At 42.9% G+C, this 62867-nt stretch overlaps 1 long non-coding RNA gene across 2 annotated transcripts; it reads right to left on the minus strand.

The window, feature by feature from the left end:
- Positions 1-5645: 5645 nt before the first annotated feature.
- Positions 5646-58111, minus strand: LOC143836854 (uncharacterized). Of its 2 annotated transcripts, none has more exons than XR_013230786.1 (4): positions 58014-58111; positions 33983-34051; positions 8259-8640; positions 5646-5964 (listed from the first exon to the last, which is right to left on the minus strand). It is a non-coding gene; the product is annotated as an uncharacterized LOC143836854 (long non-coding RNA). The 2 variants fall into 2 exon arrangements; XR_013230785.1 differs by lacking the exon at positions 58014-58111 and adding an exon at positions 34436-34509.
- Between the last annotated feature and the right edge of the window lie 4756 nt (positions 58112-62867).

A 62867-nucleotide genomic window follows, 5' to 3' on the forward strand; every position in this document is an offset into this window, starting at 1 on the left:
TTCCAGGGTTCTCCAGTTCTTCTTGTCACTGTGGTATCTCATCTCCTTTCTATAATAGATTCCTACTGATCACTAACCAGTCTCCTACAATTTCATCATACTAGAAAGTTTTTAAAAGCTTATATAAAGTTTGCAGACATCTTTTGTCTCATCAGGACTGGGAAGGACAGTGGAAGAAAGAGGAGAAAATGGAATTTTCTAGGACTAACTGGAGCAACCATTCAGAATTTACCCCGCTTCACATAGCAAGTGTCTACTCAGAGCCTTCCTGCTAGAGTTGTAAGGTATGGCCATGTTGACCAGGGAGAAAGTCTCTTTCATAAAAGGGCAAGTGACTTGTTATGATTTGGGGAAACTGATTCATTGCAAAATGTCCCAATAGATTTTAGATATTCTAAGCAGCAAGACATTTAACAACCTATCACAGAATCATAGAATCATAGAGTTGGAAGGGGCCATACAGGCCATCTAGTCCAACCCCCTGCTCAACGCAGGATCAGCCCAAAGCATCCTAAAGCATCCAGGAAAAGTGTGCATCCAACCTTTGCTTGAAGACTGCCAGTGAGCGGGAGCTCACCACCTCCTTAGGCAGCGTATTCCACTGCTGAACTACTCTGACTGTGGAAAACTTTTTTCCTGATATCTAGCCTATATTGTTGTACTTGTAGTTTAAAACCATTACTGTGTGTCCTTTCCTCTGCAGCCAATGGGAACAGCATCCTGCCCTCCTCCAAATGACAACCTTTCAAATACTTAAAGATGGCTATCATGTCCCCTCTCAACCTCCTTTTCTCCAGGCTGAACATTCCCAAGTCCCTCAACCTTGGTCCCTTGGCCCCAGATCGTCACTCTCCTCTGTATCCTTTCAAGTTTATCTACGTCCTTCTTGAAGTGAGGCCTCCAGAACTGCACCCAGTACTCCAGGTGTGGTCTGACCAGTGCCATATACAATGAGAATATGACATCTTGTGATTTTGATGTAATGCCCCTGTTGATACAGCCCAAAATGGCATTTTCCTTTTTTACCGTTGCATCACACTGCCCGCTCATGTTTAGTTTACATGATACTGCTTGTAGCACTTAGGAGGCTGTCCATACATAAAAATGGTATACCTATTATTATATTTATCACACAGTTGTATTTTTATTATGTCAGCAATTAATTCACAACATTCTGTTTCTTTTCTTTTTTTACAGTCAACTGTATGATTGGGAAATTGTGAATTGTGGGGGTGCACTTTACTAGTTACAGTTGTCTCAGTGCATAACTTATAAATACACCAATTTACACTCTGAATTAGCTCTGAGAATATATAACAGGCAATTGATTGCCTGAAAGAAAGCATCAGTCCTTTGGTCTCACATTTAAGCCTATAAAAATCCTGCAATATATTACTCAGCATATAGCCATCATGGGAATTGGAGCCAAACATAAGCCAATTAAATTTTAACACTATCCCGTTTCCTTATAGTTTTCCCTATCATTAACAATGACACCTCTTCTTTTCAACCCTTGACTAGCCTAAAGAATGTTACTACACAGACTGAGGCTAGTTTATAGAACCAATTACCAAGGTCAGTTCACACTGCACAATGTCAGGGGGGCCTAGATACTCTGGAAGGAGGATTTGTATTTCGCTTCTTTGTTACTGTGCTGATAAACATTTTTGCTCAGCTTTTTAAAAAGGAAGGGGCAGACATATGATCTCAAACACCATGGCACTAGCAGCTGAACTTGATGTTACAAGAGAAACATGGGGCTGTGTTGTAAAGTAATAATATGGGGTATGGGATACAAAACCATATCAGTGATGGCTTTCACAGGTGGTTATCTTGTAAAGGTTGGGGTGACAACTGTGTAATGCCAATAACCCAATAGGAAACAAACATACCCAGGGCAGAAGAGGTGTGACGCTGTCAAGGCAGGGCAGAACCTCCCACTCATCAAAGTTATAAATAGACAGGGGTGGAGGTGGGGGGGGGGACAATGCAGTTGCAGCATGAGGCACAATGGCAGCACAGCATAGAGCCATTGTGTATAACAGCTTCCATAACAAGAAACCCACTGCTAGCCAGTAGCTTAACCTTTGAAAACTCTTTAAACCTCACTGAAAGATCCAAGTTCTAATGAAGAAAGAGGAGGTGGTGGAGGTGGTGGAGGAGGAGGAGTTGGTTCTTATATGCCATTTTTCTCTACCCAAAGGAGTCTCAAAATGGCTTACAGTCACCTTCCCTTTCCTCTCCCCACAACAGACACCCTGTGAGGTGGGTGAGGCTGAGAGTGCCCCTATATGACTCCTCAGTTAGAACAGCTCTATCAGTGCTGTGGCAAGGACAAGGTCACCCAGCTGGCTGCATGTGGGAGAGTGCAGAATCAAACCCGGCTTGCCAGATTAGAAGTCCACACTCCTAATCACTGCACCAAGCTGGAGGATGAAGTGCCAAGGAGCATAGCACCCAGTAAGTGAGCTTCTAACAAGCACCTCTGTTGTGTGGATTATGTACCTGGCTCAAAGACTGATCCATGATTAAATATGGTCTTAAACTTCACATTGAAACAGACTAAACTTTCCTTAAATATTAGGTGCTATTGTGGGGCTTTTGGTTACTGAGCAGTAGCATGTGACTGGTGTCCCTGCCAAGGTCAGTTCAACCATCATGCCTCCCCCAAAGATATCTTTACAGATGTGTAAGAAATGCTCAACTCTACCATCATAGAGCTGGGTAAGTGGAGGAGGGGGATAGTTTAGAGCTAAAGTAGCAGATGGAGGAGAAAACTTCTCCTGCCCACCAATCCTCCTCTGTAAGATCCCCCTTCATTTGCTCAGGAATGCAATAGAAGCACCACACACTTGCTAAGATGACATCTAATTCCACCCTTGCAAACTGAAATGTATGCATGTATCTGAAGCATTCAGCACACATTTTAATTCCTATTATAGCGAGGAACAAAAGGTAATCAAGACTATCTTTCTGCTGCAAAGAGGAGCCATTCACATATCATACCAAGCATATTATGCCATAACATCCATAGCTCAAGGATTCATGTGCCTGTTAAGCAAAATTATTCAAACAAATCAATCCAGCTAGAGTAAAGAGAAGTTAACCTTGAATTTTAGTTGGAAAATTCAGCTGGGGAAGGTAGTAAAGATGCCACTATATTTTTACTTAAAACAATATTTGAAACAAATTTGTAAATTCCTCCTTTGGAAAACAATAAGAGGGGAATCAGGGTTTCTGATAACAAGATAGTTCTAAGCATCTCCTTGATGACATTGATTTTTGCCTATTCCTTCAACTGCAGCTGCTATCATAGCCCAGACTAAACTGATCTTGTCAAAGATAAGACAGTAAATGGGGTTGGTACTTGGATGGGAGACCACCATGGAAGCCTGGGGCTACTGTGTAGAGCAGGCTTTCTCAACCAAGGTTTTGTGAAACCCTGGGGTTTCTTGACAGCCTGGAAGTGTTTCCCTAATTGGTGGGAGTTACATTTTATGGTCATGTCAACCCATCCCTCTCTCCTAAAATGGCCAATGATAGCCTTGGAGGGGGCAGGAAGGGGAGGTGCCTGGGTGGCATGTGCACAGCTATGCTACCCAACCATATTCTGTACGCTTATACCACTTCTGGGGTTTTCCAAAGACTGAAGAATATTTCAGGGGTTTCTCAATGGTAAAAAGCTGAGAAAGGCTAGTGTAGAGAAAATAACAGCAAACCACCTCTGCTTATCTCTTTCCTTGAAAATTCCATGAGGGAGAATTTACTGGGGTTGCCATGAGTCAGTAGCAACTTGACAGCACACCTCACCTTTACTCACTTCATCAAATGTAAGGGAGCCAAAAGAGTTTCATTATGACAAGCAACGTTTCTCAGAAATGTTCCATGTAACTTTTGAATGTAATAATCTTCCCTTGGAACAAATGGATAGGAATGATTTTTTTTTCTGTCTCTTGTGACGCTATCATTTGGGAGACTGGGGCCAAATTACATGAGCATTTAAAAATGCTGGAAGGGCTCAGTCCTGATTCGAATTGTGCTTTTGTTTCCCCCACAACTATTCATGCTGAAACAGTTGAGTGGATATAGCCATTTTGGCACCTCATAAGGCACAGAGGTGGGGGACAAGAGCACCTTAGCCCACCCACTGCAGATCCAATCAGAATCTTGCTCTTGTGGCATTTTACGATGACTTTAAACTGGCAACAGTACTTCCTGGTTGCCACAAACAAGCCATTATAGCTAGTTTGGCCCTGCTGGACAATATGTTCAGAACAATCAAAAGAAAATACATTTTAACAATGGCTAGTAGCAATGACAGCTTACTGTGACATTCAAAGGAAGTATGCCTCTTCATATTGGTTGATGGAGGTCTTTGTAGTCTTCAGTATCGGCACCTTCATAGGTACCTGGTAGGTTACTATATGGAAGCACAGTCGACTGGATGGATCTTTAGCCTGCTTTGGCTAAACTATTTTATTCTTAAGTATGTTCTCATTTTTAGTGCTGAGCACAACAGTCATCATGGATTTCACTGGAACTTAGAAGGCAAACTATAGGGTGCTGTGTTTTACTTTTGCATATGAATATCTAATTATCCTTCCTTAAATGCTGTAACTGTTGTGAGTAACATTCTCTCTCTCTCTCTCTCTCTCTCTCTCTCTCTCTCTCTCTCTCTCTCTCTCTCTCTCTCTCTCTCTCTCTCTGCACCCCAACTTTGAAATCCCTTTTGAAAGTTTCAAAACACTGATATATATCCATGTGATTCTGATGGAAGGCAATATGTCTGATTGTATGACATGAGAGAAAGAGAACTCTCTAAAGCTCCCAAATCATTCTATGAAATATCCTAAAGTAAAACAAGCAATTGAAACATTTCACCTTTGCCCATGCCGCCCCATAAAATAATTGCTATTTAATAAGATTATAATGTTTCCTCTCCAGCAGACTAAACAATGCTTTTGTTTCATTATGTGCCACTTCTATTGAGCTGCTTCATAAAGGGGGCTATAAATGCTTGTCAAGAATTTCTGCTGTAAAATTATTCCAAATGGTGTGTAAATGCCATTCCAGCCAACAGGCCCATCAGATTCCATAAAGCACTATCCATCTGGAATATTAAGCAGCACAGCTGTCTGAGTCATTTTTCACAACGGAAGCTAAAGTTCAGGATGGTTTTTTGGATGTTTTTGGCAGTTTGCAAGCCTAAAATCCACAGCCTGAAATGTACATTTAATGAAAAATCTGCCTTCTTCCACTGTCTTTGTCACTTTACCAGTGTTTGTAAGTGACACATTATAGCTTCAATAGCATTTTTACAGGCACATATGAAGATGACCTAGAGGAGCCCACTAAAAGTTGCTTCCGCTGCCATAATCTTCTCCACATTCTGAGTGCCAGGCACAATGAAGGGCCAAAATAGACTCGCACAAAAGCCAACTGTGGCTTTCTCTTCTTTTAAGCAAAATTAAGGAATAATTCTGCCTCTCTGGTCCTTTCTTTTGTGGGGGGGGGGAGGGAACACTAACTTTGCAATTGCAAAGTTGCAAGCCTCTTCTTGCAATTGTTAAGTTTGAATGTGAAGTTGGAAGATGAAGGTAAAAAAATAAGACACATCTGCTCACCTGGTTTGAAATTACCTTTATTTATTTATTTAGTATTATTTGATGATTTTTACCCCATCATTTTCCCAAAGGGCTCAGGGTGGCTTACAATAAAATTAGATATTGCTGGGCTATTCCCAGCTGGGCTATTCCCAGCTTGCTACACAGATTTGGATGCTGTGCCTCTATCTGCTTTGGATCATTTGTGGTTGAGCTGGAAGAGAACAAATATCATGCCCTCTTGCCCTTCTACTTTTCCTTCATACCATCCAGAGTGAAAACAACAGTACAGGGCTTGGGAAGATGTAATATATTTTTGATGACAGACAAGTTAAGTGGTGAGAACAGAAAGATGAAACCCCTGTAGGTGGAAAGAAATAAAGTGGAAATAACCAATGAGGTATATGGCTTTTTTCTCCATTGTAGCTTATTTCACAACAATGACATCACTTGTTTTGCCAGAAAAAACTAAACTCAGTGAATACAATCTTTTGCATTTTTCTTGTTCACCATATATGTTTGTTCCTTTTATACATGTCTACTTCCACTTGAGATGTAAGCTACACATCATACAAATACATTTTTTTTAAAGAGCGGCCGTGATTTCACGTGGCCGCAGTTGCAGCGGCGGGGGCGGGGGCAGGGCCAGGAAGATGCAGAGGCATCGGGCCCGCTGGTGCGCTGCGTTAGTTCGGCCGGGGGTGGGCTCAGAGGCGCTGTATATAAGAGCCTCACTGCGTGAGCTTGCCCCCTTTTCGCTGCCAGCAGAGCTGGGGACAGTCACCCTCCCTCCCGCCCCGTGTAGGGAGCTGAGTTTTGTGTTTTGTTTTCGTCACAGCTGCGGAATAGGGGCACGAGGTGGAGTACTTTGGTCAGGAACCAGTCTGCGTACTGGGACCCTGGGATTGGGGGTCTCAATAAGAGACTGGTAAACACCAAGCGTGGCCTTCCCAGCTGGGAAGGTCGGGGGCTCGGAGCCAGGAGGTAGGGATGGTTGTATGAGGTGGACGCCTGGAAACCATTAAACCGGTCTCCTCCCAGCAGAGGGCACTCGAGGGGCAAGGAATCCTTCCTCCCAGTTGGGAGGAAGGGGGACTGAGGGCACCCCTTGAGCCTAAGTTAGCTGCACAGGGTATTACTCTACACCTCGTGCCAGATCAACCCTGATTTTGGGGGTAGTTGTGCCCTTGTTGATGCCAAAGAAGTTGTGTTGTGTCTTCACTGGCCACATGCCACACTGCCAGGCAACATGGGGATGCTTCATGGGAGAAGAGGAGGATGTAGTCCCTTCCCCGTGCAAAATTTCTCCTGTGAAAATCACCTCCCTTCTGCATTCTAAAGTTGAACAGTCCTCAATGTTGCCATTTCTGAATGCCTGAATCAAGTTTTTGAGTTATTCATAGTGCAATCCGAAGTAGAGTTATTCCATTCTTAAACCCACTGTTTTTCACTGCCTGGAAGTCTTCTTTCTGAGGTAAACATCTCGCCTTCCTTTATAGGAAACTAGCCCTGCTGGCAAACGAGACCAGCAGCTGTGCTGATTTAGATTTAGCTTTCAACAGTGTTTCCTCAGGATATTTGAAACCAGGACATCTTTGAAGGTGCTGATGTACAATAGAAGTTACATGTCTTTAGACTTCCTACCTTTGAAAATATCATTGCCAACATAATGGTTAATTTGGAACTGTGATTTCTGTGGCTGAACTCTCTGGCTGTTCATTGACATTTGAATTCATTTCATTCTGTTCAGTGTGTCTCTAGTTCCTAATTCATTTACAAAATATTACTCTTTGTGTCTGGACATTTTAAAATCTGATTGACCTTTATGTGCTGATCACAAATATCCTTTTTCATATTGGGCTGGTATCTGAAGGGTGAGATATTTGTGAATGTTATTTCCCTTCACCTCCCTGATCATTGTGGATGATAATAAAGTCAGGGGTTGGTTTTAGCCACAGAAAATGGCAGTGGGCATACCCCCCCCCCTGGGACTGGTTAATAGAATAAAGGCAATGGCCTCCTTTGGCCTCTGTTGTCGTTGGAATTACTAAGGTTCAGGGCAGAGCAAAATATCGAACATGAATTTAGGGATAACAAAACTGTCAAAAGAATTTCCCAGGGTCCTCCAGCTCCTAATTTATATGTGTAATGAATGGTATAATATGACCAAGGAATCTTGAAGATTTCGAAGGCTCTAATGAATGGTAAGGATATTAATCTAGCACATGACTGTAAGTGACTGAGCTGCAAGATAATGCAGAATAACATTCTTGGTGGCTGCCTTTCAATACCCTTTCCCTAAAGACTCACAAAAGACTGATTGCAAGCATCTTCTGGAAATAATTTATTTTATTCATTTGGCCTTTTGCTGTCTAGGAATGGGATGGAACAATGGCAATGGCAGTCAAAATATTGTAAATTGGATTTTATCATTAACACATGTTGATCTATTCTGAACCCTTAAACTGTAAATCAAATACATAAACTAGACCCAGTTAACAAGATTTCCTACATTCATCAGCAGAAAGCCCTGTTGAACTATTACTGAACTAAACTTTCTTAATAGTATCCATATCATAGCCCCACTCTTATACCATTCAGTTTTGCCGATTTTTATTTTGATTTATGATAGAGCTGAAAGCAAGGGACACCAACCTTTCTTGCTGCTCCATAGAGCCTATCCATGCCCATGAAGACTGATAGGCCTGTTTTTCATTGCAGTCCACCTTTGCTCCTGTAGAGCAGGGAGGGCAAGCTCTGCCAGCAGCCATGACGAGAGTGCAGTGCTGCCATGGCAGGGCCTGGCAGCCAGAAGTCCAGAGAGCAAGGGGCAGACATGGCAGAGTGTGTCCAGAAGGATTTACCACCCTCCCAGTGCCCAGGTGGCTTGTGAGCATGGCATAGCCATAGTGCAGCACGGAACAGTGTGGCTGGACAGCCATTCAGGAAGTATTGCCATGCCAGTGGTGGGCAGTAGCCAGAAGACAAGCTTTGCTGCGGCCCGTTCTTCTGCATATGTGACAGCCTTTTCGATCAGCTAAAAATAAAGGAAAAAATACACAACTAAAAACACTTGTAGAATCCCATCCCCTCACTCATATCTCACTATGCAAAGTATTTAATTTAATTAGGCTGAACAAGATGGGATTAGAATAAATTATAGAGGATGTCCACTGCTGCCTGTTATATTGTTTTTTACTGTTAATTGGGTAAATTATGGAGGTTTTATTGTATTTTTAATATTTTATTATGTAAACTGGCATGAGACCTCCTGGGGAGCGGCAGAATATAAATCTAAAAATAAATAAATAAATATAGCAATTTAGGTTTAGCAGGGGCTGGAGAAAAACATTCTAAAATGAATTAACACGGTGCAGAGTTAATGTCCGTGTGCATGTGTTTAGCCCCACTTCTGCTTAAAAACATACCCCTGATCAGGCACACCAGCATCATGTTAGTGGGACAGGAAGAAGGGGGGACACATAACTACTGTGAGTGTTGTGCATAAGAGAATTTAAGCGGCCTGTCACATGGGGACTCTTCTGTCTGCCCTGAAATTTGGCAAGGATGGCTCCTTGAATGAAAAGTACAATCTCCAATATCTGGCTAGGTTCCATAGATTTGGCATGCAGCTTTTGCACCAATGAGTATATATCCAACACCATCAGAAGAGGGGTCCCTGACTGGATGGAAGTGCAGCCCCTCCCCATACACACGAATCCTCATGACACATAAAATTTCCATATTGGCTGAAGCAGTCCACTGTTGTTATCTTACTTACATAGGCTGGTATCCAAGCAGGCTGCCTCCACACATTCTGTGTTATATATCCTGCACCAGACACTCTATCTGTCTAATAAGGACCTATAGGAATTACAGAAGACATCAAATGTGCCTTATGGTTTGCACAGTTAAGTTGGCATGTCTTCACAGAAGGGTGGGCACTCATAGTTGCTCTTCTCATTACCCATACATTGCAGAACAGCCAATAACTGCTTTAATGCTCCCTACAGTACCACAACTTCAGACAAGCCTGTGCGGGGCAGGGTGTAACTACCTTGCATGTGCCCATGCTGGCCAAACCTGTCTATAAAAACAAGAGCCACAATTTATAGCAGGCTGTAGCTTGGAGCTACACATAGATAACTGAAGTCCAGAAATGACTTCATTGCCTTAGAAAAGCAATCTCATCATCACTCCTCTGTGTGCTGGACACACACACACACAATGCTATCTCTATTCATCTTCATAGACCAGAAGTTTAATAGCAAGCTCTGATGCAGAAAAGCTCCTGTTTCCAAGATGGAAACAGACGATAAAAATGATAAATCATTTCCAAAGAGTTATGATAATGGATTATTGATTAATAGGAGAGGGCAAAGGAAACACGGGACATGATGGAGGTCATAAATCCTGTAAATTAGTTAACCCTTCTTGCCCTGAAGCACTATGGGAATTTTGTGTCAGAGCAATTCAAGGGAGAAGCAAAATTCCCAGGTATTAAAATGAAGGGTGAGGTGATAATAGAGAGTGATCATTTATATATGTCCTTCTTTCCCCTTGATTGCATCTTCTCTATGGAATAATATATTTCCTAACCAATGTTATAAGCACAGTATCATGGCTGAACATATGTCTGGAGAAGCTTATTTCATTCATTCTACTGTAGGCATAGGATTGTTTTGTTTAGTTTTTAAATCCCAGTAAATATAGAGTCTGTACTACTGTTTACATATCCTCTACATATCCTGATACATTGGAATTTAGCTGCAAGGAGAGGAGCAATCTCAAAACAGAATGCTAAAATAGCCGAGGCAGGGCTCCAAAAGTCACCTGTCAGCTGTCCATGGCTTTTGACTGACACTAAAAGAAATTAGCACATCAAATTAATGAAGCATTTAGTTGCAAGGACACAAATATCATTTTTTTCAAAATGAGCAAAGGAGACAGATGTTCCAGTGATCAAGGGAAAAGGGATGTGGAAATGGCCAATACATATATTTTTTCTGAAACGATGCACATTTTTGAAAAATTGAGCATAAACAGTAACATCCCAGAAACTGACCAGATAGCTCAAGCTAGCCTGATCTCATCAGATCTTGTAAGTGAAGCAGGTTTGGTTTACAAGGGAGATCCCAGCAATTAGCATGGCCTGTACCCCCTCCTTATACTTGCATTAGTGCAGAAATTAAAATGCTGCTCTGCATACCTCCGAAGGAAAACAACTGCAACCCAAATTAATTCTTGTCTTGTTTCTGCCCTTCCTTTCTTAGAATCATAGAATCATAGAGTTGGAAGGGGCCATACAGGCCATCTAGTCCAACCCCCTGCTCAACGCAGGATCAGCCCAAAACATTATAAAGCATCTTCAGTTCCTCTAGCCCATGCTTTTTCAACCAGGGTTTTGTGAAACCCTGGAGTTTCCTGGCTGCCCTGGAAGGGTTTTCTGAATGGGAGGAAATTAATTACTTTTTAAATATATTTTTAAAATTTGTTAAACATTTATTAGGTGTCATGACCATATATAGATTCAAGTGGGTAAATGTGTGGGTCTGAAGCAGCAGAAAAAAATTAAGAGTCCAGTGGCACCTTTAAGACCAACAAAGCTTCATTCAAGGTATGAGCTTTCGTGTGCACGCACACTTCCTTGGATATATGGTCATATTGACCCACCTTCTCTCCCAAATAGGCTAATGATGGACCTGGAGGGGGTGGGCTTGTATACAGCTATGCTTCCCAGCCATATTCTGCATGACCATGACACATCTGGGGTTTCTCAAAGCCTGACAAATGTTTCAGGGGTTTCTCAACGGTGAAAAAGTTGAGAAAGGTTGCTCTAACTTCTCCTACTGCTTCATCCATCCTCTGCTCCATTCCTTTCTCCCATTTTGTGATCAACTTTTGCTGAGCATTTGCATAACACTATATGTCCCCAGGCTGAGATTCAAAGCAAGCTCCTGTTCTAATTAACTAGCATGTCTGCATAGGCTGAATCATGGAATCTTGGCAGCAAACTCCATGTGGTGGCAGGCTAGCTGAGGTAGGCATAAATTCTTGCTTATAAAAATCCCTCTTAGTTGCTACAAACCACCCTATATAATTTAGGCAACAATTCAACTTACAGTTTCTAGATTATTTGTTGTTTAAGGTACCTTGATTTTACAAGCTTGTTCATGGTACATTTGCTTTTAGAATTCCTGCTTCCCTTGTTCCAGCTATAGTCATAATCTGACCTTTACCCTGCAGACATTTTCAGGCTGAACAGTTGAGACAGATTCAGATAACCAATTACTCTTCCATTCACATAGTGCTACATTTATAACAGAGAAAGAGAGCCTTCAAAACTGTGGGCCATTCCACACCCAGAAAATGTAGTGAAAAGGATACCACTTGGAGACACTTTTTTTATTATTATTATTCACTGGCAGTCTTCAAGCAAAGGTTGGATACACACTTTTCTTGGATGCTGGAGGATGCTTTGGGCTGATACTGTGTTGAGCAGGGGGTTGGACTAGATGGCCTGTATGGCCCCTTCCAACTCTATGATTCTATGATTCCATGATTTTATGTTTCACATGGCATTGTCAGCATCCAGTGTTCCAGCAGCAAAATGGCAGCTACATCCTCCATTTTAAAGCGCTAGCTTGGGAATCCACAAAACTGGATTCCCCCCAGCCTTATAGCATGAGTGAGAGGAGAGCTACCAGCAACCACTAGCAAAATGGCTGTGCGTAACCAAAGTGGCCAGAAGTAGCATGATTTCCGTCTCCAGTGCCCACACTCGTGCCTGTTTCCCTTTCCCTTCTCCCTTGAATGGGGCTTTTTTTTTTTTGTAGCAAGCTGCCTGGAGCAACAAATATATGTTGCTTAAGCCAGACAGAGTAAAAAAAAAATTCCACCCACCAGTTGCCACACAAAACGTGCCTCTCAAATCCCCCCCCCCAAAAAAAATCAGGAAAAATTACTTTTGTGGATCTTCAATCCTCATAATTCCAAAATGGGGTGGTATTAAACTATGCACTATGCAGCTATGATTAGATGTATAGGCATAGCAATGGAGAAGTTTTACTTTTAAAAAATTGCTTTCCCTTTAAAGCTAGGAGATAGCTGATTGGCTGGCTGCCATGATTGACAGACAGGGGGAGACTTGCTGGTATTGCGAGTCCCTCTCCACAGCCGTTTTAATCAGCTGTGTGGAGAGCCAGGAAGCAGGAGAAAGCGGGAGAAGAAACCAAGAGAGCAAGAAGGTGAGAAATGGTGGGGGATGGGGTGCAATTTTTAATAGCATTAAACAATTGTGCTGGCTTAATGCAATTTTTATAGAAGTGCAGAATGTCCCTGTCTCTACATGAAACAGACATCAGTGGAAGGAACTTTGATTCTATGGACACTAGCCAATAGGTGACTAGGATACTCTCCTAGTCACAAACCAATTGCCCATCCTCACTGTAAGAGCACTAGCATTCAAGGTGAAATATTGAAAGAGTCTGTACTAAATGCATTTGAGCTAAAGGAACCAGACCTAGCTTCAGTAAGAACCATGAGACAAGCCAGACGCAACATGCTCTAGAGCTAATTCATAGTGATATATGTGGCCCAATAAATCCCCTCGTTTGAAAAGATATATTCTAACTTTTATTGATGATTTCTCAAAATATAGTTACTTACTTAATCAAGGAGAAAAAACAAGCCCTGGAGAAGCTTAATACATATATTGCAATGGTAAGCAACAGGTTCCAAAGAAAACATTGGCCAGTCACACAGACAATAGAGGCAAATATGTGAGATGTGACATTAAAGACTACTTAACTAAAGAAGGAATAGAACATCAGCTCATAGTTCCACACACTCCAGAAAAGAATGGTGTAGCAGAAAGAAAAATTCACTCCCTAATTGAAATGTGTAGATGTATGCTCCTAGAAGCACAGCTACCTGGAAAATATTGCTATCTACTTACAGAACAGATTGACTACAAAACGTGCCCAAAGAATTCAATATGAATTATAGTATAGACACAAATGCATTATGAAGCATTTAAGGGTTTTGGGGTCAAAATTCTATGTGTACATAAAATGAAGTAAAATGTGCATGGGAATTGAGCAAGGAATTAGCATATAAAGGATACAGTATCCTTAATTCAAGATCTGAAACTATAAATATCTGTAACACAGTCTACCTTGATGAAAAGGAAAAACAGAAAGGATAAAACCTCAACAAATCTGCACTGATGGAAGAAAACAGTTCAGCTGCCAGAAGCAGTGCAACAACTCAGCATGATGATTTTTGCAGGTGGAGCATCAGCAAAACCCTAGGAACCAGAAGGGGATGCAAAAGCTGAGGTCAAAAGATCAACTAGAACAAATACGGGAGGACCACTGAGAAGAGTAAATCAGAGGCTGTCGCAAACTTTCCACATGGGGAGACACAGAGAAGATGCTCAATAGCCAAACAGAAAAATGGAAGAAGACTGCAGAAGAGAAAACTGAAGCTCTGATTGAGGATTAAATATAGACATTCAGACACCTGCCTCCAGGGAAGAATGGAGCAGGTTGCAGATGGGTTTTTGAAGGAGAATCCCAGAAGACTTTATAGAAGAAAATGAACCTAAAGGGCTATGCATGTTAGATCTTGAGAAGGGGTGTTGGCATAGCAAGGTTTGTAGTGTGCATGGTTTTAAAACATATGAAGAATATTCTACAAAAAGCATCAGAAGAGATCTGTATTTAACATAGAATAGGAACTTCCTGATATCTTTCAAATAGTCTCCTCCTATGTCCTGATTGGCTCCTTTAGGGACTCTCTGCTCCTTTGAGTATGCTTCCTCCCTACTTGCCTCCAAAAATGAATGCAGAAGATGGACAGGACTATCTACTCTTTCTAAACAAAGCTCTTTCTCTTCTAAATATAGCTATTTATTCTTTTAAGCAACTTGGTGCTTTACCCTTCTTTGCATATTTAAATTCTTCCAACACAATTGAGTAGCAACTGTATGCTTTGTCTGTAAAAAAGAAAGTCCTGTAGACATGAATGTGTTTCAAATATAAATACTCTTTTTCCTTTTGAAGTGAACTCAACTAAACCCAAGCCACAGTTGTGAAAACAAGTGATTTCTGAAATAACCATTTATCATGACTCTTCGTGATGACTGTGGATGAAAGGTTTTGTGGGTTTGTTTTGCTAGCTCATTGTACCTCTAATTTTTACTACTGAGGATAATGGGAGGGTGGTGGCAGAAATCACTAGTGGTAGAATTAAACTTGAATGAGAACCATCCTCCTCCTCCATTGATGTCCCCCCCCGCAGTGTATGTATTTTTTCCTTAGATAATTTCCTCACCTGCTGACACAAGACAATGAAATCAATGGACCAATCAGTCTGTAGATGTTTGGAACTGTCTTAATCATACCTTAAAGTAGTATTACAATTGCTAATTTTGGTTCACTAGCATCTTCCCTATGGGCAGTGTGTTTTGGCACTATACTGCCCTCTTGTGACTTGCAGTATGAAGAATTGTCAGAAATGAATTAATGTTAAAACAAGGAAAGGTATTGATAGTTCCTTGACCCTGGGACATGCTAAATGGGCTGTTCTTTCAAAGTAACTTCCAGAACGTGAGCTCCATTCAGGAAAATGCAAGCAAGTTGTATCAGAACAAAAATAATTTAGAAGAAGAAGAAGAGTTGGTTCTTATATGCCGCTTTTCCCTACCCGAAGGAGGCTCAAAGTGGCTTACAGTCGCCTTCCCATTCCTCTCCCGACAACAGACACCCTGTGGGGTGGGTGAGGCTGAGAGAGCGCTGATATCACTGCCAGGTCGGAACAGTTTTATCAGCACCGTGGCGAGCCCAAGGTCACCCAGCTGGCTGCACGTGGGGGAGCGCAGAATCGAACCTGGCATGCCAGTTTAGAAGTCCGCACTCCTAACCACTACACCAAACTGGTTCTTTCTCTTCTAAATATAACTATTTATTCTTTTAAGCAACTTGGTGCTTTACCCTTCTTTACATATTTAAATTCTTCGAACACAATTGAGTAGCAACAATTTAAGGGAGGAGAGAAGGGGAAAGGACATATTAAAGCAAACAGCAATCAGAAAATGGGGATAGAGAGGCTCCAGTTCAAATACTATGGAGGAGATGATATTTGACTTTTAGCAGTGCTCTCTCTAGAAACATGGTGAGACCTGGAAGAAACCCCCTCGGCTGAGTTTGACAAACTTAGGGACACAATCAAAATTGCAGGACTATTTTAAAATTTTGACCACCTTCCCTACACTAGCTCCATTTCACCTTGTCTAGCACATCAAAATCTGACAACAGCTACTGAATTAGGGTCAAATAAATAAATAAATAATTGCTCTTGGATGCTCCACTGTCTGCTGAATATTTACAAGGACAAGAAGAAGCAACAAAATGGGAAGAATATAGTGAAGGTCATAAACTATTAGCAAAGACTTATGTCAGAACACTGTCGCATGCACCATACTTTGGCTCAGTTTACATCTTTTATCTGAAAGGAATATAACCCTGAATGTAAGAGAACTTTAATAGATATAGAAGGGAACAACTGTGTTCAGGATTGCATTGCCTAGTGCAGGGGTAGTCAAACTGCGGCCCTCCAGATGTCCATGGACTACAATTCCCATGAGCCCCCGCCAGAGAATGCTGACAGGGGCTCATGGGAATTGTAGTCCATGGGCATCTGGAGGGCCGCAGTTTGACTACCCCTGGCCTAGTGCATGCTAAGTTAAAATAAAATATAGTTTCAGATTATAGTTTCATAAACAAACCTTTGGGTTAACTTCCCTTTTGTGACTTTGATCCCATTTTTTAACCTAAGAAAAATTTCAAAAGCATTAAAAAAGACATCTAGATAGCATAAAATGAGATAGCTTGGAATAAGATAGTTACGGGCAATTACCTTGTAAGAATGTTTCACACTGGAAACAGTTGGGGCAAGCAGCATATGGTTGTGTGGAAGCCTTTGATCACTGTCACAGACAGTTTTATTTTTCCCATGTTTGTGTGAATAACAACTGAATTTCAAGGGGATTGCTTGGCTGTTTTGGCAAAGAATTATCATTGGCTGTATTTGGATGTGTGACACAATTTACTAATGTAACAGAATTAATTTTTGCTATATATTCCCACGGTCATGTAAGGAGTTCTTAGTCTGAGGAAGAGTGCTTGCACTCAAAAGCTCACGCCCTGAATAAATCTTAAAGGTGCCACTGAACTCTGGTTTGATTGTGCTCCTTCAGACCAACAGGGCTACCCATTTGAATCCAGCTTTCAAATGTATTCACCAGATATTCACAAGGGAATTCATATGAAACTGCCTTGAATAAGACCACTGATCTATCAAGGTCAGCTTTGTCTACTCCAGCCCTTTTCAACCTTTTGACTGTGGAGGAGCCCCTGAAGTATTTTGCAGGCTTCAAGGGGCCCTGGAACCCAGCTAGGAGTGATGTCAGCTAGCCACACCTCCCTGGTGGTTTGAGGCCGAAATCCAGGCACAATGGTGAAAATAAAAAGCGGCGAAGACTTAGCTGAAGCCGCCATTGATGCAGCGGAGGAGCGGGCGGTGGAAAGGCACGCTGCAGGGAGATTCTGTAGCAGGAAGGGCAGGCGCTGTGCGAGAGCGTTGCGCACGCACCATTTGGCCCCTGGGCGTGAGCTCGGTGCGCCTTAAAAGCCCTGCCTCTCTTGCCAGGCTTGCAGCCTGAGCAGCTTCCCTCCCACCCACCCTGTTTTGTTGCCTGTTTATGTTTAGATGGCTACTGGATTAAATGTTTATATTGCATTTTGTCACAGCTGGCTGTTTTAGCATGGGATGGAGCCTGTTTGGGGGGAGTTTGCTCTGCGCATCGGACTCCCCAGGTTGGGGACCTCCTAAGAGGTGGCAGATCTGCGAGCAGGGCCGACCCGGTTGGGAAGGCTTAGGGCTCGCAAGGCCAGGTAGCCTGGGGTGGGACCAAGAATGAGGTGGGCACCTCTCCTTGGCACCCCAGGGTTTACAGTGCCGGGTGGCCTGGGGTGGGTCCATGGGAAGTCTGCGCTTCCTCTTGGCACCCCAGGTGGACACTTCCCTATGGTGGGAATCCAGCGGCAAGGGGACCCGCATTCCCAGCGGGGGAACCGGGTGGGCCCAAGGGCGCTGCTGGCTCTTCCTGTGGGTGGGATCCCAGCAGCAAGGAGACGTGTTCCCAATGAGGATCTGGATGGGCTCCAGGGCGCTGCTGGGGTCCAGGTTCTTGTGGTCTTTGGACAGCAAGTCAGGCTCCTTCTCCCATGCTGTGCAAACACTCCTTTGGAGTAATAATATAGCTGTGACCTTTTTCAACCCAATGAAAATGTGTGCGTGTCTTCCTTGAGCCCAAATGCCCTCCTGCAAATCAATTGCTATTGCAAAAAATGGAGGGCATGGTTGTCCATAAAGAACAATGCTGAAATACTGAGGAACCTCTAGAGACCTCTCAGCAAGCCTCTCAGGACCTCTCCAGGGAGCCCTGGATAACCTGGTCTATTCTGACTGGCACCTGCTCTCCAAGGACTCACGCAGGACTCTTTTACATCACTTTGCTATCTGATCTTTTTAACTGGAGATGACAGGGATTGAACCTGGGACCCTCTACAAGCAAAGTAGAAATTCTATCATTGAGTCACCATTGAGCCACAAAAAGATATGCTGCCACTGATTCACTATTGGTGGACGATTAATTTTAAGGTAATACTTTTATTAGGACCAACTGAAACACTACAATGTAGTGAGCAAACTTTCAAGTTATCCAGTCCTCTTTGTCCAGCTGAAATTAGGTAAAGGAAACACAGAGCAGAGGAAAAGAAGATGGTAAACATGATGAAAAGTCCAAGTCTCCTGATGCAGAGAAAGTATTAGGCAAACTTAATTAGATTAGGTGAAGAAAAGATCTCCTGTTGTGTCAAAGTATACTTGGACAAAGACTCAGTGGCTGTTCTCCATTTGAAAGTATAAAAGCCAGCAGTAATTCCGTTCTCCTCCCTCACTGAACAACAGTTCCCCGGGGTGAGGGAATGACTTTAAACCAATTTAAGTCTCCAGCGCAGAATATTGAGTTTGTTAGAAAGTGAATTAACCCTATCCTTGGTGGAAAATCAATTGGTGCATTAAACCTGTAGTTACCAGATAGACAGAGGGAATAGGAGTCTAAAAACAGAGTCCACAAAACTGCCAGTAAAGATAGAAGGGGAGCAGATAAGGGAGGCACCCCCATCATCATAGAATTGTCCCTGAGGGAAATGGAAAAGAAGAGCTGGACTGCAGAAATTTGAAAAGGGCAAAATAAGCTGGTAAAAACAAGTTATATGCTAGATGGTCACCCCACCATCTAAAAAGTTATTTATTCCTGATACATGTTTTTATCTTAGTTCACTCCGACTTAATCAGATTAATAGCAGAAACCACCACCATGCATTTATTTTTATTAAAATATTTATAACCCACATTTTTCAACAGACTTCGCTGTAGGTTCCAGAGATGGAAAATGATAATAAATGTGAATAGCGCAAGCACTAATAAACTATGAAGCAAATACATCAAAATAAGCAGGGAATCAATAGAAAACCAAATGTGACATGAGAAGGGGATCTTGAACTCCAAATGCCTTCCAGAACAAAAATGCCTTTGGGGAGGGAAGTATAATAAACAAACAAACAAACTCATCTGACAACTGATACTGAATTTAAAAAGAGGCAGCTATGCACAGTTTTAGAGTTTGTTCTGCAAAAGCACAAGTGGAACAGGAAACCTGATGTGCAAAAGGGCAGACAAGTGGCTTCAGAAAACACCAACATCTAGAAGAATTTCTTTGTATGCAAGGGATGTCTGGCCATTTAACTTACAGGGAAATTTCCTAGTGGACCTCCAGGGGCCAGAAGCAAGCACAGTCAGGTGCCAGCCACCCTGCCACTCCCCCAGGGTCACTTGGCTTGGGTCAACATTGATCAGTGTCTGCTCACCAGTTGTGCTCTCCCATATTGTCATTGGTTTGTGAGAGGAAGTAGCTGGTGAGCCAGTGCCTGTCACTGGTACTACTGAGCCAAGGCGCCCTGCAGCATAAAATTCTGGCACCCATGGGGACATTTGGCTTACACCAAGGCCACCCTAGCATCAGTTCAACCCTGGCTATGTGCTTTGGAACTGATGCAGTTGTTTGGATGTGCTGCTGATCAACCAGTCCACCCCTCAATTTGCACTGTAACTTTTTTACAAAGGGAATTTGATATGATCTAATCAGCTAGTCATAAGGCCTGAAAGCTACTTTTTCCAAACATCTTACAAGGTGGAAGGAAAATTATTTTTGAAGTTGGGCAGGGGCACCCCCTTCAAACTAATCCTCTCTTTGCTGTTGTTGTTGACTCAATATACCTCAGAGACAATTCTACGAGGGAGGAGGCACACACAGGGTTTCTTCTAATGGACATTTGTTATGGAAATTGTACTAATAACGTCTGAAATGGCATTATATAGATCTTTCCAGAAATACTGAATAAACCTTTTTAAACACGGGGAAAGATTTAAAAGAGGCAAACAATTGTCCCTGATAAGGGAACTTCATAGTACTGCTGTTGGGGAAGCTCTGTGACGCAGCATAGAGGCCCATGCAACAGATGAAAATATGACACTCAAGTAGATAAATATGGCAGAAAATGGTTCTTGAGAGCTGACTTATATTGGGGGTGGCTTTGATTGGGAGGCATTAGATGTTATTTGAGTTCACTGGCCCCAACCAAGAGCCTGACAGAAGAGCACCATCTTACAGGCCCTGCAGAACTGTGCAAGTTCTGTCAGGGCTGGATTTGCTCTGTGAGGTCGGTGGCTGAATGGGTGGGGGGAAAGTTGAGCACAGGGACCACCAACTGGTTGGATTTTGAAGAACAGAGTGGTCTTTGGGGGAATAGATAGAGGTCTCTCAGATATGCAGGATCAGCTCTTCCAACGCTCATGGCTTGCATTCACTGCACATCTATCAAACAAATGGAGGTAGTGACTATCAGGATGATAGACCTGAAATAAAACTTCAATTATGAAAAGGTTATAAGTTTATTCGAAGCAGTTCTCCCAGGACTCACAAAGCCAAATCTGATTATCACAAGTCACACGCCGGTTCTTATCGCCCAGGTTTTCCCGCCTTTCCCAGGCCCATTGAGTTTCACAGATCAACCAGCAAGGTAGCTGCACTGTGCTTTCAGAAATTCCAAAAACACCTGAGTAACAGACTTTCCTCCACCCAGTTAATTGTATCATTTTTGTTGCTAGTGTGAGAGTTCTCTGGCATTTCTGCAAATATGTGGGAAAGGTGTGAGACTTTCCTTGCATTTTTGCAAATCTATCTTCTTTGCTGCAGAGTTGGCTTTAGCAATTCATATTCATAAATTCCTGGATCCTTTTCAGTGTATAAAATTAATAGGAGGAAGACAAAAATGATAAGAAAATTTTAATGCAACAACAACAAGAAGATATTCTAAAGAATGCACAGTAACCACTGATCCTACTCAATATTTGGGGATAAATGTAACTGGACAAAATTGTAACTTTTTTACAAATAATTATCAGAAAACCTGGAAATGATTTGTGCATATTTATCAAGATAGAAAAATGTTAAAATCTCATAGCTTGGTAAAATTTCAGCAATTAAAGTGAACGTGCTACCAAAATTAATTTTTTTATTTCAAATGTTACCTATATATTAGAAGTAAAAAATAATGAAAGAATGGCAAAGATGGATAAACACTGGCAAATAAATAAGAATAAATTTCAAAGTACTTCAAGATGAGAAGAAGAGGGAAAAATTAGCAGCAATGCCACACTTAAAACTGTATTACCTAGCAGCATGCTCAGTCTGGATTGTGGACTGGATTAAAAAACAAGACAAAGAGCAGTAAAACTTGAATCAGCAGATGCAGAAGAAGGTCTAATTATCTATTTGTGATTGTAATGCAGGAAAGGAGTCATATGATTAGATATGAACTTCTGAGAATATGGTTTACTTGCTGGAATATACAGAGTCCATCAAAATCTTTGCTTCTGTCCCCTATAGAAGCTTACCATAACTGGAATACCAGAAACAGAAGCGATATTTTAACATATGATATAATGCTCAGGGGAAACTCAAGTCCCGGCAAGATATCAGAGATGAAGGAATTAATATTCAGTGACTACTATATTATTTATCAATTTCAAGATTAAAGAAAATCATTAGCACAGAAGGTGGAACTTTAAGAGAGATGACTGTATTTCAACTGCTGGTTACAAAACAAAAAGATGATTTATTACAGTGGGAAAATAAACTTGCTCATTATGCAGTAATGGCTAAATTAACAACTTATTTGAGAAATAGATCAATCTCAAAATAATTTGTGGTGGAGCATAGCAAGGTAACAGTAATGGATAGGGAGATGAATGGCCATTTTATACGACTGCTATTGCCCTGATTTGGAGGGCCCAGGCCAGACTGGTCTTGTCAGATCTCAGAAACTAAGGAGGCTAGCAAAGAAATCTTTGCAATGTCAAATTACCTCTGCATATTTCTTTCCTTGACAACCCCATGAGGGTTTGTCATAAGTCATCTGAAATTTGATGCTACTTTACACATACAACTAATTGTATTTGTGGAAAGTAGCCCAGTGAACAGCCATGTACTGCTTGCCCACTGAATATCTGGCCCCCATCACAATTAGGGCAATTAGGACATGAGCCAAATCAGGAAATCTAGCTTCTCTATTTGTTGTCTGGTGGTTAGGCTTATCAAATGGAGTTATCAAATGAATGCTCTAGTACACCTTGTCAATTTCTTACTTATTTCATTGAAATTTGTAATCAGCTGTTCTGGGCCTTCCTTAGTTTTTGAGTAGGATGAACACAGATCGTTTCCACTTCTCTGGCCAGTTATTCATTTCCCAGATTTTTTGGCACAAAGCTGTAATGGTTTTGATTGGTACACATCTCAGCCATGGAATCATAGAATCATAGAGTAGGAAGGTATATCCAGGGTCATATAGTCCAACCCCCTGCACAATGCAGGAAGTCACAACTACCTGTCCACCCACAATGACCCCAATTTCATGACCAAGTGATCCCTTGGATATGATGTCAATGCCCAGGGCCTTGTTGTTCAGCAATTGACTCAAGGCTCATTCAACATCCTCTTCAAGAATGGCCAGTTCAAGTTCTATTTCTATTTCATATTGAAGAGAGCAAACTTCTGTTTTGCATGTGTACAGTTCTTCTATGTATTCCAACCACCTGTTTTTGATGCTCTGTTGGTCAGCCAGTTCCCTCCCTTGTTTATCTTTGATAATGATTTTGTGAGCAGCAAATGGCATTTGAAACCTCTTTACTTGTGTGAAAGTATTTCTCATGTGTAATCTTCTTCTAACAACTTGCATTTCTGTTTCCAGAAAGCTTTACTGTCTATTCTTGCTGCCCTTTGAAAATTTGCATTTAATTTTCTTGCTTTCTCCCTTTTGCCTGCAACATTTGCTGCTTTTCTACATTCAGCTATTCTTATAGTTTCATCTGGGAGCCATTTTGATCTTTTTTCTGGCTTCTTGCACAGTATGTGTTTAACTGCTTTTTCAACAGCCACAGTTTATCAGGCATCTTCAATTTCTGCCTCTTTTGCATCAGTTGTCGGAGCAAAGACTTGGACAGCTGTGATATTTATTGGCTTGGCCATTGATTGTCGAAAAACATTCCACTGCTCAAGAAAATCTTTTACTTGCAATGAAAGCCACACTGTTCCTTCTTATTGAGTTATATCCTGACTAGTAGATGGTAAAATCCTCTGACTGAAAGAAACCATTATCTGTACAATGTAATTCACTGATGCCAAGGAAGTCAATGTTCAACCTGACAATTTCTCTTTTGACAATTTCCTATTTTCCTGGACTCAGTCCTCTAACATTCCAAGTTGTTTTTAGGGCATCTTTGTACAGTACAGACTCTTGCTTTGATAATTGCCGGCATCAGCACCTGGGGTTCCTGCTGGATTTTCCCCAGGCACATCATAAATTCCAGAGCTACTTGCTGCAGGTCCTTGCTCCTTCCGAGTCACTTGTTAGATACCTTCTTGCCTGAGGGGCTCATTTGAGAGCTGTACCATAGGATTTCCTTGGCAATTTTTTTTTACAAAGTAGGTTGCCAGGTCTTTCCTTAACTCTCCCTACTTACCCGGGCTTGGGGCCAGCAAGCTCAGGTCTGCATGGCTGGGCTAGCAGTCCTATTAAACAGCACCAATAATGCTGTTGGTAAGCCTACTTTTATGATTTTCAGAACCTGGGAGCAGTGTAATGGAGATGAAACTTTATTTTGTCAACTATGGTTTCTATGAAAATTCCTGATCCATCCAGAGATAAGGTAGTTACTCTTTTTGCTTTCCACACCTTTCTCCCTTATTATTTCAATATAGCAGTAAGAAGAGAATGCAGAAGCAGACAGGACTTTTCCATCTTCAAATTTAAAGTTAAATGGGGCATCTTTAGATTGTAATTAATCAACGTCTTTACAGTTGTTAGGAATACTAGTATTCCTTTGCATCTGATGGAGTTGGGATGGCATGAGAGCGTTATCATTTTCTCATGCAAAGAGCGAAGGCTTTCAGCCACTGCTCTAAAATGGCAATTGCAAGAGATACTTGTGGCTTCCCTTGCAGAACAAAGTCAGTTTGATGAGTTGGGAGGGGGGCAAGAGCTAAGATTTCACTGAATAGTTTCAGCTGCCTGTGACACCATTAACTACCTTGTCTCAGAGAGTGCATTGTGCACTCACAAATCATTACAAATAATTATTGAGGCTGATATCTCCCATAATTAAACGTAATGATTTCATGGTTCTTTGGCTGACCAAGAACCAGTCATTTGATGATAATGGCTTTCCTTGCCTTTTATTCAGAGTGTATTAACTTTCTTCACTGCCTGAAAGGCAGTTATTAACACAAGAGCATTTTATAATTGGGTTTGTTCTGACTTGCATGCTATTCATTAAATACTTACAATCAAAGCTGATAAGATCCCATTTCTTGGACAGAACAAAACTATGTTCTTCACTAATGGGCAATCTTATTCCCTTGGATGTGATGTTTTATCACCGAACAAACACTTCGATTTCAATATCTAGTTTACAAATGTTATATTAGCTTACAGACACTGTGGCCACTGGCCACACTATCTGAGCTGGTGGAGGCATTGTCATAGGTGGTCCTGGAGACACATAGACTGAGTTTTCTGGGAGACTTCAACTTCTATGCCCAGCATTCATTTTGGGTACAGCACAGGATTTTGTAGACTCTGGCTGTCTTGGGCCTCTTTCAAGTCATGATTGGTCCAACACATCAAAAATGCCATACCTTTAACTTAATTATTTGTGCTGTGCCTTTTAGGGAAGGTCTGGTTTGGGAGCTGGTGGTTCAGCCTATGCCAGAGCCTGACCACTATCTCCACAAGACAAGGGTGAATATATCATTGATCCTTATCACTCCATCATTTCACAGGGGAGGTGAGTTGATTAAAATGATCCACCTGTGAACTTATGGATCCCAGCATAGGGGATTTTAGGATTTAAAAAAAGTAATATATTAAGGGTGTGGTGAAAACATAGAACATGACACTCCTAAAAGCTATCAATCAGGCTGTTCCTCATGGATATTTCCCACCCTTGGGATTCAATTTGGTCCCATGGTTTACCATGGAGCTCAGTGACCTGAAGATGTTTGGGAGAAATCTAGAATTACACTACAGAAAATTCATTCACAATTATTCGCAGTCTATATTGCTCACTGGAAGACCCTTAAAATTGCTGTAACAGCAGTAGAGAAATGTTAATTCCCTGCTTCCATTGCATCAGCTAGTTCACAACCAGCCCTGTTGTTTAAGGTGTTTTGGCACCTGATGACTCCTAAATCTGAGCAAGTAATTATCTGTGATTCTTTTGCAGCTAATTGTTGCTTTTATTGTGTTTTATAATGTTTTATTTATATTGCAAGCCACTTTGAGTTCTGCAAAGGAGAACAGTGGCTAAGATGTTATAAAATAAATGAATAGACCTTGGAGTAAAGGTCAGGCTGAAAATGGGAGATCTGCAGTGCTGAAATGTAACTGCAGGAGTTGGTTTGCAAACTTTTGTGCCTGTTTCTGATCTTCTGTCTTCAAGGATGACTTGAACTGTAGTAGCAGCAGGCACAACTGCACCAGTGCTGATCCTTGTCAGTTGAGCTCAAGTCACAAGAATAAGCCCAGCTTATTGTACCTGGTCTGTTGCCAAGTTTAGTCATCAGCCCTAGTAGGAAGGAGACATCATCTATTCTAGAATAAACAAGTTGGCAGGATTTCAGTGAGTGTAGGAAGCAGGTTTAGGAAAGTGAGACTTTAAGTACTATTGCAGCTGGATGGGTTTCAGATGTTTGTAAAGAAAACGCTATGAAAAAATGTCTACAGAGTACTTCAGTTTTCATGTGCAGATTTCTGAAACTGCTAATCAGAAAACGTGTTTTCTTACAGAATATTTTATATTTGGACATCTTTTGTTTGGCTTCTCTAAGAACTACTTCAGAAGTATTGTGGACAGTTAGCTTAATGCAGGGGGGGGGGGCTAACCAGTTTTTTTAAAAAAATCTTGTCCTCTATTTAGAGGCTATCTAAGCAACATAGGGAGATTTTCACACTAATACAGGCTTTATTAACATTCTGAATTATTCAACATGAAATCCAGTTTTAAAATAATGAACCATTAAGTATGTTCAGTACTTCTACTGAGAGCAGAAACCAGCAATCTTGTGGCACCCCTGTTCACCTCTTATGCTTTTTCTGACTCTGCAAGTAAAACCTTCATGAAAAAAATGGTTTTGGTTTTTCCATCCATATTTCACATTAGTTTCAAAGGCCCATTTGCAAACACTGATAAGAGGGAAGGCTATGGAGTTAAGGCTTTAGATTCTGATGGTACTCAGAGAGTCTCTGAAAAATGGCCTCATTTACTGACCTTTATGCACTAGGACTTTTCTTCGAGCAGCAACAACCTCGATAAAGAACCTCCTAAATATTTTATACATTTCCTTCATTAGATCTTGTGTACAGCTTTGCCAGAACAAGATGCTTAAATGGATCTGTGGGTGCCTGCTGGGAAGCTCTATAGAGAATGTTTGTTTTATGTGTGTGTACATCATAATTCTCACAGGGCAAGAAATTGTTTGGCAAGAAATGCCATTTGCACCTTAGTCCATTTGAGTAGTAATTTAGCCATGTTGATTGCCTTTCTTTAGGTAATGGGTTTAGAGATGAGCTGCCAACATTCTTCCTGATTGGGGTGTCACATATAGTGGCAACACAACAGGGAGTGCAATCTGAGCAGTGTAGTTGGAAGTTGCCTCCTCTCACTATTTGTCACCCATATTGCTGCTGACCAAAGCAGCTGACCCACCTTTTGTAGACATCTAAACACAACCTCTGACTGGTAGCTTGCCATGGCTAGGACCATTGTCTGAAATGCTTGCTAAATCTGATGCTGACTAATATTGCTTCAGTCAAGACAGCTTTTTTAATTGGATAGGGTCATTATGGCTATCAAGAGAGTCCATCAGTGAATGTTCATCTGACTTAATGTTGATAAACCCTTAAATCCTTGCTGGGCACCTGCAATTAATGTGCATGGGAATAATGGTGGCAGGCCCAGACAGGGAGTGACGTTAGTCCATAGAAACAAAATAAAACAGGATCTCAGTGACACCTTAAAGATCGACAAAAAGTTTGTGCTAGAATAAATGTTGTTGGCTTTTAAGATGCCACTGGACTCCTAGTTTATTTTGGTTGCAGGCCTAGCGTTTCCAGCAATCCCTAGAGAGACACGACATCACATCTGGGTTTTTCCTGGTAGTGATGTCATGCCATCGGCAATTACTTTAAAATGATTCTCCCTTAGGCCACTGGAAGCACCCACTAAGCTCTAGAAATCTCCTACACTCCAGTGGGCTCTACCCAGCCCCCAACCTACAGAGCTAACACGCATATAAGAATAAATGCAGAGGGGATCCAAACTCTGAACAAATGATGTTCCCAATTACACCAAGAAGACCCTGTGTCCTGCAGCTGTATACACTATGTACATTTCCCAATGAATATTCATAGGCTGGAGTCACTCTGCTGTCACCTACAAACATGTTAATGAATAATTGCATATGCTTAGAGTGTGTCTATAAAGAACTTGTATATCTGTCTCCATTTCTGTGGAGCAGGCCTGTGCAGAGCAGAAAAGCAGAAGGATAATCAAGCACCTAGGGAGCTGCAGTGCCTGGCTGTCATATCACACATGGCCTGCGGCTGCATATTGTTGAAACCTCCTTTAGAGAGAATGCCGGTCAATTTTTGAAGTGTTGTTTGTTATTTTGACATGAATTGAGCACTAATGAACTCTCAGATCAGCTGCACCCATAAATTTTCTGGAAAATCTTTCCCATCCTCTGCAAAATCCATTTTTCTTTTTTGATCTCATAAATATCAGGACACACCGCTGAGAGTGTCCATAAATCAGCAGCAATCCTCCTGGGACAAGCTCTGTCATTCACATCTCAACTTTTATACCCTAGAGAAAAATCAAAGGTTCAGAATGAATTACTCGTTTGTTCCATAGCAACTGCCCATTGAACGTTTTGCCATGTTCAGCAGGAATTGAAGGATAGGAACTGGTGATGAGTTCTGTTTAAATTGCTTCTTAAAAGTTCTGCTTAATATTAAGATTTGCAGCAAGAAGAAGCAGAAGCAGAAACTAAAGCTCTAATGCCTATCATAATGGTCAGCTTTAGCTATACCCACGTAGATATAGTGGTAGAAATAGCAGCATCAGCATTTTTTTTCCTGAATCTAAAACAAACCCACACTTTCATTAGGGAGATGCAAGGATAGGGAAACAATACTTGTTTGATTTCTGCCTGCCAAAGTTGCAGAACTTTTGTAAAGGGTGAGAGGCAAATCTAACACTGGCCAATGGACTCAATCATTATCCAGATGCCTAAAAAGGCCACAAATCACATTTTTTTAAATTTATTTTTTAAAAATGTTTGTCCTGCCTTTCCTCAAAATTCTAATCATTAGACTTATATGCATACACACCCCCAAAGCATAGTTAGAATCTTTAACCGCTCCTGGCGGAGCGGAAGAAATAAAAAAGTAAGGGCCCCGAGGGCAGGCCCTGTCCGGGATGAGGAAGGGTGCCGATAGGCCCCTTCCTCTGGACTGACAAGCAGAGGGCCCAATCGGGAGGCGCAAAGCGCCTCCCGATTGGGCCCTCTGCTTCTCAGTCCAGCCCCAAACTGCCAATCAGCAGCCGCGCACAGCGGAGCTGCTGATTGGCTGTTTTCCCAGACTACAACCAATTGAGATGCGCGAAGCGCCTCCCAACCCGCCCCACCCCCCACCAGAGCTTACCTTCGCTCCATGGCGGCCATTGCTCTGCTGGCCGCCGAGAGCTAATGTATGTTCTCTGGCCCCCGCCCTCTACCCGACAATGGCTCCCCAGACCCCAGGGAGGCCGCCAGCTGGCACGCTGAGCCGCCCAGCGCCTTCCCCGGGGCCTGGAGAGCTTTTTCCCAGATCGGGGGGGGGGAGGAAAAAAGCTTCCCAAGCCCTGGGGAAGGCGAACCGCGGCTCCGCAAGCCGCGCATCACCTTCCCCGTGGCCTGGAGAGCTTTTTCCCAGATCGGTGGGGAGGGAAAAAAGCTCTCCAGGCCCCAGGGAAGGCGATCCGCAGCTCCGCGAGCCGCGGATCGCCTTCCCCGGGGCCTGGAGAGCTTTTTTCCAGATCGGGGGTGGGGAGGAAAAAAGCTCCCCAAGCCCCTAGCGCCCGCTGAATTTTGGTTTCAGCGGGCTCTACTACTAGTCATAGAATAATAGAGTTGGAAAGGGCCTCCTGAGTCATCTAGTCCAGCAGTCCCCAACACCCGGGCTGCGGACCGGTACCAGTCCATGGATCAGTCAGTACCGGGCTGCGGCTCCTCCTCGTCCTCTTCCCTGGCTGCTGCCTCGGGGGCTGCCCTGCCACTCTGCCGCTGGCTCATCTTGGGTGCTCTCCAGTGGCCTCCATGGCTGGGGCTCCCCCTAGGCATGGCACTGCACAGCTGCTGCTGGCAGTGCCCCCAGCGGGATGCGGGAAGTCAGGGGCGCCGGGGGGGGGGGAAAGCAAGTGGAGAAGGGGCTCAGGCAGCAGCGATGTCTCTCAACAAAAGACTACCCCCCCCAAGCCTCAATAAAATTATCAAGCATTGACCGATCCACAGTGATAAAAAGGTTGGGGACCACTGATCTAGTCCAACAACCTGCACTATGCAGGACACTCACAACCCTATCACTCATCCACTGTAAACTGCCACCTCCTTGAACCTTCACAGAATCAACTTCTCTGTCAGATGGCTATCCAGCCTCTGTTTAAACATTTCCAAAGATGGAGAACCCACCACCTCCTGTGGAAGCCTGTTCCACTGAGAAACCACTCTAACTGTCAGGAACTTCTTCCAGGTGTTTAGATGGAATTTCTTTTGAATTAATTTCACCCCATTGGTTCTGGTCCATCCCTCTGGGGCAAGAGAGAACAACTCTGCTCCATCTTCTACATGGCAGCCTTTTAAATACTTGAAGATGGCTATCAAATCCCCTCTCAGTTGTCTCCTCTCCAGGCTAAACAGACCAAGCTCCCTGACCTTTCCTCATATGTCTTGGTCTCCAAACCCCTCACCATCTTTGTTGTCCTCCTCTGGACCATGTTCCATTTTGTCTACATCCCTCTTCAACTGTGGTGCCCAAAACTGAACACAGTACTCCAAGTGAGACTGAACCTGTCCACACATCAGATACCCTGTGAGGTGGGAAAGAGCCCTGATATCACTGCTCAATCAGAACAGATATAAGTGCCATGGCGAGCCCAAGGTCACCCAGCTGGCTGCATGTGGGGGAGTGCAGAATCAAACCCAGCATGCCAGATTAGAAGTCCACACTCCTAACCACTACACAAACCACTACACCAAGCTAGAAGGTCATCTAAATGCTGCCACTTGATTTTCAGCAGTAAAAGCTGTTAAGACACCACAGCTCAGTTCCCTATCTCAAAAATGGGAATTCTTCTTGGCTACCCCACTGGAATGGGATGTAAACAAACAAATAATGTATTTTTGGGAAAATGAAGCACATTAAAAGTTCTATACAAGATATGACATTATGTTTCCACTGGTAAAAGAACATGTTTCTAGAAAGCCTGCCAAGTTTGTTTCTCCACCACCATCCACATATGTGAGAATCCCTGTGCTGGGACCCACGAGATGTGAATTCACCCAGTCACTGCTGAGACATTTCATCATCTCTGACTCTTGAATGTTGCCACTTCCAGCAGTATTACAGGGCAATTTCTGCAAATTCCTGTGTGAGAACTCATAGGGATCGGCAGATAACATCTGTCACTAGTAGCTGCACAGCATCTCGCTGGATTGCAGGTATTTTAATATCTCTATCACTCAGGACCTCATGCTTTGCAAATAAAACAAATGAGAGCAAACTCCTGGCAGCTGGAAACCCTCCCGCTGCTGAATACAATTTAAATAAAGAGATTTGGAGCCACTTGATCCTGTCTTATCCTCTCCTAACAGAAGGGATTTAGCAGCAACTTCTTCACCCACATCTTGTCTTCCATTTCCTATTGAAAACTGTTTTGGCACATGGAGATCTAAACACAGCAGCAGCCCTCCCTGCAAACAGATGGGCCAGAGTTCTCTTTGTTCCCTGAGAGCCAGCTACCTCCCCAGTTCTAGAAGATTCAATACCACCTTTTGAGGAAAAGTAAACAGTTCAACGATTTATACCAGTAGGCTCCAAACAAAATGTGTTGGGGCATGCCAGTTACTCAAGCAAAATAAATGATATGCCATTAAAAGAATCATAGAATCGACGAGTTGGAAGGGACTTCCAAGGTCATCTAGTCCAACCCCCTGCACAATGCAGGAACTCACAACTACCTGCCCACCCACAGTGACCCCAATTTCATGCTCAAGTGATCCCACCACCCAAAAATTCTCCAGAATCCATCCTGGCCTAGAGGAATTTCACCTACCATCCCACAGTGGCAATCAGCGATTCCCTGGGTATGCAAGAAAGCACCACAAGAGACCAACACTGGCACATCCCTTCCTCACTCACAAGATACCTAAGTTCAGTGGTCCCCAACCTGCGGGCCGCGGCCCGGTGCCGGGCCGCAAAGGCCATGGCACCGGGCCGCGGCTCCCTCTCCCCGCCCCGCCCCCGCAGTAAAAAACTTCCCAGGCCGCAAGCTTGCGGCCCGGGAAGCTTCTTACTGCGGGAGGCGGGGAGAGGGAATCAGGGCCGGGCCGCGCCTGTGCGGGCCGCGCCTGTGCGGGCCACGCCCGCTCGGCCCGATCCGCGGGCGCGGCCCGTGGGCGCGGCCCGATCCGTGGGCGCGGCCCGGGCGCGGCTCGCGGGCGCGGCTCGGGTGCGGCCCGATCCGCGGGCGCGGCATGGGCGCGGCCCACGGGCGCGGCGTGGGCGCGGCCCGATCCGCGGGCGCGGCCCGATCCGCGGGCGTGGCCCGCACGGGCGCGATCCGCGGGGGCGCGGCCCGATGCCCTGCCGGTCCCCAGCCTCGGAAAGGTTGGGGACCACTGCCTAAGTTCATAAAATCAGCATTTCTGTCAGATAACTATATAACCTTGGCTTAAAAACTTGCAAAGAGGGAGAATCCTTCCCCTGTGAGTCCAGAAGACAAAAATATCCTCAATAAATAAGTCAAATCACTAGACGTTTAAGTGACCCCCATCCATGAAGACACTTTATTTCTTCTCCTGTTTGAAGTAGCAATGAGGTGGTAGAGAACAGATTGCGGATTTTTTAAAAAATCTGTGCAAATAGAAAAACCAGCTGAACAAGCTAAACAAGGGGTTAGAACCACCAGCTTTACTAAGTGCTTACTTGCATGGACTTTTGTGGTTAGGGGAACATTCCAAAAATGATTTAGCACAGCCTTTCTCAATCTTTTTTCTGCTGAGAAACTCCTGAAACATTCTTCAGGTGTCAAGGAACTTTGGAAGTGATGTCAGCAGGCCACACCTCTCTTCCATGCCCCTGGAAGTCACATGTCACCAGAAATGACATCCACCAGGCACTCCCACTGGCCTACTCCACTGGGCCAGGAACAGGGCTGGCAGGTATCTGCCACTTCATCGCCCCTGCCACCCCCTACCTCCCAAGCAATTAAGTTAAAACAAGAGTACTTACTACTCTGCACTCTAGTCGCTACCACATGTGATGAGCCTCAACCAACAAGGATTTTATTATCAGGGTCCCTCCCCTTTCCAGCCCCTCTAGGCCTTTCATTGGCCATTCTAGGGAGGGTGAGTCAACCTAACCACATATGGTCATATTACCCAAAATAATGTTAAAAATTAAAAAATATATATTTAAAAACATAATTCCCATCCATTCAGGGAAATCCCAGGGTTTCAGGAAATCTCTATTGAGAATGCCTGATTTAGAGCAATAGTTCTTTCTCTTATGTCTCTTAGCACTTCTCCCAAACTTATTTATTGATGATATTTTTGTCTTCTGGACTCATGGGAAAAACTCATATGAGAGTACTTCAGGATTTTAGGACCAACAGCTTTCATCCCACTGTTAACCTGAGCATTTTCTGGACACCATTATTATGGCAAATATTATGGACATATAACCATGACTTTACACTTTTAAAAAGCAACACTGACAATCACCCTTGTCCACAGCAAGGTCCCAATGGGATGCCCACCAAGACCTTTCTTGGGGTCCACCAAGTATCTTTAGAAACTGGGTGGGACAAAAGTCTTTTGCTCCAAAAGACCATTGGAAATCTGATTGTCTTAGCAGATTTTTTAAAGACATAGATTCATCCATCATAGCACAAGGATCTTTACTGTGTGTATTTGCAAAAAAAATTTCTAAATATGCTCATTTGAAAATGCATTCTGTTGAACAGAAGTTCTGCCTAAAATGTTGAAGAGTTACTGTGATAGTTATACACAACTTCACATCCTGACATTTTGTGGTTAGCACTATCTCCCATAGCAGCCATTTTGTGATTGCACACTGGCAGTCTTCAAGCAAAGGTTGGATACACACTTTTCTTGGATGCTTTAGGATGCTTAGGGCTGATCCTGCGTTGAGCAGGGGGTTGGACTAGATGGCCTGTATGGCCCCTTCCAACTCTATGATTCGATGATTCTCTGATTCTATGATTCTACATCACCCTTTGTCAGAAGTGCAGTGGTTGGGTATCCCTGGTTTACAGCCAATAGTGTATGCATTCATTCATTCATTTCCTACCTTTCTCTCCTATGGGGTCATGGTTCTTCCATTATATCTGCTGCAGTCCCTTAGACAAAGAACTTTCTCCTGAAAGATTTATAACAGGCATTTTAGAATTACAATAACCATCCAGTAAAATCAAGAAGACATATCCAGAACAAGTCTGCTACAAGACAGGGCTGAAATGAGACAACAGAGTACCACTGGTTGTCACCTATAGTTTACAGCTTAAATCAATGAACATAGTGAAAAGCATCTGCTGATCTCAAGGAATCACAATGGAAAGATATATGGAATGAGACTCTTTAGAAGGGCTTAGAGCTTTAAGAGCATTATAACTAACAGCTATAAGCAGGCAGACTATTTTTTTACAGTAATGGTGAAACTCATTGCACTCTGCTGAGAAACTGAGAATCAGGTAAAAAGAAGAGGCAATTTCTCTTGCTACTTCTTCCAGGCACAATTACTTACACTCCATGTTGGGAAAAGGCTGTGCTTTATAATATATGACTATACCTATTACGAAGCTGCCTCTGAATATCCTGGGAACCGTTCTTATTAACTGAATGGGTGGCTAGAATAACTAACAAAGCTATTTTGGGCCTCTTGGATATCAGTCTAGTACACTGTGTACTAGGTCAGTGTTTTTCAAACTTAGGTCCAGGAATCTCAGGGAAACGAGTACTTAGCAAGAACAGAAGGGGAACATTTCTCACTCTCATGTAGCTAACATGAAAAATGGGGCCTTCTCGGAATGCAGTCTGCAGACCAAGGGAAGGGATTTGGCTTTCTCCTGCTTTGAAGGGCAGATGTTCAGCCAGTTGCTGCTGTCCACAGTTGATGAACTTTCAAATTACTAACAGCTAGGGAGACTAGGAGGGAGAAACTTATCAAAACAGTAAATAACAGAATTTCAGGGGAATTCTATAACATTCCATGTTGCAGTTACACAGCTGGTAGTGATGTTGTGGTGTTGCAGCATATTTTTTACCCCCGTTTTACCTCTGCTGCCAAAGCAAGCAGCCTGGCCCCTGAAGCACTAGCCAGAAAGTGCACTGATTGATTGCTCTGATTGGTTGAACAACACCAAGGAGGCACACCAAGGAGTCATCATAGTTTCTTCAGGGATAAAATTTATTTCAGCAGACAGAAAGAGATCACTCTGCATCCATAGTCAATAATACCCAACAGTGGTTTTCAATTGAATACAGGAAGTTAAACTGCTGTACAATGCTGGTCTACTGCTTTGAGCAACTCTGACGGATTTTCCAAGTTTTTCTCCATCTTCAATCAGTTGGCCTCTGTGGAGAGATTCTCTGCAGCTCAGTATTTCAGTAACTGGGACTGCACTCAGTTTATGTGATGAAATCCAGCTCTAAGGCTAGAGCTGGCAGGAAGAAGGGTGCCAGGAATAAGCAATCAAGCTCCAAGCTCAGGGTATGTATATATTAATAGGTCTGGCTGGAGTAACGCAATGATTTACCATGTAACACTCTGCTGGAATGTCACACCTAAAAGTGACAGAGACAGCTAGGAAACATATGACTAGCAAGTAAAGCTTTCCTCATGAAGAAGGAAGGACTCAATGACCCCAGAGGAGATCATTCTCCCAAGAGGAGATTGTAGATTCTCTGGACTCAGAGAAGAATTGCTCTTACTCCTGCATCCTACTGTAAACCTGGGAGGCACAAGCCCCAAAGGACCAGGGCTTTACCTAAGGACTCTATACTGCCCACATAGAGAAAGACAACAAGAAGTCCCAGCCTTGAGATCTAAAGGAATGCTGGACTTTAAACCACTACAACTTTAAGAGAAGTTAGCCTGTTCTATTGAAAACTCATTTAGGATAACTACCAACTACACAGGGCTGCCAACAGTCAAAGATTCCATCTGCCTTCACTCCATATGACTCTGATCTAAACTAAATATTTTAACAAAACAGTTACATGGCTGGCTGTTAGCTATCATCTATAATAATTAAAAAATCCACATGTCTGTCTATTTGTGACAGGCATAACTCATTAGAAAATAAAACTAGGAATCAGAAAATTGGACACCAGCTTCAAAATGATCATGGGATTTCCAGGTCCAAAAAATGGAAAGGAATTGGAATATTATCTACAGACCATCACCACCACCACCCATGCTATTTACAATGGAAATTAAGGTTGTTTACTGCTTAAAGTATTGGACTGGGATCTGGGAAACCGAGGTTCAAATTCTCACTCTGCTGTGGAAGCTTGCTGGGGGACCTTGGGCCGATCACACACGCTCAGCCTAACTTACTTCACAGGGTTGTTGTAAGTACAAACAGAGGAGAATGAGGTAAACTGCTTTGGATTCCCCTTGAAGATAAAGGTGGGATATAAAATAAATAAATAAATAAATTCTTACTTCTGTTCCTCATTTGGTACTACTGATGCAGGTTAATATTTATTATCATGCATCTTAAAGGAGCATCTTTTTAATATTTTGGGGAAATAGTAATATTACCTATAATATTACCAGCCTAGAATTATTACCAGAGGTTTGTTCCTATACTATTATTGAATGCATTCTATACATGCAATTTCCTTCCTTTGTATTGCTCTGAGGACATGACAGAATAAAGAGCCTCCACAGGGCATGTAAATACCATTTCTTGTGTCCAAGTAAGAGAAGGGAGAGGAAATTAAGATTGTAATTGAAGTGGAGGACTTGAAGATGTTAAACTTTTAGAACCACTGTGGAAGAGGTCCTCACACTCATCTGGTTAAAAAAAATGTTTGGTTTTGTTTTTACCATGAAAAGATATTATCCCAGATTTTAGTTGTATTCCAGATCATTGGTATAGTGACGGATAGAAGTTACCTAATTACAAGGAAAATTAAAACTTTTTTTGCATGCCCATGAACTTAGTTATTGAATCACCTATTGCTAAGGGGACAGTCTTAGTACTGTAAACTTATTCTGGTATGTTTAGACCTGTCAGTTCCTGGGCCATATTAAGGCCAGCCAGGCTATTTAATGCACTGCACCGCAGAGAAATCTGTATGTGCACTCTAGTCACAAATCCATATCAGTTCGGCAAGATGAATGTAGAAATAGTCATCCTCCCTAAGCCTAGTTCCAAAAATCCCATGCCCTTCCTCTAATATCCATTCATCATTTCCTCCAGTACATCTGGGATGTTGATTATTCTGAAGCTTTAAGATTCCTCATTTATCCTTCCCCAGTGCAGAATGCACTGTTAGTGCATTAAATAAATAAACACACAGCTGAGTCACTTGTCCATATGCCACCAGTGCTAATCCTTACTCTCCGAAGGATCACCCTGAATTACACTTGTAGAAGGTCAACGCCTGCACTGTTCCTGAACTCACAGTCTGAAACCACGTCCAAACTGCAGATCAGATGTAACGCAAGGCTTCCATTTCAGTGAGCAGAACTCATCAAATGCAATACTGAGTCACTGTCCTTGTTTTTCAACCAATGATAATTCATTTTCAAACCCATTTCAGCACTAATGAGAAAGCAAGAAAAGAAAAGGGAAAGATAATTTAGTTGTCCAGACAGCACCCTCTCTAATCAATGGCACTAGTGGCCAGTTTAGAGGAGGTATTATTCTTTCATTATGGCCTATTATGTATCGGTGTTTCCCCTCATTTTCACCATGCATATTCATTGGGTTTTCTTTGTCATTCTGCATTGATTTTCCTCCCTTCAGTGCTCTGTTTGCTTTCTGTTCTCTGCTTCCCTGGGTTTACTGAGACTGCTTTTGTGCTGATTTTTCCTCTTGTTTCTCTTCCAAGCTGAAGGCCATTCAAAAGTAGATTCCCTCAAATTTCCCACACACACATAAACACTTTTACCACCCCTTGAAGTTCACTCCCCCACCCACGTCTAAGTTGTTATACACAATTTGGACCTTCTGACATTTTCTCCATATAACCCCATTCATTGGTTTAAAAGTTCCATTCCCACTTCTTCTTAATTTTTTAAAAAAATTGATAAGCAGTATGAGTCTATCAATATGAGACTATTGCTAGTCTCAAATAACTGATTTTTTTTAAAAAAAATTAACCGCTCTGTCAGTTTTGGGGAGTTTTCCAAGAGTCTCCCGGGGAGTCCTGGGTGTAAACTGCATGGAGCTTTTATTCTAACCCCAGATCGATTCAGTCCCTGCCCTCTACACAGAATGCGATTTCCATTTGGATTTTGGCCGATTTAAATTTTCCTTCTGCAGCAAGAAGGATTGATTCGGAGTGACCCTACCTTTATTGTGCGATATCTCAGAGTGCTTTTAATCCTGAATATCCATTTGGGAAAGAAAGCTCAGTGGTAGAAAACCTCTGATAGGCTACACCGGGTCATGTGACATGCTTGCCTTAAAGGAGAAGCCCCTAATTTCTCTCAACTTCTGTCGGTCCTGGATTTTTCCTCCCTCCTCTGCCTTTTTCGATCCACTCCCCCGCCCCTCCAAGAAAAGAAAGAGGCTCCCTGCCTGGCTCCTCTCTCCCCACCCTTCAAGAAAAGAAAGAAAGAGGCTTGCCTCCCTCCCCCCCCCTTCTGAGCCTCCCTAACTGTCGGGAAGCAATGAGGAAGAATGACACGGAGAAGGATTTCCTGCGAAAGACCTCTCGAACAGAGGGGGATCCTTTATTTATACATACATACACGGAAATCATTTCAAATAATCCCGCAAGGTAGCGTGGAGCAGACTGATAGGCTTCAAGTAATCCTGCGAGGTAGCGTGGAGCAAACTGATAGGCTTCAAGTAATCCTGTTTCCATATAAGGCAATTGTTGTGCTGTAGTATCCTGATTGGTCTAGGTTAGATGCAGAGGTGCAGCCTCAGAGAGCGTGGTTTGCCAACGCCCTCAGGCCGAATCTCTACACCTAACCACATGCAGAAGACTTTCCTGTTTCAATGGGGGTGGGGGAGAAGAAGACCCGAGTTCAAAGCGATCTGAATTCAACAGGATTGACAATGGAATAAAGAAAGTAAGTGCAGACTCTGCCCTGGCTGGAATCTCCTGGGCTGACCTTGAATATGTGATAAGACATGATGTGGAGACTAGGAAGACAGTTTGCTTTTTTTTTTAACTGGACTTATGTTGGTGTAGAATTATTTAATAAGGTTAATATTTGTGGACATTAAAGCTTTATGATGGATGTATAATACATATTTATATTAGCCTGTCTATACATTGGGCTTTTTATCTATCTGTTTAGTTTGCTCTTACTATTAGGATCTGCCATGAATTTTAGCAAATGTTAGAAATGCATGCTCTGCTTTTCTTCTCACTTCACACCTCCCCGCCCCATGTGTCTTCACCTGATTCCAGGAGTGGAGAAAGTATCCTTGGGCATCCCTTTAATAGCTGGGATGCTTTGTACATTACCCACTGTTTCATGGGTTCTCACAGTAGGGGGATTTGAAGGTGGACCATATGCTGAACCTGTATTGTTTTGCCTCAATTTTGACAAAGAATTGTCTGGCTTAGCTCACTTGCTTTCAATAAACTCAGTCTTTTGCTTCAAGTCAGAGATTTGTATATTGGGAAATCTGTAGAAACCTCATGTTATCTCTGCTTCCTGATACTTTTAGTCTCTCCTCAAAGTACAGTGAGCCTGTGAAAGGGTAAAACTAAGGAGAGAAATGGGAAGGGGCATACTAGGTTGGAAAACATTTTAGACCTTTGACCATTTCAGAAGAATCAGGGGCACATCCTTCAATTTATGCAGGGCAGTCATCTAGGCTGGAAACAGCATGTGATTTAGGATTGCCAACCTCCAGAATTACAATTCATCTCAGGACTACAGAGAGCTTCCCATGGAAAAAATGGGTTCACAACCCTAATTGGGATTTTTTTTCTCCTTTGACTTTGTCTTCACTGGTGCTGCTATGCTGCAGGAAGCCCAGGAGACATCTGTCCCATGTCTTTGGTTTTCATCAGAGAGAAATCCAGCAAATGTGCCTTGCTGGTTTCCAAGACATATAACCTGATTCATATTAGCAACCATGTGGCAGTAATGCTGTCTGACTGCCATATATATCCTGTTGTATTTGGGTTACAACACAACATAAATGTAATATCTGAAAATGCATTAAGCCTGGATGAAGATTTTATACACCCACACATCACAAGGATATATATGAGCACTTTCAGTGGTAAGTCTTGAGCAAAGACGTATCACAAGGAAAGTATTGCGGCTGCCCTCCCATGCCTGTCCTGAACATCTTTCCCCACTAACATTTGATAGAACTGCCCCTTGCAAATGGCAGCCAATTGAACTGGGACACAGAGATCCTATCACATATTTATCCATGCTAGATGTTACTGAGAAGATGTGATAGGAAATCATTCCGTGAATTGAGTAGTTGGGTCCTAAACAATTTGAATCTATTATATAAACAGTGGTGGTTCAATAAAGGGCAATGCCTGAAGCTCCTGTCTCTTGACAGCCATCTCTTCCTACCACTATCACTTTCTGCCCCACCAACTCTCCCCATTTCCACCACTGCAGAGGAGCTAGCATAGTTAGCACATTCCAGCTGATCTTTACAACAGAGATTAACTGATTAAAGTATATATAAAGCTTCAGGAACATATGTGCTTGATAGTAAAGAGAAAAAACAGAGCTAGGGTCCTGGCTACATCACTGACTGAGAGAAAGATAGACTGTTGAACTTCTGAGGAGAAACAGGATATTGCCCTAAGAGTAGCAATCTAGTGACAGATAAGGAATAATACAGGAGAGAAGATACTGATCTCACTATACTATCCGAATGTCCTCTTGCTTCCCCCTTTGTACACCAGACATTGCCTGTTCCAAGATTATGGAGACAACGAAGGTAATGTTGGGTAGAGGCTCACACCTGCTACCAAAATCTACCTCTCAAGGCCAGCCATGCAAACAGACATGTTCAATATCCCCTGAGAAGAGTGATACCAAGACTTCTGTAGACCATTATCATGGTGAGGGCCACAGCCAGCTTTACCTACTATAGAATGCCAGGCCAAATGGGCTTCTTAGAAATGTAAGGGAGAGATCAGTGATTTCTTGATGGCCAACAAAAGCTTGATAAAGGTAAAAAAGGTAAAGGCACTGGGTCATGTCTGACCCTTGGGGTGACGCCCTCTAGCGTTTTCATGGCAGACTCAGGGGTCTTCCGCACTCATTCAAAATAGCACAATGGTTACAAATTGAAATCGCTACTGTTTTGTTGTTATGCACAACGTCATTGACAATCTGCAACATGCCTGAAACCGATCCGCAAAAAGCGCTTCGTTGTAGCGCTTTCAGGGAAATCCCAAAAAGTGGATTCACCCTCTGGAAAGCGCTACACTCTTGCAACCAATCTGCAACACTAGCGGGAAAGTTCTGTGCGTTACCATTGTTGCGGTTTCTGCAAAGTCCCTCCCCCTAGCTCTCTCCAGTGATCTTCCGGCAAAGCGATCGCCATTTTTTTTTCTCGGAGCAAGAGGAGATCAACGCACCGGCGAGCCTTCATTTACCCAGTGAGGCCTCCCTGGCTGCAGTCCCTCCCCAAGTCACCAAGCACGAAGCAACACACAGCCCCGTTTGCTGGTTTATTTTCCCTTTATTTTTCACTGTATTTTCGGCCGAAAATCGCACCCGTGCGGGGGGGGGGTATTTTTTTTTCACTCAGGGGGAGCGTGGCAACGATGAAACGGCAGCTCAAACACCACCTGCTAGCTAGATGTGTCTCTCCGTTGCAACGAATCAACGCAGAATCGTTGCAACGTGTTTTTTTTTTAACCGTCTTTAAAGGGAAAGGGGCTGTTTGGGAGCATGATAACGGCTGCCCATTGGCTGCTTTACGGCTAGGGGTGGGACAAAGCTCGGCAATATCGCTTCCTGGCTAGCGATTTTTGCCGAGACCGGAAACCTGTGGGAAACGATAGAAACGCAACTGGATTCCACTACAAAGCCAGGTATGCATAACGACAAATTCAACTATTTAAAATGGCGTTTTTTCGTTCCGCAACCAATTTGCTATATAGATCCTGTTGCGGAATGGCCCTCAATACGGGGTGGTTTACCAGTGCCTTCCCCAGTCATTACCGCTTACCCCCCAGCAATCTGGGTACTCATTTTACCGACCTCAGAAGGATGGAAGGCTGAGTCAACCTTGAGCCGGCTGTTGGGATTGAACTCCCAGCCTCATGGGCAGAGATTTCAGACTGCATGTCAGCTGCTTTACCACTCTGCGCCACAAGAGGCTCTTCAAAAGCCTGATAAACCTGAAAAAACAAAAACTAAGGGAGCTGTGTTTTTTATTCAATTTTAATGGAAATATGAATGCAAATTATATATCATATGCATTCAGCAACAAATCAGTAGAATGATACCTCTGACAAATATCAAAGATTTTTTATTTGTAAGTTCTAGTGCTTTTAGATAATTACAATCTTTCTTAAATCAATAAGTTCTTCAAGTTGCCCTCCTCCCTCTTTAAGCACCCAGTCAGGTTCATAGGCACTGCTGTTTCACAGTTTCCATGCACAGAGCACTTCATTGTACATCTCAGGACAATTCATCAGGATGACAACTATCATAAGGGCAATTTACACTAAATCCAGACAAATTATGGGTGGGCATTCCTGGTCAGGTCAGTTGGGTGGAGCTTGAAGCATTCCCACCGGGGGAGGGGCAATGGGAGTATACCAGCCACCTCCAGCACTTGTTTAGCTGGAGCGGGGATTGTCTGTTCTAAAAACAAGGTATCTTTTTATAAATAGAAGATGCCTGTGTCACAATTTTAAAAATGCTGTTTTTCAATAGAAATGCTTAGGTGAGGTGCATTGTTGCTCCAGGTGGCCCCGCTGCCTCCATCACTGGCTACAGCCCTAGCCTAAGGAATGCATTTTAATACCTTTATAACCTCCCCACATTCCAGCAGCAACACCATCTTTTCCATTTCTTTCCTTTAGGTTTTGTTAGATTAGAAAGATGTCTTCTTGTCAAGCAGCCCAGACAACATAGTTCTTGCAACTGTCTTGGGGGAATTTATTGCTAATGAATATTATTCAAAACTTCACTGATAGCTGACCTTGGGAAGGCAGTGGCTCTGAAAAAAATGCTGTTGGAGAAACATTAATTTTGTTGCAGAAAATGAAACCCCAAAGAATATAACGCCTACATGGGGGGAGAGCATATGCATTTGCCATCCTGAAAGATCTGGGCTTTATAGGTGAGGTGCCGTGGCTCAGTGGAAGAAGCTCTGGTTTTTATGCATAAGGGCCCAGGTTCAATCCCTGGCATTGACAAATAAAATAAGCAGGCAGTAGGTGATGTGAAAGGTCTCTGTCTGAGACCCTGGAGAGCTTTGCCTGGTCTGAGTGCACTACTGACATGGATGGACCAAGAGTCTGATTCAGTATAAGGCAGCTTCATGTGTTCCCTATTAGAGACTGATCTGCTTCCATTTCTTGGTAGTTTTGTTTATATTTCACCTGGAAGGCATTTCATTGGGTTCAGCTATCCAGAAAACAAGTGAAAGAAAAGACATGCTGCAGACCTTCATGCAAACATGATTACTAGATAAGCATATCTTCTTCAAATTACACAATTACACTCAAAGTAAGCTCCTGACTGCAGTGGGGAAGGTCGTCATGTGCATAATATCATGCTGGGAAGTTTACAAGGTCATTTCACCTTGTAGATGCTTTTGCTTAGTTCAGGAACTAAATTATCTCATTAACCGAAAAAGAGAAAGTATCTTACGTTGTCATGGCCGTACCAGTTATTAAACTGACCAGATTGTACGAAGAATGGCATTGCTTGCAATTTGTCCCCTCTTTGTCACTGTGCAGTCAGAGAAATCTTTGAAATTACTAACACTTGCTAGATTGCATTGTCTACTTTTTTTCACCCACACAGTCAAGTGGTATCCATTCAATAAGTGATTGTAAGCACTAACTGCAGAATTACCTAGCTTCATGGGCAGACACAAAAGGCATACAGAGATACTAAGTATTAAGTATCCACTCAGAAATCTCAAAATGAATTTTTCTCCATATTGCGAAGTGCCTCTTAAAAATCAGAGGTGGTAGAAGAGGTTGACTGGTGAGTGGAAGGCAGTCTAACTGTGAAAAATTCTGTAAGTGGAAATAATCATATTCCATTTGTATTCATTCAGACATATCCAAATAGCTCACCCAATGATTGGCAACATGGATCAGACAAGTAGATGTTCAGGTAATACTAAGCATCAAGAAAGTTGTTCATACTTGATCGGTCAGACTCCCCTGGACTCCCCTGCGGTGTTTTGATTTCTGCTCAAAGTAAACATATTCTGTGCCTACAGACAAATCCACAGATACATATATGGAATATTCAGAATATTTCCTGTGACTGGATATACTCAGGTAAGCCACAGAGACATGCTGTCAAAGAGCATCTTAAAATCCACTCTAAGGCTTTGGGTAGGGTTGTTATATCCAAAGTGGTGTAGCCGAGAGAACATCAGTAAAGCAATGCACATTGAGAAGGATGTAAATAGTGCCAGAGGAAGCTAAGAATGATATATTCTGTTTCCACCAGGCCCATTTCTAACATGATGTACTATGGTCTTTAATGCATTCATCTGCACAATCTGCAACTCAGATACATTGAGGAAAGTAAAGGGCTTAGCCTTTAGGACTCCTGGGGGAAGGGAATAATAAGCAGCCTATTTGCTTTGGCCTCCACTGAAAGTCGCTCTGGTACTTCCATCTACCATGCAGATGAAGACAATGAAGATATCAGAAAGGTGACAGTCAGTGGTGTGAGACTTGACTCTTCATTACTGACTCATCAAGCTGTGGGATCGATTCCATTTCCCAACAGTTTATTGTAGTTCAAAGCTTGGTTAGCTTTAGCATTTCATTTTCTAAGGGCTCCCTGCACTCCTAAAACAGACATCAAAGACAGAGTGGTATTAGAGAGGTCAATGAAGCCTTCGGAAATAGCAATAGCACCTGCAGAAGTAGACTACCCTGTTCATTAAGATGTATGGCAATAAGCCTTTGTTCAGAGAACACAGCACAACAGGAAAATGGCATGCTGCCCTGAAGAGGGGGGGGGGATGATTTATTAAGCAATCTGAGATCACCAAATTGGGGGGGATCGAGAACAAAAAGATGCATCTTCCAGTGGTATGGTATAGCATTGTTTTTTAATCTGAATTTTTTTCATTGTATATGAGCTGTCTTTAAATCCAACCCATAGGACGCTAACTGTGCACTTCAACACTACTGATTTCATGGAATACAGACTCATCTAGCTTTCCATAGTTTTAGCCTATCTATACTGTGATACCTATACTGAGGAATAAAAAAACATATATCTGTTCTCACTGCTCAGAATCTCTGTTAATATAAGACCACAACCAGCCAGAGAGCACCATCTTCCCCTATAACATGAGGTGTCTTTATAGCAAGTTGTGTTGTCCCCTCCCTCCTTTTTAAATTCTGCCTTTAGCAACCACACAACAAAAAGAAATTATGCAAGTGAAATACTTTATAGCGTGAAAATGCAGCAGTGGGAAAATCTTTAGCTGGTGATTCCTGACTCTATACAGGTAGCAATCCTACAGGTCAATCTTGTGCAGAGTTAGGATTTCAGTGAATTTGGATTGCGCTGGAGTAACACAGATAAGCACCACGGCATAGCCCCTGGGGCATAGTCTGAAGGCACCAGTTTCCTTGCTGTAGCTAAGCAGTATGGGTCTGATCAATATCTGGACAGGAAATCTCTTTGGAGTCCTAGATAAGCCACTTCTAGGTCCACAATGGAAAAAAGTGAGGCATAAATGTGATAATGTATGAAATCATGAAGCTGCCTTATGGTAGCCAGAGCATTTGTCTATCAAGGTCAGTATTGCCAACTCTGGCTGGCAGTGGCAGCTTCTCCCAGAGGTTCACGCCAAGCCCTTTCACCAAGGCGGTCTTCACAGCATGATAGACCCTGGGCAAAGTAGTGCACTGCAGCCCTACCTACACAACCACTCACAAGAATAAAAAACATACATTATCAATAACATTAAACTTATGTTTATTGGTACTTCCAACACAATCACAATCAGCATTTAAACATTTAAAAACATGCTGTACAGCAAAGATTAATCAACACTTATTGACAATATAACATGAATCTTGAATTTGAAAAACAAAAAGTTCAGCATATAAATGGAAGTCAGCTGGTAAATCATACAGGCAGAGATGGCACAGTATAAAATTCCTATGAATTGTTTATTATTAATTAAGAATTTAACACAAACATATCATTTGGTTGAGGCTGACCGACTCAACAACATCCGCTGGTCCCCCAGACACACCCTTCCATGATCTGAATCCAAAAGGAACTTCGTATGGGATCACATTTAGAAAGTTATTGTCATAATGTGAATTATTATACAACTAGGGGCAAAGCCCATTGTCTCCAAGAATACAACGGGCGCTAGAGCTTGGCAGTGGGAAGAGGAAGGGGAGGAGTTGTCCAGTCTGTAAGGGCATGGGGTTGTCATGTGTGTTGTGTGGGAGGTTGTGGTGGCATGGTGGCAAATGAGGGCATGGGTGTGGAGATATGGGTGTCAAGAACCTGTGGTGTGGAATGTTCGTTGAGTGTGGGAGAGGACTGACCTTTGGGAATTTTGGCATAGTGGTTACAGATGTGCTTTCCATAGCCATGTCCTCAGATATGTAAAGGGAAAATCAGACTGGAGACTCTTCTTAGGGGAAGATTACATGGCAACCAATTCCTCCCAGTTCTGCGTCATTTCCCTTCTTGTGTGAATTAGGCCACATTCACCGAAATGCCCCTCTGCCCTAATACACATGGGGTAGTCACAGTACACAGGTGTCCACCCTGTTCCTTTTGTCTCCCATGTTTTCACTGTTGGTAAAATGTTATGTGCCCACATGCTTCTTTCATGGTTGTTCCTTAGAAGAACGGATTTTTGTACCCTATTGCTTACTACCCAAAGGATTCTCAAAGCGGTTTACAAACACCTTTTCCATTTGTCTCTCCACAATAGTCAACCTGTGAGGTATGTGGGGTTGTGAGAGATCTGAGAGAACTGGGAATGGGCCGCAGTGACCCAGCAGGCCTCAGGTGTCTCAAAGCATTTTCCAATTGTCTTCCCTTTCTCTCCCCATAGCAGACTCCACATGAGGGAGGTGGGGTAGCGGGCCTCACAGGGAAGCTGGCAACCCTAAGAGGAGGACTCTCTGTGCACAGCAGTCTTGACTTTAGTAAGGTTTTTTATAATGTTTTTTTTTATTTGCCAGGCCAATAAGATATTCAGTTACTATGTGTCTCCAGACATTTGTTCTCTATTTACAGTTTAAGGCTGCAAATATTTATTTAGATCTTCCTGCACTTTCCAGACTCATAGGACTGGTCTGCCTGTCTGCGCCCCAGAATACAAACAGTTGCTGGTAAGGGCTGGCCATAACCCATAGGCCAGGAGGGACACTCCTGCACCACTCCCTACCAACTGCAGGCAAAAATGGCTCATTTGAAGGCTGGACTCTGAGGCATTGTATGATTCTGAAGTCCCATCTCCAAACCTCCAGGAATATTTCCAACCCAGGGGTAGCCAACCTACAGGTATGGCCTGGAGAGCTCCTGGAATTACAGCTCACCTGCAGAGTATAAAGATTAGCTCCCCAGGCAGAAAGGGCTACTTTGGACAGGGTTGTGGTAGAGAAGAAATATTTAAGGCTTCCCACACAGGTTGTTGTTGAATTGAAAGACTTGAGGCCTACTGCACAGGGTTGTTGTGCAGATGAAACAGGAGACAAAAGAGCCAGTTTCCTCTGCAGAATAATGCTGTGCAGTGGCCTCAAAACCAGAGAGTTGCAGAGAAGAAAGACACATGGCTTGGCTGGGTCTAACCTCTGGGCAGAGCAGTATTTTAAGTGAGAAGGGGCTTTTCTGTGGCCTCCCTGTCAGGCAGCTGTTTGGCAGAAGGGGAAAGTCCCCCCCCCTCAAAAGGAAGGCCCTCAGGCTCCCCTGCGTTGCTCTTGGAAAGGCCTCCTTCCCTCAGTCAGGGCCTGTCAGAGGTTCCTTCGCAGCAGGCCTGAAGGGGGGAGGGGGAGCACTCTGCAGCCTCCTGCCAGCTCTGTCAGGGTTCTGAGGCAATTTACAGTTGGACATGACAGCTAGGGCAGCCTTGGGGAAAAAAGAGCTGGCACAGCCTGTGTTCTCATCCCCCTTGGCAGCCCTGTTGACCTCCTCTCCCCGTGGTGGTCAGGAGCAGACTGGCAGCCAGACTGGGCTGGGTGAATGGAATTTTGGTCTGTCCTGGTGAGGGGCCAATAGGAAGGCACTTCGCGCACCTACCCATTGGCTGCTGGGCCCTGGATGGACGCTTCGCGGCTCCTGATTGGGCCCTCTGAGTTTTTAACCTGGACGGGGCCCGCCCTAACTCCTCCCCAGGTGGCCTTACCCTTTTATTTAACCGCAGGAGCAGTTAAAGATTTGAAATGTTCCTGCCATCGTTTGTAAGTGTGTTTGGATAATAATACTAATTCACACTTTACTATCATGACTTTTCAGTTCTTCAGAGTATTCTACATGTATATATTTTTTAAACTTTGTTATCAGTCACTGATGTTTGATTTCTCATCTGGAGTAGGTCTGCTCAGCTCCTGACATCAGGTTCTGTCCTCAGTTTCCATGGGAGATACGTAAGGACCAAGAGTTCAGTTTTCAGAATCAATGTGTCTAAATGGGCACAGCTGAGGTAAATGGCAGATTAGGATTCATTTTATTTCTCAGGCTTCTTGTGGTGTCCTTGTTTGGAACCATTAAGCATGAAGCAATCCCTGCCATGGGGATCTGCCATGAAAAAAAGCTGTTGGTACAAAGGTTAGGCTCTTGACAGTCACAAGCTTTGGAAATAGGAATAAGTCTAAGAAATGTAAGTGTTGCTTTGGATAACAAGGCCTAAAACAGTCTGTGTTGGATTAATTTACATCTCTGAGACTCTGGGAAAAAAACTAAGTTTAGGGCTTCTAAAAATCTGATAATGTAGGAGTACAGTTGCCAACAACCTGGAAAGAAAGCATCCTTTTTAATAGAGGCTTAATGTGTGTAAATAGCCAGCTGAAGACTTTCATGGCATGGACTGGAAGTAAATAATATTACCTTCTAAGTACTGCTCCATTAAGCCTCCAACAGCTCATACAGAGGTCTTTCACACCACTGACTACTTGAGGGAATAGGATGCTTTTCTCCAGGCTATTAGCAACCCCAAATCTTGGCTGCTAGTGCATGAAAGGAAACTGATCAGCGGCTCAAGTTTTCCCATCAGGGGCTTGATATGCCAAGGCAAATGTCACCTGCTGAATTTCTTCTGGTTGCACAGCTGTTGACACAAGGCAAGGTTAAAAAAAGGGGCAAGGCCTATTTTTAAAACTGTATTGAGATGCCAGTATGACAAAAGGGGAACTTGGAAATGTAGAACTCTTCACAACACATTTCCCCTTGGATTTTACATAGAAATCATAAAGGCGGGAAAGGGCTGGCAAGACTCCTGTGCCTTTTATACCTGAAACAGGTAAAACTCAACAGATAGAGTTTTGCATTTAAGAACCCTAATGGAGACCTCCACTGCTCTAGCAGCTGAAGAATCAGGAGTCCAGCCAGAATAAAGGTAAGACTAGAATGACAAGAAGGCATTCACAAGTCTCAGTCAGCATGCAGGCTGCCCCACACCCCAATCCACAATGTAATATGCAAAAAGTAGAAACTACCTGATACTTTCCCATATCTTGCCCTTCAGTTTCTTTAACTAAACCTTTTGGTGTAGCAGCTTTCCTCTTCATCTGGTTCACTGACATGAAACCCACCAGGCTCCCCCATTATACAGAAGGCCTGTGTGTAAATGGGAGTACTGAGCCAAGCACTGCTGGAGATGAGAGATGGCTAATTGCCTGACAGGGAGGAGATGAATATGAGATGCTGATTTTTAATTGCAAACAATTACATTTGCAAGAAACAAGCTCATCCTCATGCATGATGTGCAGTGTCTAATTAAATGTTAAACTCATCTCCCCCCCCCCAATTTTCTGTAGAAAGTAATTAACTGACTTGTCTACAGGTAAACCCATAATTAATATTTTGTTCATTATGATCAAGATCAGATTGTTTTGATTTATTTAGTGTTACTTTTTGCTTAATACAATTATGGCCATGATTCTCAGGAATGGACAGCAGTGGCTGATCTTTTATGCATGGGAGCAGGCAGCTTGGGAAAAGGAGCAAACAGGACTTTTCAGATGAACAGCAGGGGTAATGGGCGAGATTGCCAATGGGCCTAGAGAAAAATGTTCTATCTCTTTAATAGAGGGTTGAGGCATGGAAATAGTAATACCTTCACCTGATAAATAATAGTCCATTAAGCTTCTATTAGTGAACAGGATCCCCCCCCCTCCAAGTGGTTAGCACATTAAGGTAGATCACTCACAGCAGGATGTAGGAACAGCCTATGTCGGAAGTGATAGTGTGAATAGGGATGGGTATGAACTGAGAAAAACAGAGATTAGTGACCCACAAATCATCACAAACCTCTAGGAGCTGAACATGCATGTTCAGTTCATGCAGACTATAATGGAGTAGAATGCCAACCCTAGCACACTAGAGAAACCAAACTCACAGGGGATCTTTGGCTGACTCTCCCCTACTTGGATTTATGGTCCCTCAAAGAAGATGCCCTCTGGAAGAAATGCTGATTCTGTGAATTTAGGTAGCTTGTGAGTGGGTGGACAGATGCGGTCGTGTAGGTGCTTGTGGCCCTTTGCATGCTCAGGGAAATGATGATCACCACTTTGGGTTGAATTTTTTTCAGGCCAGACTGGCCAGGGATTCTGTGGGGTTTTTTTTTGTTTTTTTGTGTGGGGGGGGGGCATCATCTGGGCATGGGTAGGCAGGTAGTTGTGAGTTTCTTGCATTGTGCAGGGGATTTGACTAGATGAGCCTGGAGTTCCCTTTCCTCTCTATGATTCTATGAAAGGGCATTCTGGGGAAATGACAGGCATAGGTTCAGGGTTGTATAGAATGGATTTTGAGCAAGCTAGGAGCTTCAAATTCACAGGAAGCCTCCCCCATATCAGTCTTTACATTCCTGTTGCTTTGGAGTTTGACAAACATTTCGATTGAGCAGAGACGGTCTGTCTGGAAATATACATTTGAAAACCACCACAAACAGCTTGAAAGTTTGTGAAAAGTTCATGTCGATTGACCTACCAGAAGCTTCACTTTGCCAACCATGAACTGGACAGAATTCATCATGAACCTTAGTTTGTGATATGGTTCATGCCCATCCCTAGATGTGAAAGTTCAATCTGTTCTGCTTGGCAGATGGAATTCACACACTTGTAGTTACTGAGCAAATCTTTCAGGTTTCCGTTTCTTACTCATATTTCCTTTTCTTCTTATTCCCAACCTAGTAGGTAATGTGAGTGCTTTTTGAAAACCAGTGTTGGGTAATTAAATGGCTGTTGTGGTGGGGTATAGTAGCTGCCACTGGGAACTGAGGACAGCCACAACATGTTGGGAAGTTCCAAGCCAATGTCCTCCAAAGTATGATGTTATTCCAAAATGAGTGTCCCTACAAACATCAAAGTGATCCCTCCTGATCTTTTGAAATCAACACCTATTCTAGTGAGCTGGGGGAAAGCCAGGGGTGGCTGTTTGCTTTGAAGAAGAAGGAAGTAGGTACTACATCACCCACTACAGCATGTAGAGCCATTATTTCCATTTAGAATATTTCCATTTAGAATATTTATTCTGATTTGAAGGGGGAAAGGAACTGTAATTTGAAGGAGAAAAAGGAAGGGGACAGAGACTTCAAATACCTGTGCCCCCTCCTTTCCCCCTTCAAATTTGCCAGAGACACCTCTTAGACTTACCCTTGCTTTGATGGGGGGCTTTTTTTTGTCCTTTATAACCATCTCAGAACTGCTTCTTTTGCACCTTCTCATCACCCTTGCCAAAAAACTACAACTGCTTAAAAGGAGGGATCCATTGCCAGAGGATGTAGTGATGGACACAGGTAGAGACAGCTTTAAAAGGGAATTAGAAATGTTAATGGAGGTTAGGACTATTAGTGGTCACAGAAAGCATATCACACAGGGCATGTGTAAATAAATGTCTGAAGACCCTCCCCACTTTTTTCTTTGCCTTACCACTGGGTATTTCAGGTCCTCAGCCTCTCATTTACCAGTGGCTGGTGACACTGGCTGGACTCTTGTGTGTAAGAGAGGAGTGAGAATGTACCCAGCTCTCTAGCTCCCACCAAGTTTTGCCAAGGAACCTGAGCTGTTTGATAGATGGAATGTAAAGGTTTGTCTCTCCTTTTACCATCTTCTTCATGTTATCTTGCTACTTTGCTTTCTATCTGCAGCCTTGAATGTACAAACATAGGGAAATTTTTGTCATAATTCACGCTCAGAAAATATCACTAGCCAAATTGATCTAAGAGCCAAGAAAGAGGAAAGAGATTGAATTGTGCCTATTTAAACTTGTGCAAGCTGTTCTGGTGCATGTGCTGTGACATAGCAAGGTAGATATGTTGAAGAGAGAGCCAACTTGTTTACTGCAGCTTTAGAGACAAGGACTACGAGCAATGGATTCCAATTACAAGAAAAGAGGCTCCACAAATATTAGAAAGTATTTTCCGACAGTGAGGGCTGTTTGTAGATGGAACATGCTGCCTCAGAGGGTGGTAGAGTCTCCTATGTTAGAAATTTTTAGGAGGAGATTGGATGAGCATCTGTCAGGAGTGTGTGATTTTTAAGTGCTCAAGAGCCCTTTTTGGTCTTGTCTGGCTCTGTGTGATTCTGATTCTGACCATTTGTATCAAATATGCAATCAAACCTTTGGGTTTCTGAGAGATGTAATCAGAGCAATTGCCACTAGAGGATGCCCTAAACTGCAAAATCAAGCAAAGTCTTCTAAACTGTGAATAATATCAGCTCTGGAACAAACAGTGCAAAAATGAACACAATGGGGAGCCTTCTAGTATTGTCTACCCCAACCTCCAAAGGTAAATAGGACAGAGTCTTAGCAGAAACTTGCACTCTGCTTAACAATGCAGGGCGTTCCAGATCCACATTCCCACCTGCACATTTTTTTAAGGGGAGCAATTTTGTGTTTCGTGTTTCCAAGTGAGAGACTGTCTGATTAGCACGTCCTCCATCTCAAGTAGACATGGCCAGCTGGACCTGCTGGGTTTAAAGGAATGTAGAGATATGACGGCTGCCTTTTTTCCATTTTCCTCCCATTCATTCCTAGATTAAGAGGCTGGGTATGGCAGCCAAAAGTCTGACATCCTAATCTGAAACTTGTTTGCTAACACATTTGTATTCTCCTCTCCCAGCCCACAAAAATAAGGTCCAGCAGTTCTTCATGGTAAACAACTGATGGTTGTACAATTTCTTTCTTGTTTCCCAAGAAATCTTCTGTATCCTGAGATACTGAAAATTGGCTGATTTCAAAATGTGTTTAAAAAGTTTGCATTACTGTTATGCTTCCTCTTCCCATTCCATGAATGCCCCAGCATGCATAATCACACAATATCAGAATTAATAATAAAGGGTGGCATTAAATAAAGTGTGCTCTGTCAATAACAGATGTCTTTTGAAATACTAGTCCTTGAAATTTGCCTTGTGCTCTAAGGAAAGATGAAATGCAAATGTTTACATTGATATTAAGGAGAAGATGTAAAATTCAATCTCTGTGTGTCCAGATCTACTAGTACTTCTTGAAACACTGGGGCCCAAAAACATTGGGTGTAGTGGAGGAGAGTATGTTAAGGTTTCAGTTGTGGTATCCATTATGGCTTGATTGTGCTCAACTATAGATAAATCCATACCCTACAGGCATTCTTGTAGGGGGTGTAGTGGTTCCTTGCTTGTAGCATACCCCTTTTTAGTGTTGATGTCTGGTATTGTTTATCTACAATTGAAATAAACCCATTATTTTCTCCACCAACAGTTTCAAGCCCCTTGAGGGTTTGTTCACTTATCTTTGGACATTCTCAGATCAGAGGACAACTGCCAGAATTGACTGTGACATAGCAAGATGCCTCTTCTGTAATTCTATGCAGACAGACTGCTAGGCTCAACAGGAACAGGGAAACTAACCATCTCTGTCATTTTAAAGCAGTGGTTCTCAACGTGGGGATTAGGACCCCTTTGGGGGTCGAACGACCCTTTCACAGGGATCGCGGCAGGGCAAGCAGCTTGGCCGAGTGGTGCCATCTACACAACAGCCTTGCAGGGTAGATCGAGGTAGAGTGTTCATCTGTCTGGAACAGTGGAAAAGAGCAAGATTGGGACAAGAGGCAGAACTGAACTGAGAAACCCCGGGGGAAAAAACAATTTATATACAATCATAAACAATGGTTCTTCACACCATTGGTCAGTTACAGTTTCATTTCTGTGAAAGAACACTTGCATAATTTTATGGTTGGGGTCACCACAACATGAGGAACTGTATTAAAGTGTCATGGCATTAGGAAGGTTGAGAACCACAGTTTTAAAGGATTGAAATGGAAGCAGTAGATTTTGCTAAAATAAAATGAATGAATGAATGAAAGACCCCTGCCACACTGACGCAGCAAAGCTTAATACTACATGTGCCCCAGCAACACCAATGCCATCTGGAAAATGGCACCACAGCTCTGTAAAATAACTTTCTAATAATTGTTAATCCCACACTCTCTCCAGTGAGCTCAGGTGGCTTTCCTGTCTCTCCTTTTAACTTTACAACATACCTGTGAGACAGCTTTGGCCAGGACTGTGGGACTAGGCCAAGGTTCACCCAATGAGCTTTTCCAGCTGAGCAGGCAGTTTAATATGGGGATCCCAAGTCTAACCACTACAAAACACTGAAAGTTCACAATGGTTAGGGTGCCCAGCGGATTCCAGCTTTCCCTCCTTCCATTCCCCTGGCATCCTTTCCTCAGGAAAACGGTGGCACAGTTGTGCAGGTAAGGAATCTTCAAGGACTTGTTCGGGGGTAACTGCACTTTCTCTTGTATCACCCCACTCACACCCTATGGCCTCTTTCTCTCCTCCTTGAAGCCTTCTTTTCCTCTCCTTTTTTCTCATTTTATTTTCTCTTTCCAGATAGCTATTTTATAGATATGTGCTTGGATGTCATCCAGCTAGAAAAGTTAACAGATTTTGTATGGCTAATTAACAACGCAACCCTGTAAATGTGGACTCTGAAATAACTCCTACCATACTCATGAGGCCTATTCCCAGGCAAATGTCCATAGGATTGCATTATAATTATAATTAAGATTACAACATAGAGGGGGGAAACCCTGAAAATAACCCAAATAAAATCTCGCTGGTGTCCATACCAATTACAAGCTTTTTTAATTCTATGAAATTATCAGTATTGTATTTTCAATCTTACTTAAACCAAATTAAAGGTTTTATTAAATTTAGTTGTAGAAATGCTTGCCAGGTCAATGTCTGGGATTATGCAATAATTAGGTTCAAAGCTCATTCCTATGAACGGGCCCTGAAAGGGTCCGCTCCTCTGGCCCCTGGCCAGGCAGCTTAAGGTGGCCTTGGGCTGCAGCTCGCAGCCAAATCAAGTGGGGCGGACGGAGGCTGGGCAGCTCATTAGTAGGCCCAAGTCAGAGCTCCTTAGCAGCCAGTCAGCTGGCTGGGGAGGCCCTCATCAGCAGGCCCAACCTAACAGGCCAAGAGGCCCTCGTTAGGAGGTTCTCCACCACGATTATTTGCCCAGGGCCTCTCCTGTTACCTGCTGCTGGCTCCAGGCACTGAGGTGTCTGAGAGCAAAGAGGCTAGAGTCCATGGCCGGAGGGCGGGAGCTGCAGAGGCAGGGCCAATCAGGTCAAAGCTGGCTGCAGCCTGATTGGCCCTATTCTAACTTGGACAGCCGGACACATCCCACCCCCTAGGTTGTTTCAGAAATATATAGAGGAACAACAATGGATAAGGATAGGACAAAATGGCACATGACATGGAAAGGAATAAATGGCAAGGCAATTTGCTGCCTGAGGGAAGTAGAGAATACAGAAGCCATTCACACTGGATGGTTTGATGGCTTTTAGTCCTTAGTGATAGTGGCTTGAGAAGCCATAATTTTCAAGATCAAAGGCTGCACCATCTTTATTCTTCTTTAAAGAGCAGGTAGGAACAGCCTCCCACACATCCCAAATGGACACAGTTTCAAAGATTATTTGCAGATAGCTTACAAACTCTCCAGCTCACAGCCTGCAGCTGCCTTTAGGTGCCCAATCTTCCCTTGGTGGGCAAGTTCACAAACTAACCTCCGCATGGAAAGTGCAATTGATATTTCAGAGTTAGCTGTTGTCTTTCCAGGAGACAAACACTGTACCAATTAAGAGGTGGATTTTTTAAGGCAGGGAAAGAGATAAGCTGATTGACATTATAGCTTAGTGGCTAGTTGGTGTTCATTAGTCCTGTAGCTTTCCCACAACTCCTTCCAGACCTAGTTACCCCAAGACACTGAGATTTGGGTAAGCAGCTTTATCCCCTTTCTCTCTGAACTCAAGAGCTCTCATTGACACACGCACCCTGCATCTTCACAAAACACACATGCAAGAGGCAAAAGATGGCTTGTGTGGAGTACCAACATTTATTATTCAACAAGTGATCCTGAATCAGCAGAACTGAAATTGAAAATAAATGTCCCCAAAAGGGGACAGGCAAGAATGTCAATCCCCTCCTCATGGCTATCACATGAACAGGCTCAATGAGCCGGCCTTTGAAAAGGACTGAAGTGCATTATGGTAATGATTAAGCTGCTTTATGCTGGCTTGAATGCTTGCCTGTGTGTGTGTGACAAGGAGATTGAGGAAAGATCACAAGGGCAGCCTTCATCTATGCCAGCACAGGAAGCAAAGAAAAGGAGATGCCCTCTTCAAACCCTTTGTCTTATAAGGCAAAGAAGCCACTGTTGCTGCATTGACATGATGGAGGAATAGGAAGTTAAGACAAGACTCAGAGAAGAGGTGTGGTCACAGCAGCTCCAGTAATACATCTGAGTCACAGTGGCATCCTTGGAAATGAGAAGTTGTCCAAGCAGGGAATAGACAGAGTTACAATTTGAGTAGGCACAACCCAGCAGTCACACAAAGGGGAGCCTAGAGCAGTAAGTATTTTCCAGGTAACTCTAGGTGACATATATATATATATATCAATAAAAATTTAGGACACTTGCAACTCTACACTCAGAAGCCTACCAAGAATATATAACACCTTCCTCCATTCCTTTGTAATTGCTTGAGAAACGGTTTTCCAAAGTATAGTTTACAAAATGGAAAAGTCACATTCTGGCATAGTGGCCTACTTTGGGAACCTACTATATGCTTGCTCCAGAAGGTATCTATTTACATATTTTAATTTTACTCATGTATTGTCCAAAGAGAACATATATGAAATTTCTATGGGCAAACCAACACTGAAAATTTTGTGTGGTATATGTACAAATTATATATCTTTTATGCTAAACCTTGCACAATTGCTCATTTTGCAGAAGAAGAAAAAAGTCCTAGGGAAATAATCAGTGACTAATTCTTCCTTGTTATGCAACTCTACAGAGGCTTAGGGTTTCCTTTAAACTCCTAGAACCTGTGCAAAGTAGAGACACATACTTAGTTTGCACACTAGAGATCATCAGCCTTTGCAGAACTTGTGCTAGCCTGCAACCTAAAGATATGTAGATATTCAGTTCAGGCTGCAGCAGATTAAATGTGTCCCTACGAATGTTACCCAAATTGGGGGACTTCTAATTTAGTGTGGGAAATTGTCTTAAGGAGACATAGTGAGAGGAGGTATCTTGGTTGATATCAAGCTTTACAGGGATTATTTCCTTACAGAAACTCAAATTAACCTGTCAAGATGTTAAACTGGAAAAGCTTTCTATTAAGGTAAATAAAGGGATACAAAGAACACACAAAACACACCGAAAAACATAAATAAGATTAGCTAAGGAAATAAGAGAGGAAAGGGCAGAGAGTATTTTTGGAGAATGCAGTATTTACCAGTCTAGATGAGGAGAGGTCCACCGATTCAGCAGCAAGATGACCCAGCATTTCAAGGAAGAAGAAGAGGGAACTACATGGAAGTAGGCCTGTATGCATGGGTCCAAGAACAGCACTGGTGGATAGGTGCTCTTGATATAGAGAAATATTCCTTGGGGCAATTATGACATGTTTGACCCCAAAACAATGACTTGTTGAGTGTATCAGAGTTAAACAATGACCTGGGAGAAACTTTGATAACTTCTCAGGAGATAGGCAATGGTTGTGATTGCTTTACCTGAGATGAACTTAAAACACAAAATGGTTCTTGATGAACTTTTGAATACTGGATAGGAAAACTATTAATACTGGATAGGGAAAGGTGTTAAGTATTGCTAGCTTAAGGTGAGCAGATGTTGGGGAAGTGACACTGGGAAGAATAATGAGACTAGTTGCAAGTTCCTAGATAACCTATTGTCCTAAATTATTTATCTCCCTCGGGTGGAGAAGGCTGCCAGTGGATTAGCCTTTTCTTCTTCCATTTTCTAAACTATATGCTCAGGCTGGTCCTGGTGTCTTTCATCCACATCTGTGTCCTGTTGGGTTGAACAGTATGTTTGCACTTACAATCTGGCTGATATTTATCGTTTTCAACCAGACAATGTAGTGCAATTGATATTTAATTGCACTACATGATATGATAGGAGGGGTGTTCTTTCTATAAATTGCTCCTCAATGAAAGGGGTCTGACTGCTAATAAAAAGGAGTACAAGGAACACTCTTTGTGCCTTGCCAGCTTCATATTTGAATCTTATCTTAAGTGTTCCAGGTCTTGTTGTGAAATTAATTGAAGCCATGTACATCTATCCATAGCCAGAGAGAGATTAAAAATGCTCTGAACATTGTGAAGTGATTTACATTTCATTATTTCTATGTATCCGAGTTTACATGTATAGTGAGTTTACATTTTCAGGAACTTCAGTCTTCAAAACAACTCTTTTCAAACAGTACATCAGCACAATTGGTGTTGGAGATGAATGCTGCGAATACCATGGATAGCCAAAGTTACCAACAAGATAGTTTTAGAGAACAGCAAACCAACTATGTCATTAGAAGGCAAGATATTATGGGTAAAGCTCACTTACTTTGGACATATCATGTGATCGTTAGAAAAATCATTAATGCTCGGTATGGTTCAGCGGCAAAAGGAAATGTGGTTGCCAAAGGATCTGCTGGCTTGACACGATCAAAGCTGATACAGGGATGACCATGAGTCAGCAAAAGGAGGCGGTCATTGACAGAAATGTATGGCAAAAACTTTCCTATAGAATCGCCGAGGGTCGGACATGACTGAACGGATAACATCATCATCAGTTTTAGCTTCTATGGAAATAGTCAGTTTTGCTTCATTGTTTATTTGTATTCTACTGCTTTATTGCATTTTTAAATGTTGAAATCCATCTTGAGTCCTGACAAGAAAGGTGGACTACAAATAAATGAACAAATACAAATAAAACTGCGATTCTTCAACAATAATCAACACTATCACCACAAATGCCAAGACCTATGGAAATTTTCTCAGGATCTTGTAACTCAACCTCAAAGAGAAATTTTGGAAGGGTAAAGATGTTAAAAAACCAAAAACAAAAAAACAACCGTGTTTCAGTTACTATCGCGTATCACAATGATCCAGCATGCATGCCTCTTCAAACTGGCCCAACAGAAGGTAGTCTGTGGCAAGCTCTCTCTCTCTCTCTCTCTCTCTCTGTATAATCTCCCTGCTGCTACTAAAAATGCCAGCACAAGCCGCTTATGGTGGTGTGAAACCAATGCATGGTTTATCTGCAAGACGAGCTGACATAAATGAGTGTCTTGCTGCAGAAAGGAGGGATCCTCCACTGGTGACTGGGGGGACCTGGCCACCCTATTTGAACAGCTGCCACACAGCATCCACATATGAAGGTGCCTATGGGTAGAATCTGCAGATATTTTGTAAGGCCACTGAATCATCACATAAACAGCTATACTACACCAAGTAGCAACAGCATGATAAAGAACCTTTGATCTGAGCTGGATAGTGCAACAAAAATAACATTTTGCCTCTACCTAACCAAGCATGAAGGAAATGGAGGAAGAGAGTTATCTCTGTAGTGTCATGAAAAGGGCAAAGGGAGGGAGGGAGAAGGTGTGCCTGCCGGTCTTTGAGAGAACCATGCCGTTTGGCTTTCCTTAGCAATTCTGGGCTGCTGTTGTGAAATAGAATTGGTTTTAGAAGATATTGCTGCAGCAGCATTCCTTTCTTAGGTTAATGGCTCCAAATGTTCAGCTGACTGTTCATAGTGAGCCGGATAGTCAAGAGCCGTTGCTTGGTATTCTAATGATTTTGTTGAAACACCTATCAGAATATTTGGGGAGCTGACCCTTCCTGGTTTGAGAGGCAGCGGGGGGGGGGGGGGAGAAGGTAGGCGATATGAAAGAGAAAGGGAAAAAATGGCAAGTATGAATCAAAGACAAGGCTGATAGGGCTGGCTGAAACAGCTTGGGGGTTGGACTGGACTCATAGAATCCAATGAAGCCCTATGAACTGTATGCCTTGGATGTCCTCCACTGGAGTTTTTCTTGTATAAAGGTAAATGTAAAAGTATCCCCTGTGCAAGCACCGAGTCATGTCTGACCCTTGGGGTGACGCCCTCCAGCGTTTTCATGGCAGACTCAATCCGGGGTGGTTTGCCACTCCTTTCCCCAGTCATTACCATTTACCCCCCAGCAAGCTGGGTGCTCATTTTACCAACCTCGGAAGGATGGAAGGCTGAGTCAACCTTGAGCCGGCTGCTGGGACTGAACTCCCAGTCTCATGGGCAGAACTTTTAGACAACATTTCTGCTGCCTTACCACTCTGCGCCAAAAGAGGCTTGTATATTTGTACATAAAGGCAATATTACAAAATTGGCTGAAGTCATCAGTATCCTTTGCTCCAGAAATGTTGGGACTTCTCACCACTTGGTGAAACAGGGAATGTACAATAATTTTTTTAATACTTGCTTTTTAAATATTTTCTTATCCCTTCAGTTATAAAAGTAGAAGATGAAGAGTTGGTTCTTATATGCCGAAGGAATTTCAAAGTGGCTTACAGTCGCCTTCCCTTTCCTCTCCCCACAACAGACACCCTGTGACGTAGGTGAGGCTGAGAAAGCCCTGACATTACTGCTTGGTTGGAACAGCTTTATCAGTGGTGTGGCAAGCCCAAGGTCACCCAGCTGGTTCCATGTGGGAGAGCGTGGAATCAAATCCAGTTGACCAGATTAGAAGTCCGCACTCCTAACCACGACACCAAGCTGGCTCACGTATTGAAACAGTGGAAAAGTCAAATTGTTTCAACAGCACTTGATCACAGTTCTGTGACGTCCAAGTCTACTGGAAATTTGCAGAGTGTTTACATCCTGTAGCTATGCTTCAGCTATGCACCTTCCACAGTTCTGAAATCCTAACAAAAGTGTAGGCTGGTCTTGCTGCTGTTTTCCTTTTTTCCACTTCCTGCTAAACAGACTGGGTCAATGTACATCTTATTTGTGTACATCCCAAAAGAAGACTGGAGAAATAACATGTAACCACCACATGTAACTTGTAACCACCACCTCTCCCTTCCTCTCCCTCAATATCAACCTAGCCAAGTATTTTGAGCTCCAAGCAAGCACCAAAAAGAAATTGATTGGCAGTTATCAGTGTAACTGGCAAGGGTGGTGTTAGTAAGCCTGGGACTCTGAGTACAAGAATGGGGCCCCCACATGTTCTTTAATACCCTACTAACCCATTAAAATGAGGATACAGGGAAGGACTTATCCATGGTCATGACAGCCCACAGAGGGGAGCAGCTGCTCAACTCGGCTCAGCCAAGCCAAGTCGAGCACAATTGCTCCATTGACCCATTGTCTGCCACGAGGAACTGAGGGAATAAGCGAGAGCTGGATCTGCACCAGCACCCCTCCTTTCCTCCCATGAGCGATAGGATGTGGGGTAAAGCTTTCATGGAAGGAAGTGGAGGAAACTATGCTCTGCAAATGTGGAAAGGCCAGCCAGGATCCACACCAAAGGCTGTCAATTTGCTGCCACAGCTGCCTTTTCTTGGATGCTTTAGGATGCTTAGGGCTGATCCTGCGTTGAGCAGGGGGTTGGACTAGATGGCCTGTATGGCCCCTTCCAACTCTATGATTCTATGTCCTGCTCCATCTCCAAATGTGCTAATGTGTTTATTTTGAAAATGGCGATTAGTTCTCAAAGTGGTGGGTTGGCCATAGAAAGAAATCTTCTGTTTGTACCAGGCTTTACACCACTGTCTGAGGTTTGGGTACTCCTGGCAAGAATTCTACCAACTGAGAAGATAAGAGGCTAAAAAAGAAAATAGGCCTGAGAAGGAAAAAACCAAAACAAAAAGGAGGGGAGTCAAGGCAGTTTTATTCCCTCTGTAAGGATGTGCAAAACCAGAGGCCTTGTGGATAGCGTGAGGGAGGGGGATGGTAGGGAACTGCCTAAACTTTTAAGGATAGTTCATAAGAAAACGTAGACCAGGCTCGTAAAAATAAGTGTTTATATGTCCAATGGCCAGGCTGCAATCAGTTCTGGAGCACAGCAACAGCTTTCTCCATTGCTATTAAAAGACATCATTGACCTAGAAAAGATTTACTCTGGAATTCCTTATTTGAATGGAACTTTGTCCTAAAGGCATGAACACTTAATCCACCCTCCTCTGGTGTCCCAGCTTCTACCCTGTCAGCTACCGAGACCACATTCAGTTCTTCTGTTGAAGACTTCCCCTCCCCCTGCCTTTGCCCCACGATGGCTTATAAAATGGCCTCTTGTTATTTCCAAGAGTGGCAA

This window comes from Paroedura picta, chromosome 4 (assembly GCF_049243985.1).
Source record: "Paroedura picta isolate Pp20150507F chromosome 4, Ppicta_v3.0, whole genome shotgun sequence".
NCBI classification, from domain to species: domain Eukaryota; kingdom Metazoa; phylum Chordata; class Lepidosauria; order Squamata; family Gekkonidae; genus Paroedura; species Paroedura picta.